At 44.2% G+C, this 72089-nt stretch overlaps 2 protein-coding genes and 1 long non-coding RNA gene across 3 annotated transcripts; 1 reads left to right on the top strand and 2 right to left on the bottom strand.

Annotated features, from left to right (window-relative positions):
- Nucleotides 1-8776: 8776 nt before the first annotated feature.
- On the bottom strand, nt 8777-40987 carry TRA2B (transformer 2 beta homolog). Its single transcript, XM_084638484.1, has 9 exons — nt 40835-40987; nt 31799-31932; nt 20952-21114; nt 19332-19520; nt 15793-15908; nt 14357-14440; nt 12027-12092; nt 10681-10754; nt 8777-9572 (listed from the first exon to the last, which is right to left on the bottom strand). Exons 1-9 carry the CDS (start codon nt 40868-40870, stop codon nt 9562-9564), a joined length of 873 nt encoding a protein of 290 aa, XP_084494610.1. The 5' UTR covers nt 40871-40987; the 3' UTR covers nt 8777-9561.
- Nucleotides 40988-41062: 75 nt separating this feature from the next.
- On the top strand, nt 41063-57985 carry LOC311525961. Its single transcript, XR_014712907.1, has 3 exons — nt 41063-41118; nt 41897-41955; nt 55890-57985. It is a non-coding gene; the product is annotated as an uncharacterized lncRNA (long non-coding RNA).
- LOC311525960 (uncharacterized protein) lies at nt 52662-55883 on the bottom strand. Its single transcript, XM_084638485.1, has 2 exons — nt 53949-55883; nt 52662-53602 (listed from the first exon to the last, which is right to left on the bottom strand). The coding sequence occupies exon 2, from the start codon at nt 53421-53423 to the stop codon at nt 52731-52733; it is 693 nt and encodes a 230-aa protein (XP_084494611.1). The 5' UTR covers nt 53424-53602; nt 53949-55883; the 3' UTR covers nt 52662-52730.
- Nucleotides 57986-72089: the final 14104 nt, after the last annotated feature.

Raw genomic sequence — 72089 nt, forward strand, 5'->3', positions numbered from 1 at the left:
GGGTTTAACCCCGGGAGTTGGTGTTGAGGACCCATCGGTCTGAGGTTAGCTGCGACCATTCCAGGAGGAAAGCACACAACCGGTTGGAGAAGGGTAGCTTTATTGGGGGTGGATCTCTGGTGAGGACTGACAGGGTGCCCCTGAGTGTCACCAAAAACACCTTTTCCCAGCCTGCTTGCCCTTGCAGGACCCAGGCTCGGGGAAGGGGGGAGCAGGCTGAGACTGCCTCTGAGGGCATCTCTTATAGTCCTGCTTCTTCTTATGAGCGGCCTCATACTTTGGGAGGGTGGCTTGGGTGGGATTCTGCTGCGGCTTGAACTTAGGTTTTGCCAGAGCTGGGACATAGAGGCCCAGAGTCTGGAGGGCTGTGCGGGAGTCTTTCATGCCATGCAGCCTTGTGTCTGTTTTCTCCGCAAACAGAGCTTTCCCGGGAGATGCTGCATGGAAGACTGTGCCTTGCTCGACAGCCCATGACGCCCGTCTCATGGACACCATGGAGGCCACTGATCGTGCGGCCATGTCCGCAGCATCCGAGGCTGCCTGCAGGGACGCCCTAGTGGCCGCTGCCCCTTCCTCCACTAGTGCCTTGAACTCCTTCCTATTGCACTCCTGGTGGGAGTCCTCAAACTTGGGCAGGGAGCCCCACAGATTGAATTCGTCCCGGCTCAGAAGAGCCTGATGGTTTGCCACTCGTAACTAGAAGCTTGAAGACTAATAAATATTCCTTCCAAAAGAGTCCAGTCTCTGAGTCTTTTTTCTTTGGGGTTGGGGCTGGCTGACCCTGCTGTTCCCTGTGGTTGAACGACTCGACCACCAGGGAGTTGGGCGCCGGGTGGGTATACAAGCACTCATGCCCTTCAGTGGGTAAAAAGTACTTGCGTTCCGCCCTTTTAGAGATGGGGGCCAAAGAGGCCAGTGTTTGCCATAGGGCATTTGAAATCTTAGCCACCCCTTCATGGAGAGGCATGGCTACCCTACCCAGTGCCGATGGGGACAACACATTAAACAGGGAGTCTGAGGGCTCCTCCATCTTCTCTGCCTGGAGGCTTGCTGCCACCCTCTTTAAGAGTTCTTGGTGTGCCCTGAAATCCTCCTGCAGGGCAGAGGAGGGCAGGGCCACAATCACCTCCTCCAGGCAGGGCGAGGAGGTTGGTGTGGTGCTCTGAGCATCAGCTGGGACTGGCGGGTCCACCACCTAGTCGGACTCCGGGCACGATGCCGAGGACGTACGTCCCACCGACTCCTTTTTCGGGGGTCTGGAGAGGGAGGCTGACGGTGCTTCCGAAGCTCCAGCCACCAAGCGAGCTCCCACTGGGGGCTGCGCGGGAGGCCACGGTGCCCACTGGTACCATTGGGCCAGCCGCAACCCTCGGTGCCACTGCACCTGCTGTGGCACCGGCAGGGCCGGCTGTTTGGGTTGGCTAGCCTGGCCCATCGAAGGACGTCTACGAATGGAGACCAGGCTGGGGTAAGATCTGCTGCTGTCTCTGGACCGGGAGGAGTAGCGGTGCTGGGATCTATGACGGCCATGGGACCGCGATCTTGACGTGGAGGACCGGTACCGACAGTAACAGCTGCTCCACGAATGGCCTCGACGGGCGGACCCGCAACGGCGAGACGCTGGCAAGCTATGTCTGCGGCTGTGATGTCTTGGCGGAGACTTGGAGCGGGAGTGCGAGCGGGAATGGCATCGACGACTGTGCCGTGACTGACTGCGGTACCCTCTCCGAGACAAGGACTGTTGGCAACACCCACCACGGTCCCATCGATATTTGCTCCTTGAGGACGAGCGGTGCCGAGAGTCCCGGTCGGATGGAACCCAGCCAGACAGTCTGGTCGGCGTCGAGGGCGATCCACCTGGACTCTGCCCCGAGCAATCACTGGGTGGTGATCGGCATCAGGAACATTCCCTCGACCAAGACCAGTGCCGGGCCATAGGCGACTGCGAAGATCCCAGCAGCAGCTTGCCTCTGGAGCATGGGGCCGACATCAGCGGTGCTCCAGGCACCGGTATGGACATAACAGCCTGGGCCACCTGGAGGGCTTCAGGTGTGGATGACACTCAGACATCCGGAGAGGTCTGTTCCGAAGGGGCCGGGCTACTCTGCTCAACATGAGTTGGAGGCCTGGGGCCCGGTGGGGATGGAGGACTGCCCGACATGGGCCTAGCCTCTGTCCAGACTTCCCTCAGTGCCCCTTTGAAGAGGGAGTCTTCCTGGCCCTCTTGGCGTGCCCCGTGGACGGGGAGCAGTGCCAACTGGTCGATGGCACTGGAGGGTTGCCATGTACTGACGCTGCTGTGCCAGGTACCAGTTTGGAGCAGCTTGCCAGAGTAGGGGTCAGTGCTGACTTCATCAGGATGGCCTGGAGCCTAATGTCCCTTTCTCTTTTGAGCCAAGGCTTAAACGACTTGCAAATCTTGCACCTTTCGCTGATTGGGTTTCTCCCAAACAGCCTGCGTGCGGATCACTTCTTGACATAGAACGCCTACAAGAACCGCACGACTTAAACCCTGGGGCGCGGGGCATTCCCTGGCCCAGGCTCACTGACTGACTAAACAGCTAACTACAGGTACTAACAGCAAATGCACAAACAGTTCTGGGTATGAGCTACAGCAAAGCTGGAGCAGAGCAGTTCCGACGCACCTTCACTGGCAGCAAGAAGGAACTGAGAGTGGGGGGAGAGTGCAGCTCCCCTTATACCGTGCCCAGGCAGGCACCATTCTAGGGGTCACGGGGGGCACTCCCACCCCACAGGTACCACTAGGGGAAAAACTTCCAGCACCGATGCACGTGGTGAGCATGCACACCTATTGTAGAACACACATGAACAATCACTCGAAGAAGGATTGGTTAAGGTATAGCTGAGAATATTACTATATAAACTGGGGTCCAACAGGAAGGAGGGGGGGAGAAAGGAAATTGGAATCATGCTTGCTAAATGGATGGAACGAGAACAGGGACACAGGCAAGGCTCTGTGATGTCAGAGCTGGGAAAGGCGGACGTGGGGTAAATGCTCTGTGGCATCAGAGCTAGGAACAGAACACTGAGGAACTACTGGCATATAGAGATAAGCCCAACCAGTGTGAAGGCCTTTGGATTCTTGCTTGGAAACTAACCCCAATAAACATCGTATTGTCTGCACTTCTGGTTTCTGTCTACATAAGAACCAGGAGAGAGGGTGAAAGGAAAGCCCTCTACCACTGCCTACGGTCATCAGGTGGGGATGGTGAAGAGGAAGAAATGCCAACTGTAACCTGCAGTTCTGTATGACATCCTCCTTCACCGATGGAACCAGTGCACGGAGGGGGTCCCACATATCTGCTATATGGATCCCACAGCCCCCAATAGGGCCAGAAAGAGGGGCCAACCATTTGAGAGGGCCCCCATGGCATGGAGAATCATTGGTCCCTAGGGAGGTTGTGTCCATAAGGGTAGTGACTAAGTGCATAGATCTCCTGTCCAGGCTTGGCTCTCTCCAGGGGGAAGGAGGAGGGACGAGCTTGCAAGATTCATCTAAATCTGAAAATTGCTCCTGTTGGAATGGCAAAGCCATTGGTACCAGGGCAATCATGCCTAACAGCTGAGTGAGATGGTTCCTGGTCCTCAGGAGGGCTGGGCCAGAGAAGACAGGAGATGGCAGGCAGGGGAGGACGATATGTGTAGGTCTCAGGTGTTGTGTAGGTCTCTGTGCACCCTGGTTTGTGGAGGGGGGGGGGCGTCAGATGATTGATTGGTACTGCCAGTACCAGTGCATCCCCGCTTGTGGTGCAGTCTTTGGGCAGATGAGTCAGTACTGCAGAGTCCACACCCACACTCATGGACAGGATTAGCAGATGAGTTTCTATGCTTCAGTATCTGACTCACTGACTGAACTAGTTGATCCTTCTTATGCTCTTTACCCTCTAGCCTGGGGGATTTCCTGCAGAGCAAATTCCTTTTGGTCTGCATATGAGGGCTTACCCCACCTCAGTAGGCTTGGAGAAGGAACGCATCTCTTATGGACAGCCCTCAATAGGGATCTGTCCTCATGCCTGTAAGAGTGGCCCTTGCTCTCACAGGATGCCCTGGAGCAGCATTTCCCAAACTTTTTTGGCCACAGAACACTTTTTAGCCTCTTAGGGAACGCTTATAATATTATTTTGTAGTCGTTTGTGTTATTTATGCTCAAATATATTTTATTAAACAAAGCAAAAATACAAATTTAAAATAACACAATTTCTAACTGGAAAGCACATATAAAGTAGTACAAAAATCAAGTGCAAGAGTCAAAATTAAATTCTAGATTCTTTCACGGAACACCTATTCACCTCTTGCGGAACACCAGTGTTCCACGGAACACAGTTTGGGAAACGCTGCCCTGGAGGAAGAGTCTGGGCTTAGGAAGTTGAAGGCTCCACTCCAAACGGCATGCTCAGAAGATTGCTGCTCATTTGGTTAGAGCAATGTACAGAGGGGTCTTCCTAGCCTAAATCAGAGAGATGTCTTCTCCATTAAATGTTTCCTAAGGCAAAGCTCACTGACTTAATCAGTTCTCAGTGGAAACGAGTGACATACCACACTCCACTGAAAATGTGTCTCATGCAGACAGCAGAGGCAGCATTGGTGTGTTGCTGATGAAGATTTAGGGCAGGCAACAGTTTTTGAAGCCTAGGACTCTGGTCGTAGTCCCAAACTGAAAGGAGGGAATCCCAGTCTGGAGAAAACCACTACTTTAAATATACTAAAACTAACTGTACTAAGCTAAAAGAATAACTTACAGTTTTACATACATGTCTGAAAAGCTGGAGAGAGGACACAGGATTCCAACTCAGGCCATGCGGTGACAAGAACTGAAGGGGCATCAACCCACACTGCCTCTTACAGCCTTGCTAGGGAGCATAAGGAGATCTACTGCACAGGTGCATGCGCATCCACATGTGGAATACACCCAGAAGAACGAGCACTCAAAGAAGAAATGAACACTTGCTGGGAATCTGGTGCTGCCAGTAAAATTGTTTGTACAGCACCTGACACAATTGGGTCCTCCTCGCTACTGTAATACAAATATAAAGTGATCTCTGGTGTGTAAACTAGAGCAGTGGCAGTCAAAATCTCCATGTAAGCTTCCAAATAACTGAGGCGGAGATCTGAAAAAGGGCTGCCTCTCAGCCTCTTTACTCCACAAAGGCTTTTGAGCAGGAAGGGGCAACTGTAGTGCAACCCTGGCTCCATTACCAAAGCAGCTATCCAGATGCAATGCAGGATACACAACCAAAACAAACTATAAACTTTAGCTGAGTTGCTAGGTAACTGTTTTCTTGGGGTTTTAGCTGCACATTTCAAGTGTTCTACTGATTGTGGCAGTTATATGGGAATAGGGTTGATAAAAGGCACATCACTCAACCTCTACCCTTTCCAGATGTTGCTTTGTTACACAGATGGGAAACTGAAGTTCACTGTTTGAATTCAATGAGCCTTGGTCAACTGTTTGGAGTTTGTGTTATCACAACTGGATTGGATAGTAGGTGAATATGTTCTCTCAACAGGTCACGTCAGAGGAGTTAGTAGCAGTGAACTTCCATCCTTACATGAAGACGACTATCAGAACAAAAAGAAAAGGAGTACTTGTGGCACCTTAGAGACTAACCAATTTATTTGAGCATAAGCTTTCGTGAGTTACTCACGAAAGCTTATGCTCAAATAAATTGGTTAGTCTCTAAGGTGCCACAAGTACTCCTTTTCTTTTTGCGAATACAGACTAACACGGCTGCCACTCTGAAACCTATCAGAACAAAACCAGCACTGATTCCCGACCCCTGCCACAAACTGCACTTTTGGGGACATATTAAGGATGTACAACGTACAGGGGCGATTCCCCTGCTTGCATACACATACTTGCCCAAGTACAAAGTGTAGCTGCAGTAGCAGAGCCACAGCTTAGCCATGCTGAGTATGCTCCCACATGGTTCAGGTAGGTTTATACTCAGCCTGGCTAAGCTCCGCCTCTGCTGCTACTACCTGTGCTACACTGCTACTTACACGCATGAGCACTAGCGCAAGTAGGCATGCGAGCAGGAGAAATCAAGCCGCTGGCTTGTAGCACAGGCACAGCTTAAGAGAACTCCCAAAACAGGGAGGGCCTTGTTCTTTAGCCAGGCCACTTCTTGACCATCATTCCTTGACTTCTACACTAACGCCTCTGGTTTGGGTTTCCCAACTATCTGGATCTGTGGTTGGGCTAGTCATGAAAACTTACCTGAGCTCTGTGCAAAGCAGGGACAAGTTAGCCAACAGCTGTTGTTCAAATCATTCAAGCCATTCTGCACCTTCATACACTTATTTTCTCCTGGCAGTGCATGGCAGCCTACAGGAGCCTGCTAATATTTTTAATGCATTTGTTCCAATTCGGAATGGGGAAAATGTCCAAAAACAGACCTTTTAAAGTTTTTCCAATAGAAAACATGAGACAGAGACCCCACCTTCAGTATAACCAACAGTTTGGTGGCTAGGGGACTAAGCTGGGATGGGAAAAATCTATGTTCACATCCCAGGTAGAGGAGAGAGTCTGGAGAAATTCAATCATGGACCTGAGAAACCTTCTAATGAAAGTTTTGATCACAGTACATTCCCAGTTTCCATTTTGACAAACAGCAATCTTCCAATGGCAAAAAAGCCACCACGCCCCCGAATTCCTACTAGCTTTAATCATCCGATCGCATCCATTTCCTCACATTTCAGACATGCCTATTTCTAAATAGGCCCTCTGTCACTGCCAGGTACCCTCCCAATTTTTGCTTTAAATGGACTAGTTGTGTGTGCCTAGACAGGACCAAACCAGACCAAGTACTTGGCCTTTACAAAGCTGTACCAGGATTTAACTTTTTGGGGCTAGATGCAAGGCAAAGGCCTTCTTGTTTTAAGCATGGTGATTGGAACACCCTTTCAAGTACAAATGCAGGATAGGACATAGCATTAGGAGGCCTGCATTCTATTGCCAACTCTGCCACTGACTTGTAGCAGGGTCTGGTGCATCTAACAATGTACAGTGTAAGTTAGCATGGGACAGCAGCATACCATAATACCATATGTATTAATGTTTCTTGAGTATCCAAATCTCTGAAGTCCCCTTTAAGAGATCCATGGCTGCCTCTCCCTCTCACCTTACTATTCTGTTCAATTTAGCTTCTTACATACAAACATCTCTGGTATCTGTACACACTACAGAATAAAAATACCATACGGCCTGCATCAATACATTGTTTCTTCTCCATTTCCCCCTACTTTGAGGAAAAAGTGCAATACTTAAGTTTTTTTGCTCTATGCAAATGGTGATGTTAGTTGCTTTGTAGGAAAACAGATCAAATGACATTCGTAAATGGAAGATCTCCCAATAGAGGTGTTTCTAGCGGAGTCCGAGAGGGATCTGTTCTTAGCTCAGTGGTATTCAATATCTTTAAAAATGATGATCTCAAAAGACAAAATCATTACCTTTCTGGTTAAAAACCAACTTTCAACGATGGTGGAATGGTAAATTATAACGGGGAAGGTCAGATCTATACAACCCCCTGGATTACTTGAACATGTATGTGTGACCAATTGCAAGATCACATCTAGGAACAAAATGTACACTTACAGAACAGGGGACTGAAACCTGGAAGCAGTGACTCCAAAAAGGAGGTAAATCATGGTTAACCAGCTGATCTTAAGCTCCTAATGTGGTGGCTTAGAGTATTAATGTGACCTTTGGAGGTATAAACAGGGGAACATTTGAATAGGAGTAAGGTTGTGGCATTACCTTTGTAGATGGCATTAGTAAGAATGCAGTTTCCAGTTCTGGTATCCACACATAGTGCAGATCAAGTGGTGATTTGATCATGGTCTAAGTACCTATATAGTGAGATCTCTGAAAGTAGAGGGCTCTTTACGCTATCAAACACATAGCAAAATTCAAGTGAGGGTAATGAATCACTGGAACACTGTTGAATTCTCCATCACTTGACGTCTTTAAATCAAGATTGGGTGTCTGTTTCTAAAAACACTGCCCTAATGCAATCACAAGATAAGGGTCTGATGCAGGAATTACTGGGTGAAATTCTTTAGCCTATGTTAAGTAGGAGATCCCTTCCGGCCTTAAAAATCTACAAAAGCAAGTTTGGAATAAAACTTTGCAATTTAACCCAAAAGGAGTGAGATTGTGGTCATACTTTGTGCTGATTACTCCTACAGGAACTTTCTCAGGATAAAGCTAAGAAAGTCACTTAGTATAGTTGCCACCTCCTCTCCATTTTCATTCTTGTTTTACCTCCCTATCCCCACATTTTTCTTTTCCTTCCTGGTATTGTTGATCCTTTAAGTTCCCCACCTCCTATATAGGCCATATGCTGCTCTTTCTACTTGTGAATGGGTGAGAAATCCACTGATGGCAAGCAGTGTAGCAAAAACAAACAAAAACTTTAGTAAACAGAAGAGTCGTAGGAAAGCTACTTTGTAGTATGAAAAAGTAGGGAGCTAGTAGGCTAGTTCTGTACCTTCATGGTCTCCAATACTTCAGAGATTTAAAAGCTTACTTCAGGGATTTGCGTATTACAAAAGCTACATTCTCAAGGAATAATTCCATTTTAAAGAATCAAAACAGTTTAGTTGGTTACCTTCGGTTAGTGAAAACCTTACAGGTGAGAGTCTCGGACTTTCTATGTTCGTTAGTTGTGTAAGTGTTGTCTACTCCAGTGAAATCCATTCCCTGCCCAGTCCTAATAAAGCATATGATCTCATTTACAAGCCTTCAGACAGAACGTTAGGAGGTGTAGAATGTATTATGTCACCCCATGACAGACAACTGAAAGCTCAAATATTACCATACAACAGTAATTTATAAAAAAGCCTTGTCCAAGTATATAATACTATTCAACTTACCCATCCCTCCTGCTACTGTACAAGTTACACATTAAAGGTCTAACTAGTCAGACCTTTAGATGAGCATCTATTTACAAGCCACAAAGCAGCGATTTTGTAGAGTAACTTTTGTCCAGATAAAAACAGTATAATCTTGACATTTTATTAATGGGCTTCATACTATGCATATTCTGGAAGGCTGTGGAGAAGAGTGATGACTGTCTTTTCTCTTAATTAGCTACTGAATTTGAGAGTTGGAGGAACAGATTACTTTGGCTATGCATAAGATTTGGGAAGTAAAAATCAAACTGTTTATTATTTACCATTTGAAAGCATTTTACACAGGTTTTGATCTTCAGAATACCCTGGAATCAGTAGAAAAAACTTTAAATGAACAGTTTTGTATAATAGAAACCTTTCAGCAGTCAAAATTCTGACTAAAAAAATACATGCAAAACATACTCCTCTCAAAAACACAACTTTGAACAAAGCACCGAACTACACAGATATGCAGAATGAAACAGCATTTTAACTTCACCAAAAAGTAGTCTTCATAAAAGGTGTAAAAGTCACCTATTCACTAGGCACTGCTCACTTTTTAAACAGAATAGACAATAAAAATATTGTCCACATATCTGCGATCCCAGCTCAAGGGCTGTAGTTAGAAATTCATTTAAACTTCATGTTTTAATAGCGACCTGTAAGAGAAAAAGTATACAAAACGAATTAATGTATGTTATTACTAATAGGCTAAATCTTTAACAATATCAATCAAAACCTTTCAACATCTTGATCACCTTGTTCAAGTAGGTAACAGAAATTCAAGAGCTAAGGGCTTGTCTGCATAGGGAAATTTACCAGCATTATCTATAGCACTGAACTTCCCTGTGTAAACAAGCCCTCAGATACTTGACATATGGAGGATTGGTGTTTCAAGGTACTGAGAAAGGACAGGGACAATGCAGATTACTATGTACGGCAGAAGGATGTTTCCATGTTTATTAGCAAAGAATGTGGGAACATTACTAATGTATTCCTTAAGAACAAGTAAAAATAATGCAATGGCATTCTATTTTAAACAGAACCTCCCCATATGAATACCTCAACAGAATGTGCACTGATAGTGAGATACTCCAGACAGAAGCCCTTATTTTAGCAACTTTTTGATATTAAATATACTAATACAAAAGCCATTACTCGGACTTTAATCTCAGATTAATTTAAAAAGTGTTCTCTGTCCTATAGAAAGTACCATGTTGGGAAACTCAGTTACAACATGTTAGCCTCTTCCAGGATTGACCATTTGATCTTGGGCATAACCAAAACGTTAACCATGACATGGCAATATGGTATAACTGGGTCTCCCATGAATTTTTAAAAGGAAAGTTATGCCTGGCAAGGACACAGTAATGCAAGAAGGCAAGAGTAAAACTGACATTTGCCTTGTCCTTAAAAAGGTGGTCACTTGCATTGAGAACTCAGTTTTTTTCCCCCCGCAAGGGGCATTTGGGCAGGAGGAGGGAAGGATAGCTCAATGGTTTAAGCATTGGCCTGCTAAACCCACGGGTGTGAGTTCAATCTTTGAGGGGGCCATTTAGGGATCTGGGGCAACAATTGGGGATTGGTCCTGCTTTGAGCAGGGAGTTGGACTAGATGACCTCCTGAGGTCCCTTCCAACCCTGATATTCTATGATTAATACTCTCACCATCTAGTTTAAAGTTCCAGTAGTCGCATTCTCAAATTTTTTATCTACATGAAAGTCATCATCCAATCAACGTCACAGCCAATTCTAAAACAAGACTTACGAGGTGAATAGGATCGAGATCTGGATCGAGATCTGTAACCTCCTCGGCTGTAGTATGGGGATGGTGATCTTCTCCTGTAGAAAGGATTAACATGATAATTAAGCCAATTCAGGTTTCACAGTAATTAACACTGATCTACACAAATGGAAATGATACCAAGAAATACCATATTATAATTCTCCTTCAACACCCCGTTGCTCGTGATTAGTGTACATGCCATGAAAACTGGTCACCAGAAATTTAAGGTTAATCCTGTCACACATGCATTCTAGCTGCCTGTGCAACATTCTTAACTAGCAGTTGATTCACTGAAAACCATGCACTGCTAAGCTGACACAGGAGCATCTGTATACTGTATTAATAGATGCTACCTAAAAGTCAGTAAAGGTACTAGAACATAATGGCCATATGGGGTCACACCAATGGTCCATCTAGCCAAGTATCCAGTCTTCCAACAGTGCCAGATGCTTTAGAGGGAATGAACAAATCAGGGCAACTGAGTGATCCACTCCCTGTTGTCCAGTCCCAGGATCTGGGAGCACACGAACAGCATGGGGTTTGTCCCTGACCATCCTGGCTAATAGGATGAATCTATCCTCCTGGAACTTACCCAATTATTTTTTGAACCTAGTTATACTTTTTGCCTTCACAACATCCCCTAGAAATGAGTTCCACAGGTTCACTGTGTGCTTGGTGACTGCATGCCTATAGAAGCTAGTAGTGTATGAAGAAAGCAAGCTTGAGGTACTTAATATTTCCAGAGAAAAGGTTTCATTTTATATTTTAAAAAACAACCACGAGTCATGCCAATGTTAACTTTTGGACTATTAAACATTCAGAGACTGAGAAACATTAATCTTAATGTAATCAAACAGCATACCGTAAGATAAGTAACAAACCAATACTACTTATCTTAGCTATTCATCACCAAATATTTAAATTGGAAAAAAATTTAACACCAACAGCTGCAATCTCTGGGCTGGTCAAAAATTAGCACCCCGCCCCCCCAATCAAGGCTCTCTACATTTGTCCCCCCCCAACTTATTCTTGTCCCCCAGGGACTAGGTGCACAGAACAGTTTAAGAGTAACTGAAAAAATTCATTACACATGGAAAATTCACAATCTGTGCCAGAGTGTCAAGCTCCATCACCAGCCTATGTTCTCATCAACCTATATAATTTTAAATTTGGTGAACTTTTGTTTTATTCGTTCACCAGTGACCACTACACTTTTTTTTTTTATGCTTCTGGATGTACATTAGGGCTCAACTGTTTGAATTTTTTAGGCAGGCTGTTTCATGAACATTTCTACTGTTCTTTGGATATTAAATCCTGTCCAAGCATACCTGTAAATCTGATCCCTGTCTTGGGCAGCTCTCCATCCTCCTCCTCCTCCACCACCACCTCCTCCTCTGTGAAGACAGAAGCAAAATAACCTTTTTTGCACTTCATTATTTTCAAAAGGTATAAAAACAAGGAAAACAGTGTTATATCTAATATAAAACTACAGCTGGATCACACAGGAAAGACAAGAAAATACCTAAATAAAATGTGCTGCATTGTGTAAGTGAAAGCTACCTGTTTCATCACAGTTCATGTGTGTATTATGCCCAGCATGGTTTGGCAAAAATCACGAAGTGTCTGGGAAAGTTGAGGAAGTCTCATGGTCCAGTTTGCCAATATTATACATTACAATTTCCTATCCTCCAGGTAGCAGCAGTTTGGGAAAGGAAGAAGCTCCATCATTCAGAAGTTAAAGCCATGAGGTGCAACAGACTGGTATCAGACACCCCCAGAGGACCCAGCTCAAAGAATACTCTAGAGCGGTAAGGAAACTGAGCATGGAGTTTATTTTTGTATAGATCTGTGCATTTCTTATGCTACTAAAGGACAGGCAGTGAGTGGTGTTTTAGAATCCTGTGCAGAGTCTGCATATGTTGCATATTACACCTATTACATGACCTTGAAGAATTAACTTGTGGGCCCAGACAACCTACAAAGCTGGAGTTGTGGGAGCCACAGGGAGCCTGAGGGGCAAGGCAGCAGCAGAGGCAAGGCAGGAGCGGGGAAGGAGAAGAGGTGTTGGATGGGTCTGGGGTTCTGAGGGGGCAGTCAGGGGACGGGGTCCAGGCTGTTTGGGGAGGCACAGCCTTCCCTACCTGGCCCTCCATAAAGTTTCACAAGCCAAAGGTGGCCCTCGGGCCAAAAAAAGTTTGCCCACACCTGTCCTAGAAGGAGTGACAGGAAAAAGGACTAAGGGAAACAGTTGCTCAGAAGGGATATTTTGAGCCAGCTAAGGAATAAAAAGACAACCTCAGATTTAAAATCTTATTGTATCTGCACAAAATCTGCCTCAGGCCTGATGATAGGAAGTCATTAAAAAACAAAGAAAATGAACTACTAGATATTAGCGTAACATTTAAATTTTGTCTTGACTGTTGCATGGTCCAACTTTGTTCATGCAACCAATCTGAAAATTCAGATGTAACATGACATTTTTCATCAAGACCACCACCAACCGGCTATATTCACGTGTTTTAAATAAATTTCAAACAGTTCTACAATTTATTTATGGCAACATATGTTAACTATGAGCTTTCAGTCACCTTAAGTACAACCATGCTAGGTCTGTCAGGCTTAAATCCTCTGCAAAATAAAACAGCGATTAAGCCTCATTGGCACTGCCACTTGAAAGGCTAGAGGGCAACTGTTAATCTACGCCATAGAATTCAAAGTTCCTAGACTACCCCTGCATTCTACGGCGTTCTCTACAATTCAATCCTGCATACGTCTAAGCTTTCACTTTCTCCCTTAATTTGGTTTCTCTTCTCATTTCCTAGAGTTAGTCGCTGTGTTGGTGGATCCTGAAGCAACTGTTGTCCATAACAGGCTTTACAACAGGAAAATCCAGCTATGGGTGCCAAGGAGTTAGCGCATAGATATGAAGCCGTGAAATATGATTGCCCTCTGTTTTATAGAAAGGCTATGTGACATTTTCATAGTACATCTGTCCAGTGCAAGGACAGGTTTAATTTATGACCCTGTCTACACTTTAACTTTCAAAATAATCTTCCACTGTTGTACTCAAAGTGGCAATAACTTTTGAGCACTGGTGGTCACTGCTATTTTTACCGCTGTGTTGACTAAGTTTCTCTAGAACATGGCTAGACCACCAGATGGGGAAATGCAAGTGGTAGATGTCTATACTAGTACTTTCACCACTGCTGTCTCTTGGAGATTCCCCCCCCCCCCCACCCCTTTTTGGGCCAGTGTACAGAAGAGGCGTGTATGTCCGCTTGCTCTTAAAGCTGAAGTATTCACAGCAAACACACTATTAAGCTATTAAACTACTTATACAGATATATGTAAGTATAGCATTATGGACTATTTATGTTGAAATTAGAGATCTCATTCAAATTGAAATTCTGTCTGCCTGTCACATTGCCATCTGTTATATCTGATGTACAGCCAAACAATTATTTGCAGTAAAGACCAAAGATTTCAAAACCAGAGCTTGGATGTAAAACAGTGACTTCAAATGAATTTCAAAAGGTACAGTTATAAAATTTAGTAAGTTAAAGAAATGCAAATAATTTACTTCCAAAAGCACGAGTTTCAAGAGAAACTAGCCCATGGTGATCTGCACATATTTTGTTATTTGTTAATAGTGGCTCACCTATAAGATCTGCTGTAATATTCACGATCATCATACCCTCTGTCATACCCTCTGTCATAGTAATCTCTTCGTCGGGAGCTGCCACTGCATGGAATAGTGAAACAAAGTTACAAAAATACAAAATACTGCATACAGGCAAGCCTAGCTGAGTCCTACAGCACTGTAGGAATCTTCAAATAAGGTAGTCAGGAAATATAACTGCAATCTCAACTTGGATTTAATTTTTTGACATGAACACTAAGTTTAAAGATTGCAGGAGGAATTCTTTTCTATGACAACTTTCATCTATTCCTAACTTTCGGGGAAAAAAGTCCCCTTTGGAAGGATTTTTCCTTAGGTGAGGCCAGTATCATAGAAGATTAGGGATGGAAGAGACCTCAGGAGGCCATCTAGTCCAACACCCAGTAGGGACTTAAAATGTATGAACACAGTTTCAGTTACACAGCTACTAAACTAACATTTCAAAAAAGCTGTCAGCTGACAAAAATGTTTTCTTCAAGACTTTCAACTTGAGATCTTAGTTCTCATATGCCTTTGATGGTATGAAACCAAATTTTTAATGTAAGCGTTTTAGATTGCAAACTCAGATTTAAAGCTATACATTTAACATTTCCGGGTATGGCCTCTCCTACTGTTGGTCTCCAACTACCCATGCCCTCTTGGTTTTCCTGGCACCACTTCCCAGGGAAAACAATGATGTTGATAGATCTGGATGAGTCACAGCAAGTTAAGAACTGACTAAATTACGGAACATTAGAAAGGTGGATACAAAGTACTGAAATTGATGCATTTTTGGTGCTTTAGGTTTTTTTAAAAGTGTTCTATTACCAGTAAGTGACATAAGTTCATGTAGTTTTATTTCTATTTATGGTTATCTAAACACAAAGTTACAAGTCAATAAATTATTGTACACAAATGCATCTTGACTTTTTACAGTTGGAAAAAGCATACAACCTTTGAGGGCTACCCCCAAGTAAGAATTAAATAAAAATTATGGAATTTGCTTCAACAATAACTACACAAGTTAGTCATTTTCATTAACGGAGTGGCAGTTACTTCGCTAATAAGTGCCATCATTTGACATTTTAAAAGGTTGTTTTATCTAAAAATTCAATTTTTAGATAACTGTCAAGGGGGAAAAAAGTAGTTTGATACGTAGCCCCAATGTTGACTGGCATGATTTTGTTAACATTTGGTGCAAGTATACAAATCAAGGTGCACTATTATTTTATGCCCATATACTTAGAGTTGCATGTTTACTTTTGAAAGTCTGGGACTTTAACAAAAGTACCAAAAAACCACCACCACCACCACGTGGATGGAGAACTCCTACAAGAGCAGAGATCATTTAACAAAATAAAACAAAGACTACTTGGCGAACAAAATGTGCATTTCCTTTATGCCACTTGTGCTATTCAATGTCTGAAATAACTTACTAAGTTGGTCTCCCCATGTAGATTCCAGGTGTGGGGGTGTGAGGCCTTTTTGTTATGGAGAAATCTACCCGGATTCTTCTCCCATCAAGTTCCATTCCATTGGCACGCTCTTTAGCCTATATGGAGTGAAACAATCATGATTTAGACAGTTTTAACTGCAAACAGATTAACTTCAGCCTAATAACTGCTAACCCAAGTTTCCATCAACTACTTCTCCTTTCTCAGGTAGCTGGGGCTGGATCATTGATCTGTCTTTTCCAAGCCTGCCAGTCCAATGCTTGCTCCATACCCACTCCGTCCTCCCTTACAGTCTATCCACTGTTTACTTGGTTGTCCTCTTGTTCTCAGGCCACAAACTCTAGTCTCAGACGTCTCCCTAATGGAATGCCTTTCATCCATCCTTGTACATGCAGATACCATCTCAGCTTCTTTTATAGCTTCTCTCAGATACCGCAAACCTCGGTTTCACGCCTGATGACATCATTCCACACGTGGTCCTGCAAGGTCTCCCCCTCAAACATCTCATTTCAATAGCTTCAAGTCTTCTCAAGTGCCTCTCTTTGGTTACCCATGTCTCTGATCCACACAGAAGAGCTGGTCTTACCATGGTTTTCTATCATTGCCCATTATGTAATCTGAGCATTCGTTTATTAGAAGTCACTCCACTTACCTTGTACCAGACTTCCCCCATGCTCAGCTGTCTTGGTTATGGTTCTCTGATTTCTCTATTTGTCACTAACCAGCCCCACAAGTTAAACACAGATGATACCTGATTTAGGTGCTGGCCCTCAATGTTGATACTCATCTGTCTTCGTTCTGAGCAAGTCACTCACATGATTTCGCTTTTCTTTACTCATTTTGACTCTACAGTTTGTTAGTTCCCTATTGCCGGCATCAATTGCCTGGACCAAATCTTCCTCACCATAGGCCATTAGCAAAATTTAATTTGTATAGATCTTCATACAACCTTCCATGTGGATTTACTTACCTATGAAGTCTATCACAATTATGAATAGTAATGAACTAAGCACTAATCCCTGGTGGAGTCCAGCCTTCACCCTTGAAACACTGAAGGGCAACAGGCACCTGTGTCATAGAACCCTCATACAAACCCATCACCATCTGGACAAGATCCTCCAGTACCTCACAGAATTAGAGAGGCACCAGCAGTCATGTATGTATTTTGCCAGATGCTCTCTCTAAAAAAAACAACACAAAAACAAAACCCAGCCTAAACAATGAACCATGCTAGATATTTCCCTCCAGCTTCTTTATCACCAACTGTCTGCCAATGAATACACTATCTGCTGTCCATTTTCCTTTTCTAAAGCCAAACTGCTTCTTTCCTTAAATGGACTCCACATTTCAAAGAATGCAGCTATGATGCTCACACAGTGGGTCAGGTCACTTGTGTTTCTATATCAGTACCAATATGGAATTATCTTTTCTTCCCAGAGTGTAGGATTCATGTAAGCCAATGTATCTTAGCCTCTCTCAAGGCTTTGATCATTTCCACCATTACTTCATCTGGACCTGCTGCTTTTCCAGGTGATCTGTGGGCAGACCTCAAGGCATCTACATTCATAATTATATGCTGCATTGTCATGCAAAGCAATAAAGGGTTTTCCACATTAAGTAGACCGCCCCAAAATTTTCGTTGTCAGTTACATACAAGACCCCTGCATCCTTTCTGGTGTGTTTTCTTTGTCATCTTCCTTTTGTTTCTTGTCCATGAGATCATATACATTTTCTTTTTGGCAAACTGAGAACAATTGTGAAACTCATACAACGTATCCAAAATTAGGTTTCTTGCCTTCCATACTGCTTGTTTGGAGGCTCTATAGGTGACATCCACTTCTTCTGAAGGTTTCAGAGTAGCAGCTGTGTTAGTATGTATCCGCAAAAAGAAAAGGAGTACTTGTGGCACCTTAGAGACTAACAAATTAAATAAATGTTACTCTAAGGTGCCACAAGTACTCCTTTTCTTTCTTCTGAAGGGTTATTTTCCTGATGCACGTTTCATTGGAGCAAAGCTCATACTGGATCCATTTGCCAGTTGCGACCATTTCAACCAATGTGCTGGGGGTACAACTGCTTTTCCTTGGGTAACAGTACACTCATCTTCCTCTGGTTCATTTGGGTTAGCAAGAAGTTGTTTGCATGCTCAATACATTTCTTTGGTGTGTGACTCTTTTTCTAAGATAAATGATGGCAATTACCCACTGATTGCCTAGACAGATATCAAGCGGTGCAATGGCCTCCACATTCTGTAATCCCAGTTCATATCATCCTCGTGTATGCTCATAGCCTGACTTGAGCCTGCATAAGCAGTAATTTCTCTGGTCCAACCTCTAAGTCTTAATACAGTTCAATTACTTATTGTTTGGATTGTGATTTCAGCAAGATCATAAACTCATTAAATTGAGTTTGTATTTAGGAGGATAACTCTGGTACAACTGGAGATCTACAAGTATTTTTATTTAAAGCATACCTCGCACCCTGTATTTTGTGCTGAGATACCTACAATGGACAGGATCTAATAATTCCCCAAGATGGCTTACAGCTCTTATATGATGAATAGAGTTAGGCTTTTGGGATATGTGTAAGTTACTTTCACCTCCAGCTGTGGATGGGCAACATTAATAGTCTAACTGCCATGGTCAGGTTCTAGTCTCCACCAAGTGCTCTGAAAAGGTGTTCAGTTTTATTTATCATTGACATTTGAAATTTTGCTTCAACGTGTATTTTAAACCTAATATGATTGTGGCTTTGGGCACATATCTGATTAAATTAATCTAATATAAAAACTAAAACCATATAAACCTTTTAAAATATTGTTTTAAGACTATCATACATTTACCTGTTTTTCAAGACCTATATCCAAAATCAAATGCACCCCAGGGGAAGTCTGAGTTTAATATCTCATCTACTTCAAATTGAGAGAGTTACAAACCAGTTAACTTTTAAGCCTAATTACATATTTAAATCAACTGAATGGAGGATTTTAATACTAAAATAGTATTTCGTTCATCCCAGAGGATCCTAAAGCAATTTACAAATAAACAATACTAGTGAAATGCAACCAACCAACCAGAAAGAAAAAGCAGCTTTAGTCAAACACACGCAACCAGCTGTGTGGGACTATCTATTTCTCACCAACGTAGGGCTGAATTGACCATACTGATATTTTAACCTGTGGCATTTGAAATAGTGATCACTAAATCATTCCTTTCAGAAATTTGTCTTTTAAACAATTGATCAGTTCGAGTAAATACATTCATAATCCCATCAGTTATTTTGAAGAACTGTTAACTACAGAAAACAAATGCAACACTTTCAAGAATGCTATTCTTGTTCTTGTCCAGGTGCATATTTTCATTATAGCAGTTTTAAATATTAATACTGTACCTTAATTCCTTTTCTACAGTCTCAAAAAAGGTTTAAAAAATTCATTTTACAGGGCTATGTACTAGTTATACAGGAATAAGTTTTTAACATTTGGGAATTGCAAATTTTCAAAGTGTTATATTCCAGCTTACCTCCTTTGCATCATCAACATTTTCAAAATACACAAATGCAAATCCTCTTGAACGCCGAGATTGCTGGTCATACACAATGGAAACATCAGCAATTGGGCCATACTTGGAGAACACTTCTCTCAGGTCCCTTTCTGTGGTGTAAAGACTCAATCCAAACACACCGAGACAACAGTTTGGGTCAGGATTTGCCTAGAAGAATAAAAAAAAGTTTCCTTTCAAACTTTTAGCAATTCAGTGACTTTACAAACATGAGTTGATTTGGCATGACTTCAAGACAGAAAAGAAATTGACTGCTATCTAAGAAGTTAGTTTTACTTACAACAGACATCTGTGTTAGGAACAAATCTTCAGACTTAGCTTTCACAAAAACATGTTTTGCATTTCTCACCACAAGAGGAGCACACAATTCCCATGCCAAACTTTGTAGTGGCATCACAACTTTATTTCCAGAAGTGGGTACTGTCTGGAAGTGCCCAACAGTTTATCCACAGAATAGGGCGCTGACTGGTGGATACAAATATCTGTATATTGGTCTGCGGGCACTCCTATATTTGAGTAGTTTGGCATTTATTTTATTCTCCATTTTATAGATCTAAGAGATTAAAAGACAGTTGAGAATGAATATGACTTTTTAGTCAAGCTAATTTGTTTTGGTTTAATGAAGACATCAAGGCAGTTTTCATTCCCCAATCTCCCCCTCAAGTGTCCTCCTAATTAGGAAACTTTGGAAATTAAAAAATGAAGCTTATTTCTTTACTAAATATTTTATCTCGAGTGGGTATGTACACTTATTTGTTATTGTAGGGATGTTCTTGAGTCAGGACTGTTTTGGTAGCTTTTTTTTAAAATAAAAAAAAGCAGTTGTTTGGCAACAAAAATTACATGGACTTTGCAAACAAGACAGATAAATTAAAGGGCCTACCAACTTTGACTATATCCCTTTCTATTAAAATCTTTTAAAGCTTCAGGTTTTAAGGTGCCTGAATATATGACAAAATGCTGTGTATTTCAAGAGAGACTTATACAACAAATCTAGTTTATTAATTTTGAAACCTACACACAAAAAGGTAATGGTCAATCAGACCTGTTTAAGAGAACCACCATCTCAATTTAATTGACTGTGATTATAGTCAGTCAACACTTGTTTAGAAAAATGTCTACATTAACATACAACTTTCAGTGAACAGGCACCTTAAGTTACTGTAAGCACTGTGAAACTTCAAAAATTACAAGCTCAAATGTGATCAAATAAGGAATATCTGAAGATGCAAATATTAATGTACTGAAGTATGAGTTACCCACTCATAGTAAACATACAAAACAAACAAACAAAAAAAACCTTACAAATACCTGAGATCACAAACTTCTTTCACAAATTATTCAAAAAATCATTAACATTTAAAATGTGGTAATATAGTTAAAAACAAATGTCATGTTTTGCTGTGAATTTTTATTAATATAGTACAACATGAAGATAAATTTATTTTCCAAATCTGAGAAGAGATGGAAGCAGATTGCTTTTATAGATTCCTTAGTCAAGGGGGAAGACAAGCAGATTGAAAATTGCAATAAACCCACAAAGAGCTAAATTTAACAATCCCAATGCGTTAACAGTTTTACCCTGTTTCCAACATGACGCCTACGAGTAGACATAGGGGAATGGCTGTGACTGTGTCGTCGTCGATAATCCCGACTGTAAGACCGGCTCCTGGACCTCCTGTGAGAGCGGGAACGAGAGCGTGATCTTGTATAGTGTCTACGAGAACTCCTCCTTGATCTAGATCTGTGCAGAGAAAGAACTAAGTTACTTCTGAGGGGTTACATGTTGCAACTACACATTAACATGAGGAAATCAAATACTCCATTTTCTATTTATAGGTAATTTTTAACTTAAAAATCATGTTGTACTACATCTTGTAGGGCAATACAAGTACTTATTTCATCACCAGTTCAAGTTTCTCAATTCAATCTTTACAGTTAGATTAGATTCCTTTAGAGTATTCATCACTATAGTGGGCCCCCATATAATTGCAAAAATAGAATTCTAAACTCCATTTCAACTCCAAGCGATTTCCAATCATTCATAATTGTTGATTTGAAGCAGTTTATGCATAATCTAATTGCAAAAGATGAATCAATGTTTACACAAAAAGAGGGGAAAAATGGCACCTTCTTAGACAAAGATACTACAAAGAAGGGGACCAGAGATATGAGACACAAATATGACTGCAAGCACAGTTTTCTTTCTTTCTTTCTTTTTTTTTTTTTTAAATGAGGTGAGACTGAGATGACCATTGTTCATTTCAAGAGGGGACATGACAGAGGTTTATAAAACATTGAAAGATAAACCAGATACTCCTATTTATCCTCAATAAAAGAGGATACCTAATGAAGCTGAAAAACAATTACTTTAAGAACTGTGAGGAAATAATTGTAATATAAAACAAACATACAGCACTTGCCCAAAAGGCATTAAGATGAACCGCTAAGTGTGATTTGAAAAAGATTAGACATTTATATTGAGTATGAGAACATCCAGTTACTCTAGCTATTAAAACTCACCACTAACTATAGTTTTGAGTGTTGCCATTGTACAGTCACACTTGTGGTAGGGACCCCCTGTGCAACTGAGCTTCTGGAACCTTTCTAGAAAAGCAGTACTTGCTGGGACAGTGAAAATGCCCTCTTTCAGCATTGAATATTCAGAGATCATAAGAAGCTGTGCAATCCCAATTTGCTTTAATTCCTTCCATTAAACCTTTTAGAGCTCTTAAAACAGTAGAGCTGTTAAGAAGGGAATTTGGGTAATGAAGCCAGGTAACATTCCTTGAGCTTTATGTTAGAACTTAACTAAGTGGGGAATTAGCTTAATATAGTGCTGACCACAACCTGTCCATGTCTACAGTGACTAACAGTGGTCAGCATATTACCTTACTTGACCCCTCAACAGCGATGTTAAAAAAATTTGTAGTTGAGAAAAGCCCTTGAAGAATACAAGTTGATGGTCAACTAGTCTCTGCATATTCCCTTTTATGACTCAATCTCCAAAAGGACAGAGGACAAGAAGGGACTAAAGGAAATGCAAAATGGGTCTAGACTTCTGGGCAACCTGTCAAATTTGAAACTGGATCGATGTTGAAGAAAATGCGCCAAACTTCACCTATGTTTCAAGTGACTTTATACTCTTCAGCTGCAGAGACTTCTGTGGAAGGGGTAATGGAGATAGATGAAGGGTATTACTTCTAGAATCTAAGAGACAAGGGGTGGGGAGGGACGGGGAAGAAGGGGAAGCTAACTTTGTTCAAGTTGTACCAACCCCTTAGATGGTGCTGCAGATGTAGTCCTTCTTTTGAGTTTTCTTTCTATTCTAAGCTTGCCATTAAGAAAAGGAAGGTTTCCTACTTTGGCTTGTGACTAAACCACCAAGCAAGATAACTTGATCTAAGCTCAGTTGATAATGCCCGATGTCACAGTTCTGACTAATCTGATGGTATCCAGAAAGCATGGAGGGCATGCCCTGGAACAGAGTGACCCATCAGTTACAGTCTTAATGAGCACTGAGAAGATGGGTCAAGAAAAGGAAATACCTGACCCCAAACCTGCAATTGATATCAAAATACCTTAATCACTGGTGACATGGAGAATGCCAAGTCAATCTTCCTGGCATCTGTCAAAAAGGGTTGATAAAAATCAATGTTTATTTAAAATTAAAAAAATCAAATCGATTTTTTTAATTTAAAATTGGATTTTTTGATAAAACGCTTTTTGAGGAAAAACCTACCTAAAGATATCTGAGCTATAATGAAATCTCATCATGAAATAGGGATTATAAATTCTAATTCTATAGTATGAGTATATATTCATGTAATGTTTAAGAAAAGGTTTGTAAAGGAGTTCCAATAGTTCATGGATTATGGATCCAATTTTATGGGGTTCCAGGGGCTTCTGTATAGATTTAGGTTAATCTTTCTATCTACCCAATGGGACTCAGTGCTCAGTCTAGAAGATACCATCAGAAATGCTTAGTTTTACAGTTCTCAAACTGTGGATTTGTGTGTCCAGAGGTAACATGCTTGTTAACAGCAAAAATGTTTTAAAATATACAGAGGTGAGAAAACCTCAACCCTATTGTCCCTTGGCAAATTTGTGTACATAGAGTCAATCCCTTATCTCTCTCTAAAAGTGCAAAGTTTCAAAAAGTTCAATGAATAGAAGATTGTTGGAGGCAGAATAGATCTAGACAAGGAAAAATGGTCTGGAGATAAATGTGAGAAGGGAAGGACAGGCAACAGAAACCACAGTGAAACTGTTTGAGCAGCATATTCCAGAAGTCTTGAGGTCTCTCTCAGTGTAGCCTTCATTGATTTGAGATCTACCATACCATTCTCACTAGAAGGGAAAACTTATAATGGTTACAGGCCATAAGAGAGACCCAGTTTGGGAATATTTTAATGAAGTTCCTCTATCTGTGGGTAAGACGGGCATGCGTGCAAAATGCAAAGTGCAACAAAGAAATGCAAGGCCTTGTTGCCCGAATGAAACATCACGAGAAGTGTTCCTTCTCAGGAGGAAGCTGCGTTGAAGATGATGAAAGGAACATGGCTGAACACGCAGGATCTTCAGGTTGGTGAACTTTTTTATTTCATATTTCTTTCTTAAGCACTGCCTATCTTCCTTCTGGACCAGTCTTGAATTCTCATGTTTGATCAAAAAATATAGTTGTTATTCTATGGTACTATCATTGTAGATGCAGTTGTGATAAAAAAAATAGCTAAAATAAGTAGATCTTCCTTTTACAATTTCACCTTTAAAGTAGTACTGAGTGTCAGTGAATGCAATGAGTAATACTAAATGAGCAGTATGGTGGTAATTAAATAACTGCATTGACTTATTTTGTTTAGGAGAATCCATCCTCAACATACAGGATTCTGAAGACTATCCACCTTCAAGATCACCATCATTTTCTACAGTTTCAGAATTATCTGCCAATGATAGTGTTTCAGTCACATCATGTATGTCACATAACCACAGTATATCACCTGTGGCAAAAAGAAAAAAAATCTCTGTCATCCAGAAACAACCATAGATAAGTTTGTGATAATAACCAGCAGATTACAAAAAGTGGTAATTGATGAAAACATTGCCCGGTTTGTTTATGGAAAGGACAGTTTGTTGCATAGGACTGAGAACCCACACTTCATTAACATGGTTCAGCATTAAGACCAGGATACAGTCCACCCAACAAAGCAGATGTTGCAAGCAAATTGCTGGATAATGTGTATGAAAAAGAAATTGAGCAGTGTGCAAAAGTTCTAGAGGGTAAAATTGTCAACCTGAGTCTTGATGGGTGGAGCAACGTCCACGATTCTGTTGTATGTGCTTGTGTGACAACAGAAAAAGGGACTGTCTTCCTTACAGAAACAATTGATACATCAGGAAATGCACACACAGCAGAATACTTACAAGAAGTAGCAGTCAAAGCTATTAAAAAAAACTGAAAAAATTTAATTGTCTAGCATGCAGCTTGGTCACAGACAATTGCTGCAAATATATCCAAGATGAGAAGAAATTTAGGAGAGCGTGAAGAGAGTCCCAAGCTAACGACATATGGTTGCAGTGCTCATTTGATGCACTTCCTAGCCAAAGACTTAAGTGTTCCAGGAATAAAGACGAATGTTGTTGAAATTGCAAAATACTTCCGTATCAACCACTTTACAGCAGCAGCTCTGAAAAAAGTGGGAGGAACCAGGCTAACTCTCCCACAAGACGTGCGATGGAACTCAGCAGTGGATTGATTTGAGCACTACATCAAGAACTGGCCTAATCTGATGACAGTTTATGACCAAAATCGTGAAAAAATAGCTGGCACTGTCATAGCTGAAGTTCTCAACATTGGGCTTAAGAGAAATGTTGAACACATGCTGAGTACCCTGAAGCCTATTTCTGTAGCCTTGAACAAAATGCAGGGAAATACCTGTTTTATTGCTGATGCTGTTGAAATTTGGAAGGAACTAAGTGAGATCTTAAAAAGAGAAATAATGCAATGACAGAGTTAAATTACGAGCATTAAAAAAACGAATGGGACAAGCACTATCTTCAGCTTATTTTCTTGCAGATATTCTCAATACTTAGTACCAGGGTCAAACCTTAACTGCTGAAGAAGAGGAGTTAACATGGACAAGGAGCCGACATGGACATCCACCAATCATCCCTCCATAATGCCAACTTTAATAAACGTCAGAGCTAAGGGTGAACCATTTAAGAAATATATGTTTGATGATTATGTTTTAAAGAAAGTCACACCAGTGAACTGGTAGGAAGTCACTTAACCACTTGGATTCAGTGATAATCTCACTTAAGAGCGGTAGCTTCTTCCACTGGAGTGGAAAGAGTATTTTCTTCCTTTGGACTAATTCATTCCAAATTGAGAAATCATTTGGGACCTGAAAAAAGCAGGAAAGCTTGTTTTTGTTTTCCAGATTATGAACAAATAGAAAAATGAAGGTGAAGACGACTGAGTTAACAGCAGAAGCCAATATTTTTAGTTTCTCATGTTGTCCTGGCTGACAGTCTATTTAATTTTTGTTTTTTAAAAAATATTTCAATTAACTATTTTAGTTAAATATCTGCTTCAATTACCTTTGGTAAATGAAATAACCAATCATTCATTTTCTGGTATAGCTGTAAAACTAATCTGAAAATATATCACTTTAAAAAAATGTATAGTGTGTACCTTCTAAAAATGAAACCTACATCTGAGTTGTGAAGAATATGTATTAAGGTTATAACAACCAACAAGAATGCACTCTTATATAGAAATCCAGGATTAAATGGAGTCTTCCTGACTACTGACTGAAATCATGATTTAAAGCAAGTCCACCCTGGAAAACCCTTGAGCCTAACATTACTGATATCTGCTGAGAAACCAGGAATCGGGTGTGGAAAGGCATAGTGGAATCCCTGTTGCAGGACCTAGTGCAAATAATCTGCCTTTTTGGTGACAACAGGTGCAGATGCTGGGGTTGTCCGATCTCAAGCAAGGTTCAACAAGCTGCCATTGTCAAGCAGAGCCATCTTTCAATGCAATGACAAAAAAGGTGATGAGTCTTCTCTTGGATTATCGTGACCTCCAAGTCTGATGACGCCACTACCAGTATCAACAAGTCTCAAAATTGTCTGTAGTCATTAGGAAGTGACAAAGATGTAGACATGACTGTGGAATCTGAAGACTTAAGTTTCATCATGACTTGGAATCACTTTCTGCTTCCTCTCCATTTGAATATGACAAGTCATCATGATGTCAGTTAGGGACAGAGACTGCATTTTAATGTACTTTTACCTCTCACAGGATGAACAAAAAAAGCAAGTTCTTAGGATCTTCTGGCCTCCAGAAAGTTGACAGAGATCCTTGACAACATGGAGGTAAAGGGGACAGGAAGAGGGCATCTACACCAATGTTTCCCCAACAAACCTGCACTGCCCTGGAGAAGAAGGCCCAACTGGAGTCTAACTGGAGCCCCAAGTGGAATCTTCCCAAAAGCCAAAGCCCAAATAACCCAGAAAAAGCCTTCATATCCATACTATATGAACCCCAGGCTGACTGAGAGCCCTCTAGAACCATGATTATGTATCAGGAGAAAATTCTCCAGATGCAAAGTAGGGATCCCAATGGATCTCTACAGATAGCAATAGTCACTGTATAGATTGTAGAAGGGGTATCAATACAAAGGGACCAGCACTGAGAAAGGGAGAGCCAGAAGTAACAGGGATCAACATTCACTGGAAAAGCTAGAGATGTGCCTTCAATCTGCTCCTGTGCTGCGCTCCTGTGCTGTGCTGCTGTGGATTTACATAAGAATGGCCCAACTGGGTCAAACCAAAGGTCCATCTAGCTCAGTATCCTGTACTTCTGACAGTGGCCTATGCCTGGTGCCCCAGAGGGAATGAACAGAACAGGTAATCATCAAGTGATCCGTTCCCTGTCACTCATTCCCACTTCTGGCAAACAGAAGCTAGGGACACCATTCCTGCCCATCCTGGCTAATAGCCATTGACGGACCTACCCTCCATGAATTTATTTAGTTCTTTTTTGAACCCTGTTATGGTCTTGGCCTTCACAACATCCTGTGGCAAGGAGTTCCATGGGTTGACTGTGCGTTGTGTGAAGAAATACTTCCTTTTATTTGTTTTAAACCTGCTGCCTATTAATTTCATTTGGTGACCCCTAGTTCTTGTGTTATGAGAAGCAGTAAATACTTTGTTATCTACTTTCTCTACACCAGTCACGATTTTATAGACTTCAATCATAAATCCTCTAAGGCGTCTCTTTTCTAAGCTGAATAGTCCCAGTCTTATTAATCTCTCCTCTTAAGGAAGCCGCTCCATACCCCTGATCATTTTTGTTGCCCTTTTTTGAACCTTTTCCAATTGTAATATACCTTTTTTTGAGATGGGGCGACCATATCTGCACACAGTAATCAAGATGTGGGTGTACCATGGATTTAGAGAGGCAACATGATATTTTCTGTCCTATTATCTATCCCTCTCTTAATTATTCCCAGCATTCTGTTCACTTTCTCAGAGCCAGTATGGCAATCTAGCCACACAAGGCCACAGAAATCACTGAAATAATTTAAAGTCTCATCCACAAAAAATTCTTAAGGAATCAAAGAAAAAAGGTCTGGAATGGAAAAAAAGGTTCCCTCCACCTGCAGCTTGCCACAGGAGGAAAAAAGCCAAGGTAGATGGGAAGCACACAACTTCATAACTTTTACTCTGAACACTCAGTACTGGTAGGGAGTGCTCAGATGGTCCCAGAAAGCACAGCTTTTCTATAAGTCTGCCAAAGCTGAACCACGTGTGGAGAATCTTACAAATGGGAATATGCTACAGTCACCTAGGGGAAAAAAAATCATCCTTCAGGGCATAATCCAACCACAGATTGTCAGGTTAGAAAGAAATTTCCTTAAGAACAGGTTCTTTTGCATCCTCTTCTGAAGCATCTAGCAGTGTCCCATCTGTGACAGGATATCAGACCAGATCAGGACTGCGCAACCACCCACGCACATGACATTTACTCTGCAAATAAAATTCTAAGCAATTTTTATATTAGTCTCATTGGGATGCTAACTCAAGAGCTAATCACCACATTAATGTCAATAAATGTGATCACAATTTAGTCAATGAAGCTGGAAAGAGGGTAGGCAGTGAATCCTACATGGGGGTGAGTATCAGAAGTTGCTGCAAAGACAGAAATCCAGAGGAAAGAAGATGGGAAACAGAAGAGGGCAAGAAACAATGGAGACTAGAGAAAGCAACAAAGGGCAGAAATAATGGTGGTCAAATTTACATGCTTTTTCACTGAATGTTATAATAAGGTACTGAACAAATAAGGGCTGGTATCTAGACGTCTTGTTGCTACGTGAATGCCATATTCCACCCTGACCTTTGGAAGTTCTCAGGTTGAAAGTGTATTTAGCCCTTAACATATGCGCCAGCCCACAGACCATAATTAACAATGGAGTTAGCCCTCTTCAAAGAATGAGCTAGCTGTACATCACTGGACAAGACGGACCACTGATCTGAAAAACTCCTGTCTTATAATAGATGTGTTCCTTATGTATACCCACCTTGCTTTTATTCTGCTCATACTACAATGCCAAGAAAACCAAAAATCCTGTGTTCAGAACTGTTTATTAATGGGATGTCTACACTGCAGCAGCACAGCCACAAGTTCTTCTGTTGATGTAGCTCTCAAACTTTCCAGACTACTGCACCCCTTTCAGCACTCTGATTTGTCTTGTGTACTCTCAATTTCACTGATGAAATATTAATTTTTAGATTCTGCTCATGCTTTTTATGTAGCCTGTTGTAACACTAGGCAAATATCTAGATGAGCAAATGTAACCCCTGGAAGACCTCTGTGTATGCCTAGGTATACGTGTACCCAAGTTGAGAACTACTGATGTAGATATGGTTACACCCTGTCAGATTGACTCTACTGGGGTTGGGTTAACCTAACCACAATGCTCAGGGCATGAAATTTCACAACCCATAGCAACGTAACTTAATCAACCTAATTTTATGTAGACAAGGCCCTAGCATCAATCATATGCTTATACAAGCCAGCTGAAGGCATTTTGCTCATACAGGTGTCAAAGAGCACCAAAGGCAAATGCACAATTATCATTTTGTGCATCATCAGATTTCTCTCTCTTCTACTGGTGTGTCAGAAAGAACCCAGTCTAGCTCTCAGAACTAAAGCTAAGTTTGTAGGGCTGTTTCATTTCTGAGCAGAACCACTTTTAAAACGACTTGCCCTTGACCATGTTCAAAATCTGACAAAACTGGAAATGGAATGGAAATGGTACCTTGGCTCTCAAGTACACCTTAACACAAGGCTGTAATTCTACTCAAGTTAGATGGTTAAGCCAGTGGACTTTGTAAACTCTGCAAACTGACTATTTCCAGTTCAAGGCATTTAAAGTTTATTACAGTGTCTCTGTTCCAGGTTCATGAAACACAGTGGTCAAAAGCTTCCAATGAGAGTGGACATCCTGTAAAGCTAGTAGGCCGAGGAAATTATAAATTCTATTATAATGCTTGTGATCTTCCCAAGCTCAATAGTTATTGACTTCTTATTTTCTTTAAAAGCCAAGAGATTAAAAGCTAATACTGTGGCAACATTAAAGTTGCAGTATCAACTATAAAACCTCAGTAAGTCCCCAAAGTTATATTAATTCCTTTCAACATCTGGCTACTTGTTGTTAATTTGTATTTTATTGTACATTAACTGATGTTCTTATCCATTAGAACATCTAAGCCTTTTCTGAACGCTCTTGGTGTCCTCAGATCTCTCACAGCAATGAGTTCCACAGGTTAATTATGAACTGTGTAAACAGGAGTTTTCATTTTGCTTTTCAGTTTCACTTGATACCCCCTTGTTCTTTTATTACAGTCAAGTGTAAACTGAGTGCAGGATTTACCATTCATTATTTTGTACACATTTATCATATCCCCTTATTCATTTCTTCTCAGAAGAGTCCAAATAACTTCATACAGAAGCCCCTTCACACTCTTAAGCATTTTGTTGCTCTCTCTGAACTTTTTTTTTTGTGGCAGGGTCACCAGAACAGTATTTAAGAAAAAGGTGTACCACTGCTGTACATAATGGCATGTTTTCAGTATTTTTTCTATTAATTCTTTATACAGCCTAACACTTTGCGCTTTTATACAGTCAAAAAAAGTCAGTGTGAACAGCTCAATGAAAGCCACCTCTGCTCAGTGACACCTACGTCTCTCCCCTGAGTGTTTACAATTAAATTTAGAACCTAGCAACATGTATGAGTAAAAAGAAAAGGAGTACTAGTGGCACCTTAGAGACTAACCAATTTATTTGAACATAAGCTTTCGTGAGCTACAGCTCACTTCATCGGATGCATTCAGTGGATGCCACTAGTACTCCTTTTCTTTTTGCGAATACAGACTAACACAGCTGCTACTCTGAAACCTGTCATGTATGAGTAGTTCAAATTATTTCTTTTAATTTGTCAGCACTGAATATGTAGATCAGAACAATAGAACACTGTACAATAAGCCATCTTTATGTACATTAAACAAAGAAAAAATTGGGAATTGTGCTTTTTTAAAAAAAACGTAATCTATTAAGACAGTCTGAAAGGTGTGTAGTTTGTAAAACCTACCTCCCCCTCCCTTCTCTGCTTTTGTATTTAAATCTTGAATTCAGGCCATATGCCATGGAAGATGCTATGGTGACTTATGAACTAGTGCAATGACATCACAAGAGTCAAGAAAGGGGAAGGAGTTTTAGTCAGTTAAATGTCTACAAACTGCTAAATTGTCCATCAAATATTATGCCACTGAGAGACAGGAAACATTTTATTAAACTGATAACACACATACACCCCCCTAAATCAGGGGTTCTCAAACTGGGGGTTGGGACCCCTCAGTGGGTCACAAGGTTATTACGTGGGGGGAGGATGTGTCACGAGCTGCCAACCTCCATCCCAAACCCTGCTTTGCCCCCAGCATTTATAATGGTGTTAAATATATATAAAAAAAGTTCTTTATTTATAAGGGGCGGGGGGTCATACTCAGAGGCTTGCTATGTGAAAGGGGTCAACAGTAAAAAAGTTTGAGAGCCACTGCCTTAAATGAAGAGGTGAGCCCATACATGTGAAGACTGCAGGAGTCCTTCCAGAGGGGGAAGGAAATAAGGAAGACCTAACTTGATATACCTGAGGTTGAAAGAAAAGCAAGAGTCTTCACATCTCACTTATTTTTGTCTGTCATACAGCAACTGAAATGGCACAAGATTGTTTTTATTCAAATCTTCCGTAGGTCTGTTTTAAACCTTTGGTACCAGGTTCAGGCTTAGCTTGATTAGTTTCCACCCCACCACTGTCAAAACAAATTCAGACACACTTCTGTGTTGTAGGTAAACTCACCTAGATTCAGACCTGGATCTAGATTTTGACCTGGATCGTCTTGAGTCCTCCTTGGATCGAGATCTTGCAGGAGTGTGCCTTGCAGACTTGCCGGACCCATGAGCACTTCCGCTTCTGGAAGCAGAACGGGATTCCTGCATGCAGATATTGAAAGTCTAATTTGTACACAATTTCTGGGTGATCTAAACTCTGTAAACAAGCTCCAGTGAAAAAAATGGTAAAATTTGCATCTCAACTATGTGTCCGGGCAGTTGAAATTAGAACTGCCTAGATTTTAAGAAGTTTTTTTCCCTGGTAGGCACTTCTTTACCCTGCATATGCTTTCTCTATTAAACAGATAATGCATGCATGTTTAGCAAAATATACAGGGACACATAAACAGACTAGTAATTACTTAGCGTAGTGCTTTCAGATTCCAGATTACTTCTTATCTTAACTTCATTTTTATTCCTTTTCTTCATTCTTCCGTTTCAAATTCTGACTTCTTTCATCTTCCCCACTTCACACAAATTGCTCAATATTCTATAAGTGGGACTTCTGGTCTGATAATTAGCATGCATTCACTTTCTTTTTTTTTTTCAAATTTCAGCTTCACTTATTCCTGAGCTTCAAATAATTCTCATTTATAAAACTTGTCAAATGACGACTTCCGCATTTTCCTTCTTCAACATTAACCTTAATAGAAAAAGAACAGGATGAAGAATATTTTAAAACTCCAGGATAAAATCTAGTGCCAAAACTGAAACTAGAAAAAAATGCTATGGTTTTTGGACTTTTTTATTATATATGCAGTTCAAGACTTGGACCTACCAATTTTTCTATTACTTTTTACATGGATGTCAAATCAGTCTAGTATTGGGTAATTGTGCATTCTCTATTTATGCCTAATTTAAAATTAAGTGTGCAATGGATTGAAGATTTACCGGTCATTTTGACATGAAAAATTTCAACGGCTACTATATTTCACACTTCTTTAGCCACATATTTAAATCTTAATCAACAAGAAAATGTTTAAGTGTCAAAAGGTCACCACTGCACTTGAATTTAGTTAAACTGAGCAAACCGATCTTTTTTAATTCAAAAGTACAATTCAGTTGTATATTAAATGACTTAACCTTACAATGTTCCTTTATGTCACTAATACACATAATAACAATTTTGAAAGTGTGATTTTAAAAGCTAGGTATGTGCATGTTTAGTTTGCCTGCAAACTCACTGCACATGCAGGTTTTGTATTTCCATATGCAACCATGGTAATTCTGCACACAAACTGAAGATGCAATTGTGCATATCAACATTAATTCTGGTTCTCAAAATCTAATGTACTATTTATACCATTGTTTACTACTTGTATTTTTCTTGATATGGATAATGAATATACCCTAGTTACTTACATTTTATGATTTAAAAGTTTCTAGCCAGTGCCACGTTCAACTTTCATACACAATCACAAGGCTGCAACATTTGGGTTGCAAACACTGGAGAAGCATGTTAGTTTTGAAATATTGGTTGGGGAAGTTTTTTGTTTTAAAGCTCATGGAAACTTGTCTATAAATAGCAAGCTTTTTCCAAATTAGATTTCTTTAAATTAACATTTTTGGGCCAAAAATTACACTCTTCTTTTGTCAATTCTAATGATTTTCTCTCTTCTTTTTAACTTCATATTCCCAGTGTTTGGAAATTCATACACAAAGGTTTTTTCGTACTGGATAGTCATTAGCTGAAGTTTAATTTTAGTTGAAACCACCACTTCCACACAACCAAAAGAAAAGCTTGTTCTGCTGTGAGTTTCATTGTTTATGTTGACTACCATTAATGTTTAAAATATCATGAAGTGTTAAGTGAGAATTTATTTCGAAACAGCAGCAATGGCAGTTAGAAGTCAGATATTCCTCTTATATTTGAGAAAAAGTAATCAACTATACTACCCAGCTATGAAGAAATAAAAAGCAGACCTTAAGTTTTCTACACTAAGCAGTATTTACTATGAGTAGTCTTTTACAGTTTCATGCAATGAGAGCTAATATGATTTTTCTAATTAGTGTGAACATTATTTAATCTGGACTCAACTACTACATTTAAAGAAAAATTCTTAATCCACCCCAGAACTCTGCCTCATTTTAAGTTTCTATGAACCAATTCGATTTAAAAAAATTTGGAACTTAGTTGTCACTTCAAACACAATTTTCTTTTGCAAAGTACTTTATGCACAACAGTCATAAAACCAGTAAAGGCCAAAATGTCTTGTAGATTAGGCTTCCTAAACCTAACTCAATTTACTCAGTGTTTTCCAAATATACTCCTTTTAGACCCGGCAGAGAAACATACTGAGCATTAAAAATTCCCATTGCTTCTATAATCCTAGTTTTAAAACCACTAGACTTGGGAAGAATTTGAGCATTTGCTTCATTTAGTGACATTTGTCCAAAAGCCTTAACCCACTTGTTAACACAGAACATTGTCCTATGTGTAGTTCATACACACTTTGCTATATTCTTCATAAACTAAGCTCTCATTTTTAAAGAAATTTCTAGTTCTTTGTGGGTCTCAAACTTGCAGACAAAGAGCAATACTATTGTATGAACGCCCAACACCCATTTTAAATGGCATAATTTCTAAGATTACATTTTATCCAAGAAACTCATGTGTTAAAAAGATGGGTCACTTTACCTATATTACCACTGCAACAATATCGGAGGTGGAACATGTTAAAACATTTAACATGCCAGACAATTACAAAGGTTGGCAACACACTGTTTCATACAAATGCAGAGGTAACCATAACTAAGTGGAATTCCCTTCAAAAAAAAAAAAAATTGCAGGAGAAGGAAACCTAAAAAGAGGAAAAAGATAATTGCTTAATATCTACATCCTAAATAAAGCAATTGGCTTCTCTCTCATTCAGCTCTCTCTCCTGTAATTCTTTCAACAGAAGTCATGATTCTATGCCCAACCCCTAGTTTCAGTCTAACTTTCTATACGATCTCCCCAGGTTCCTTTCTGGGAGTCTTTGAAGAACCTATTCCCTCCTCATCTCTAAAGAGGGCACACATTACTGCAATAATCCTTAGAAGACCGAGGAAAGCTGGACATGACTCCAGTAGAGCATGTCAACACTACCCCTCCACTTGGCAAGAAAGGAAGCACTCCCTTCACAGAATATATTGCCTCAAATACTAGAAGCCCATGGAGCAGAGAATCTGATTTGTTTCCCCACTACATCTTCATCAGTCTCCTCTCATCTTGGTGCAAGTTTCTCCCACAGTTGATTCTTACATTTTTCAGCTTCTAGTTTGCTTGGTTTTGCTCTTCCCAGTCTGAGTTTTCCTCTCTTCCTACTTCTATTGCTTTATGCTCCTCTCTGTATTAAGATTTCTCTTGGAAGCTTGCTATGCACAGGAGCAGCAAAGGCAAGGCAAGTTTCTGCTTGTGCTATGGCTGTGGGGAAGGGTGGCAGAAGAGAAGTTGGTTCTCCCTCCCCAACTCTATGCAAGAGTGTGAATCGGTCAAGGATTGTATTAGTTTCATACCACTGCATATCCCATTTATGGAAATAGCAAACGTTTCTAATTGGAAATTTGTTTATCCAATGTTTTATATCTAAATAGTTTTCTAAACCTGAATTTCAGAATTGCAGAGAGGGCTTTTTTTAGGATTGTAACTCCCCCATCCTTTCCCTGTATCTGCTACTATATTCATTCACATTTTTCCTTCATTCATTCAACTTTGGATTTTGAGAGTCCATGGGAGCCAGCAGATCCAGGGTCGTAGTTCCTGTAGCAGTCATGCCACATATTTTTGGCATACACATGACAAAACATACACTTAATGCACTTAAAAAGGAAATACAAGAGACCAGAAACTCAAATCTGCGCCTTCTGTGTTTTCATTATTATTCGTGGCATTCCATTAAATTATGCTACTATAATAGAACAATTAAGATACTACTAAAAATATGGAAAAGTTATAAAATCAGAATTATTTCTAAGAAGGTAGATTGTTTTCAAGAATGCTCCATGTGGTGAAAGCTGTAAGGCATAAGGCAAGCGAAAACAGCTAAAAGAAAACCTTGTATTTCTACAAACACTTTAAAATAACATCTCTCATTCATTTCTATAATAATTAAATGACAAGTAATAGGGCTTCAGTTATCTTAAAGGGATAATCAACTTGAATTTTAATTTAAAAATATAAGCAGTTTCAGATAATGCACTTAACCCTGATTTCCTGTTAATTTGTGAGTTTACAATCACATTTTTCGAAGTGTTTTTCCTATTCTTAGTTACTATGTAAAAGTTCCACTTAACAGGAGAAAAACTGAATCTTTCAGGTTTTGTATTAGTAGATAAATTCAGAGATGTGATATTTAAGTTGACTGTGTCCTAATGTTTAGAATGAGCCATGCTTAAGTATTTTCACCAAATGGAGTTGACTGTTCCTCTCATAGTTTGAATACTATTGAAAATTTCTTATAATAATTTCTTATTCACAACACTGGGACATGTTCTTTATTTATTAGTAAAAAATTTAAAATTGATGTGTAAGCATTCTATAAACAAGGCACCAGCAGGATACGTTAAGTCACTCATATAAAGGACAGAGGACATTCAGTACAACTATAATTATCTTTCACTGGCCATGTCTTCACTGGAAAAAGATGTGTTTTTCAAAGTTGGTAAAAAAGCAGCCAAACAACTTTTTCATTATGAAGACAAGGTGAGTAAATCCTCTTCTGAAAGAGGTTCGGTACCTTCAACTCTTATTTGGTCATTCAAAGGAACAGGATCAGTATTCGCAGGTCTCAAACATTACCAAATAAAAGTACACAGACCAAGGTAACCATCCATTTTCCAGAAAGACTGTTAACTCCGAAACGTATATTCAGAGTGACCAGAACACCACTGAACCAACATGTGGCATAAAAGCTCTTGAAATAAGAGTAGGAACAGTTGTCAATGTTCATTGTGAAAAATGTTGCCATTTATTTCAAATCCTGGATTTTGCACAATTTACATCACCTCACTTCATCTTGGGCAGGTCGTCAGTGAATACATTTCAGGGGCGTTATCATACTGGGAGACAAGCACATTACATCTCACTCAATTACTGGGCCGCCAGCTTTACTACCCAACTTCTAGCTTGAAGCAGCTAAAAGCCACTTCTCTCTAACCTTGCAAAAAAAAGTAATTAAAAATACTAGAAAAATGTCACAAAAGCCAGTGTTGTTGTTATGTCAGTACCAGGATATTGGAGAGACACACAAGGTGGGTGAGGTAATGTCTTTTATTGGACCATCTTCCGTTGGAGTGAGAGACAAGCTTTCAGGTAAAAAGCAGCTCTGTAAGGTTGAAGAGCTCTGTGTAAGCTCAAAAGCTTGTCTCTCTCACCAACCGAAGACAGCCATATAAAAAAATATTACCTCACCAGTGTCTCACATAAGACAGTCTTAAACCTGCAAATCTTATAATCTAGTCTAAAATAGCAGATTTGTGGTAGCTAGTTGGCTGTGTTCTCCATTTTTATTTTTTAAAATGTGTGAAATGTATGAATTTTCCCCAAAAAAACCCCAAGTCAGTAATATTACTCCTGTGTGGCTGTGTTTTATAATTAAATGCTAGTGAGACATACCTGATTTTAGGTCTTGTTCGTGTCTATGTTGATAGGGGGTTGCTTACATATGCAATTTTCTGAAGCTCCAAGGTCAGGATGATGTATAGTTTAAATTTCACACACTTTCTATAATTTATAGTTTCTATAAAACTATAGGTTTTAATATAGCTTCCATAAACACTAATCAGAGACGCAAAGTGGTTATGTTGGCAAATTACTCAAACCCTGCCAGTATTTTCTTAATCAAGTAGGGCTTCTGCCACTACACTCTCATATAGCTACCACAGTTCGGCAGCCCACTATGAACAGGGATTAAATGGTATAAACAGAAAGTATGTTCTTTTCTTTGCAGAAAAGTTCAAGATGTAGAGATTATGAAAAGATTGGAAAAACACTAGCCTAAAATCTGATAATGTCTAGCATCTTGAATGTACCCTGAAGTTTAAAAAGGAATTCTGCCCCTAATTGTTGAACATTTAGGGTTACTACACTGCAATGTAAGCCTGTGTTAGAGCCTGGTATCAAGGCTAATGCCCTTGTGTCTCCACTGCAACTGTGTTAACCCAGGACCAGGACCCTGCAGGTCCAAGCCCTATTGTTCGGAAGTGTAGCTGCAGCCCTCCTTGACACATATCCCAAGAGTCAGCTGGAAGTAGCCCACATTTCCATGCAAAAACTTCCTGAGCCCTCTTACCGCCAACAATCTGCAATCCACTCTATTGAAAAGGGAAGCTACCCCCAGCCCCCCTTTTGCAAATCAGAGCACCTCAGGTCAGTGTTAACCCATTTGGTTCAGATCACCATTCTGCAAATACACTACCAAAATCTCCTGGGTTTGCAGCCGAAAGTGAGCAGATCGAGCCTTCTGCTTCCTGGTAATGTGCTGAGGGGGCTGGGCAGTAAACATGTCCTACCACAGTCCTACAGCTAGATTGGCCACATTTTCGGGAGGGGGGAGCGCTAGGGACTCTGGGATATGGTTACTTGACTTAGGCCTGCACACTGCAGCGTGGATGCCTGAGCCCTAGGTTTAAGCATGGGTTAGAAAAGTCTGAAAGTAGGGTTTAAATACAATGTATACACTCAAGCCCAGAGTTCCTTACCACTGGTCAACTGATTTGAGTCCCACTAACCCTAGGTTTATACTGCAGTGTAGCTATACTCTTAAGGTCAGTACTACTGTCCAATAGTAGTAAATCTGAGCCACCGGAAATTCTACACATGCTACTGGAAAGATGAGTACATGGATAAAATTTAAGATTTCATACTAACACCCTACATATTCGTTTCTATGGAAAGCTTACATTTTACTTTGATTTTTTTTTAAAGGAAATAAAAACCTCTATGACAGATTTAAAAACTCAATTACCAAACAATGTGTAGAAATATAAACAGCTACATAGGCCTCAGGCATAACGGGAAGTCAGAAAATTTCATTTAAAAAATATGTATTTTTGCAATGTTTCAATTTAAACTAATTACTCCATTTGGATTACACTGACAAGCTTCCCCTTCCTTCCCCCTCCGGACCACCAAATATCTAAATAATTCACCTCTCTTTTTCTGCTTAACTTCCATTTGTTATATTTGACCCAGCTAAATATAACATTTTTGCAGTAAATGCTGCTTGTTTCAGAAGTTGCTGTTTACTGTACCGTAACTGCACTACTACTACTTGGCTTTCATAGAAAATATTGTACCCCTTGTGAACACGAAGGATAATACTGTCCCAATAATCACTGTTTGCAAAACCAAAACTTCAGGACTTGTAATTTCAAGTCAGTTGATACTGTCTAGATATATATACCAGTCACTTTGAAACATGATTCAGGAGGCCAAAATATCTGCGCAGAATAGAATTGTAGCTATTTTAAGAGGCAAATTTATGTTTTTAGACATAATTAAAGGGCCAAAGTTCAATGTATAAAAGATTAACTTACACAAGCAACTGCAACTTTTGACTATTAAACATTCAGAAGTGCATTACTACCTGCATAGTGAAATCACGAACAGAATTATAACAGAAAGCAAGTAACAGATGTGTTGCAGTGTGGACATGCAGAACCACTGAAAACTATCTTACTGCCACTCCAAAGATTTTCCTCTGTATTTTGATCTACCTGTGATCAAAGGGCTAACTGTATACTGCAAAAGTCTACAGTGTTCTTATCTGAGCAATTATGCTATTCCAGTTTTTGGGGAAAAAACACATTCTAAAACACTGCCATCCTTGACAAGCCCAGTGAACTGCTATGAAAAGTTACATAGTGTTTACAAGCAGCGTAAGGTTTGACAGAGTGCTCCCCTCATAGTTGTAAACACAGCAAGAACTCAGGTTCAGCTCCATTCTCCCATCCCATTGACTCAGGCCCCAGCAAACGCAAGGGATGTCTATGCCAATACTAATGGTAAAGCAAGCTGCCCCCCCATAAGCTAGCCCTCAAGCTCTATATGCATTTTAGGCACCATCAATAGCTTCTGGTTATTGATAGTTTGTCAAAAGCCGTCACACCCAACCATTAATAGCAAGATAACAGGGACAGTACAGGCAGCGCCAGTGCCTCCAGTGGTGAGTACAGGAACTAGAGCGTGGAGGCTTGAGTTCCAATCCCGTTTCCACGGTGCCTGGAGTGGGACTCCACCCACGTTACTTAACGTCGTCTAAATACCCCATCCCTTACCCAGAAACACCACTGAGGAAGAGAGGACAGGCTATAGCCACGCTGCTCTGCGGCAGCGACTGCCAGCAGACGGGTGGCTACGCCCCTGGGAGCGCCGGGAGAGGTGCTGGGCCGGAGGAATCACATGCCCTAGCCAAGCTCCTTGCTTCGCCCACGATTGGCTCAGCAGCTTCAGGGCGAAGCCCGCTGAAGCTCCCTGGTGCTACTAAGTGCGGGAGGGGGGAGGGCTGTGCGCCTCTGGCGTGGAGCCCGCGCAAGGCACGTCCTGCCGGGTAGAAGCACGGGTCGCGCCCGCCAGCACGCCCAGGCCGTGACCGTACTTCCAGGGCTGCCACCCTCGAGAAAGGGTCTCGCCTGCCAGGACCCCGACCGCGGGCCGCCTGGGCATAGAAGCGCCCGGCCTCTCGGCCATTTTGTCCCTTTGGCGGGTCACCAGCCCAAGATGGCGCCGGGAGGACTCACCATGGAGCACGCAGTCGAGCAGCTAGAGTGTCCCCGCCTCCCCCATTAGCGGCCCGGCGGCCATTTTCCCGCGCCAACCCCAGCCAGCCCTAACGGACGGGCCTCCCAGCGCGCTCCCCGCGGAGGCTAAGCCGCGCTCCGCGCCGCCCCCTGCCTGCGAACTACAGGCCTGCTCCTGCCTCGCGGGGCCGTGGAGCGGCGCCCCAGGCCAGCCCCAGACGGGCCAGGCCGCGCTGCCGCTTTGGAGGCCCGGCCGGCTGTGCACTCAGGCTCCGTGTATTACCCGCTCGCCGTAGTTCTGCTCCCCGCTGTCGCTCATTGTCCCTCGAAGGCTGCCAGCAACCGTCGCACCAACCTCCACCACCGTCCGGCGCCAGCGCTCTCTACCACGGAACGGAAGTGACGTCTGTCCCTCCCTCCCTGGCCAGGCCCCGCCCGCTCCGTGAGGCAGTCGTGAGTGACGCACCCGGTGACTGGATGAGCCTAGCCCCGCCCCCCACTTGCCCCTCCCCCCTGACTGAGCTGTGAGCCTAGCCTCTTCCACCGCCCCCCATTTCCCCACACTGGGTATATTGGGGGGAGGGGCTGTGTGTATTGGGAGGGATATTTGGGGTGTGTGGGAAGGGTGTATGTTTACTGGAAGCGGTATTTGGGGGGTGCTCGGGTGTGTGTGTACTGGGAGGGGTATTTGGGGGGGTGGGAGATATGTGTGCATTGGGAGGGATTTGGGGGGGGTGCTGTGTGTGTACTGGAAGGAGTATTCGGGATGTGTGGAGGGGTGTATAGATACTGGGAGGGGTATTTGGGGGATACTAGGGATGTGTGTGTAATGGGATGGGGTATATGTGGGTTCTGGCAGGGATACCTGCAACCTCAATCTCAAGGAGGGGGAACTGTTGTGCTCCCTCTCAGGGTGGTAGGCCGGCTGGTGTCAGTCAGCACCTCCCTATGGGCCTTTCCCATACTGAGAGCAGGGAGCTGGGGCCTGGCCACGCTGTGACTGATCCTGACTGGGTTCTGTGGTCATGCAGTGGGGTAGGCAGCCTGGCCGAAAGGCGCTTGACAGCCACACTTACCTGGCAGGCTGGGTGGAATCCGGCAGTTGCAGATGCAGGGGGGACCAATGAAAGTGCAGAGATGCAGGGCCGTAACCAGGGCAGGGTGAGTGGGGCAGCTGCCCAGGGCACAAAGCCACGGGGCAAAAAATGATGGGGGCCCAACAGCTGGGGGCGCTGGTAGGCTTGCTCTTCCTGGGCGCTGAAGAGCCTAGTTACGGCTCTGCGGGACGACTTTTTCTGATCTGTAATGAGCAAGAAAAAATCATGGACATTTTTCCACATTTCAGAAATTTGCCCAGATGGAAATCGGAGGACCAGAAAAAAGGTCATGCCCAGGAAAACCCAGGTATGGTAACTCTAAACCCCTCCCACACCTCTTCCACAGGCTGAGGGGTCAGTCTAACCCCACCCCGCACCTACCGTTCTCCCATGCTTTTCTCTCTCACCAACATAAGCTGGTCCAATAAAAGATATTGCCTTACCAACCTTGTCTCTCTAATAGCATGGGACTGACATGATTATAACACTGCAAACAACATATAGATATGAACATGGAGCCTTTTTCTTCACATGAATTTTACACCAGTGTAAACTCATGCACTTTGATGTTGTTACTCATAATTCACATCAGAGTACACATTCCAACCTGTCTGCCCATAGCAAGAGCTTAATGAAGCATATAGCATGAGTTGATGTTCTGATGCCATAATTACAAATTCTCAGTGTACCTGACAATTTACAAAGGATGCAGTTTAAAAGACTGGGATTTTAAACCCTGTCACCAGTAAGATATTGCCTGTACTAGTCATATTCTCATGCCACATACAGAGAATACCTGCTCTAACCAGGCAGGAAAGGGATAATAAGCCATAAATTTTTCAGGGATCAAAGTAGTGGTTCCTGAGGCCAGATTTACACTACAACATTTTGTCAATATAGCTATTTTGGTCAGGGGTGTGAAATAAACACACTCCCTAGCTGATAAAGGTGTACCCTCAGAGCCCTCTAATGTAGGTGCAACTTATAGCAGCAAAAGGCATTTTTCTATTGGCGTGGTAACACCACCTCCTCAAATGATACTAGTGGTGTTGACAAAAAAGTGCTGCATCATTAATTTTGTTTCCAACATCTTGATTTGATGCTACCTGAATGCTCATATTTTCCCTCTTTTTACTCTCATCTTTCAATATTAGTTTTGTCAGGGAGGGGGTTAAACTTATAGTAAAAGGGTTGGGTAAAAAAAGGGAAGATATGAGCACTCAGCATAAAATTGAGATGTTGAGAACAAAATTAATTAAGGAACCAAAGGACACGAAGAGAAGAAATTCTTGTATTGCCTATACACTAGTGCCAGGAGCCTGGGTAACAAACAGGAGGAACTAGAATTGCTCTTTTTTTGAATATCAATTGAAATGTTGGAATCAATGTTGGAATAAATGGTTATAACCTATTTAGGAAGGACTGAGTGGGCAAAAAGGGATGGGGAGTGTCACTCTATGTCAAAAATGGCATTATCTGTTTCCGAGTCACTGAGAACTTCGAAGAGAATGATCTTGAATGTATATGGATCAAAGTCCCAACAGATAAAGCACAAGAAGGGGTATTAGTTGGTGTCTGCTACACACAACCAAATCATGCTAGGGAACAGGATGAGCAGCTCCTGACGCACCTATCTACAGTGTGAAGGAAAAAATGCTTTGTAATCATGGGGGACTTCAATCTGAGTGACATATGCTGGAAGTTTCAGGCTACCAGTACTAAAACATCCTTGGAATGTCTAAACATTATACATGACAATTTTATAACTCAAATAATATTGCAAACAATATGGGGAAATTCTATATTTGCCCTTGTTCTAACAGATACAAAGGAACTAATCACAGAACTAAAAATTAATGATAGCATAGGTACAAGTGATCATGACTTGATCACATTTATAATGAGCATATAGAATAAAATCCAGACCAGTAATATATATACTGGGTGCTTTAAGGGGGCTAATTTAATAGAATCATAAAAATGTAGGCCTGGAAGAGACCTTAATAGGCCATCTGGTCCAGTGCCTGGCATTGAGGCAAGACTAAGTATTATCTAGACCATTTCACAAAGCTGAAAACAATTATGGACCAAATCAGCTGGAGGAAGAATTTAATCAGAAAAATGTAAATGATAATTGGGAATCATTTAAAAGAACACCTTATTAGATGCCCAATAAACCACAATCTCATGATTGAGGAAGAAGGCTATGCTGGTTAAAAAATGACCTGGATTAGAGAGGAAATGAAGGCAACTGTATATATAATACAAACACACACACACACACACACGGAATGAATGGAATAAAGGGGAAATTGATAGTAATGAGTATAAATCAGAAATTAGGAATTGTAGACTATAGATAAGGGAAGCCAAGGGACACAAGAAGAACTCTATGTCCAGCACAGTTAACAACACTTAGAAAGAGTTTTTAAATCCTGACAATGGTATTGGTCCTTTACTAGATGGAAGTGGTAGAACTATCAATAATAATGCAGAAAAGACAGAAGTGTTCAATAAATATTTCTTTTCTGTATTTGTGGAAAAAACAGCTGATGCAATCTCATCACATGGTGGGATGGAGAAAGTTGCATGATGGGAACTTGACCCTTTGCTAGCCCCCCCTCGCATGACTCGTGTGTGTTGGTGACACAGAGGCCCATTTGTGGTTCACTACTCTGTATCAGCAGCTCTTATCAGGCGTGACACACTCACTACACTTCACACACTGGTGTCATGATAGTTATTTATTAACTCACTGATCGTTGATGCCACTGTGAAATGTTTGTAACAACTCAGTAGGTGAAATTATGGTACTCTCTAATATTATGTCCTGGAGACTGTAACAGACAAAGGTGACAAAACAAGTTTCTTCTAGATAAAGGGAAAGAAAATATAGTGGCAGACGCCCTGTACAGGAAATAAGGCTCTGACCAGCTGTCTCTGGGTCTGCCAGGGGCTACCGTCCTGCAGCTTTGTAAGGGGGAGATGCAATGCAAAGAACATCCCAATGCCAGAGGGCAACGGGCTCATTGATGTCATAATCTGGTCCTAAAAGATGAGGGAGGTCAATGGCTGAGCACTTTGAAATGTTACCAGCCTTCATTCCTCTGGCCAGGCTGACTCACGGGACCAGGAGGTTGGCATAGAACTTCAGATTGCCCCTGTAGGACTCCGACACAAACAAATGGACCCTGGATACCCAGAGGGCCGTGCCTTTCACTCATCAGTCATCCAGGATCAGAGGACACAAGTGGTAATTGTGATATCATCGGTATGAGTCCCATGTGAGCCTCAGATTCCCTCTGAACTTTGTACTGCTATGCGCTGAGAGTAAAGAGAAGGGAAGAGGCATTTAACTCACTGTACCAGCCTGGCTGAAGACCCGAGTCATTCACAAACCGAAGAGAGGCCACACATGTGAGCGGCGGATCCCCCACCTCTCTGCATGGAAGCTGAACAACGGCCCTGAACTGGAGAACAAGGGGGAAAGAGGCCAGGGGGCAGAGACGGTGCAGCCAAAGCTGTAGGGAAGTCTCCAAATATCCAAAGGGTCCTGCTTTAGCTGCTTCTGCCAGTGAAGTCTCTGGCTCACTTTTTACTGCTGTTTTTTCACATGGTGGAGGAGGGAAGATGCTACCTGAGTCCTAGTGCCCCCACAGTGGGTGGAAATGGGGGGGTGTCTCCCCTGCACAGTTCTGGGTCCAGGGAGGTCCTGTGGGAGCCCAGCTGAACCCCATTTTGCTCCCTCAGTCAGAGGATGGAGACAGGGCTTGGCCAGTCAGAGATGCACAAATACAGCAGCAGGCTGCGCTGGCTGAGGAGGAGGATCCACCTGTCCACAAGGCTGGCCACTACCCCCGAAAGGAGGAGACATAGGGTGCTGATGGTCAGGGACTCCCTTCTGAAGGGGATGGAAGCCTTCATCTGCCAACCTGACATGATGTCCTGAGATGTTTGCTACTTGTCTGGACACGACAGAAAGGTTGCCGAGGCGCCTCCATCATTCTACCTCATGCTTCCCATCCATTTAGGCACTAATGATATAGCCAGGTCTGAGCCTGAGCTGATCCGCATTGACTGCAGGGCTCTGGGAGCGAGGGTGAAGGTTGTGTTCTCGTCCATCCTCCTGGTTGAGGGTAAGAGCTCAAGCAGGGACACACACACATCATGGATATGAATGCATGGCTGGGCAGATGATGTCGAAGGAGGGCTTTAGCTTCCTCGATCATGGGATGCTGTTCCAGGAAGAAGGTCTGCTGGGAAGAGATGGGGTCCACCTGACCAAGAAGGGGAAGAGCATCCTCATGCACCGACTGGCCCCTAGCAAGGAGGTCTTTAAACTAGGTTCAAAGTGAGCAGGAGACAAAACCCCTGTCAAGGCTGATTCCCCACTCTGGCACTTCAAGTGCAGAAGGTGAGGGCCCGCAAAGATTCTAAAAATTAATACTGGCCACTCCAGGCTTGTATCAGAGTAACAGCCATGTTAGTCTGTATTCGCAAAAAGAGAAGGAGTACTTGTGGCACCTTAGAGACTAACCAATTTATTTGAGCATAAGCTTTCGTGAGCTACAGCTCACTTCATCGGATGCATCTTATGCTTATGCTCAAATAAATTGGTTAGTCTCTAAGGTGCCACAAGTACTCCTTTTCTGTTTTCCAGGCTTATATTAATCTCCCAAGGTTACAGCTTCTCTCTGACCTTGGATGCTGCCACCACCCAAGTGCAGACCCCCTTTGAGAACCCATGAAGGCGCAATTGAGAATTTCTTCCTGTGGGGTACCCTCAAGCCCTTTCACCCCCCCCCTTTGGGGAAGGCTGAGAAAGAAAAAAAAAAGAAAGAAATCAGCTGTTGCCACCAGCTAATTAACGTGTACAAACCTCTAAAGACACAAAAATCCAATTCAGTTCTTTAAAAAGGTAAATTTTATTAATAAAAAAAATAGAAAATATACCTGGGAACTGAGGCATTTGCTAGATTAAAAAAAACCCAAAACAACTACGAGGATTAAGCATCAAGAATAGCTTTCTTGAGGTCCAGTTTAAAGGTTACAAGCAAAACAAAAAGCCTGGGATTAGCACAGAGGAATCTACAAGCCATAAGGAAATAAAAGGAATAAACCTAATCACATCTTCCTAGACATTTCCTGATCTACTTACATATCTGGGGTTTTAAATGAGTCTTTCTAGGTATGATACTGATGATTTTTTTCATACCTGGCCAAAGCTCTTACAGCATAGCTCTGTTCTGTCCGCCTTTCCCTGGAAAACAACAGACAGACAAAAGGGGTGTCTTATTTCAATTTTAAAAAGTTTTAGCCTTCCCATTGGCTCTTTTGGCCAGGTGCCCACTCCCTTCCTTTTACCTATGCATGGCAGTGAGACTTTTTAACACTTTACAGATAGAGTGATTAGAGAACAGCAACTAAGAGGGATTTTATAGCTACAGGCTGGCTGGGTGTCCATAAAAGGGAGCTACCCCCAACCCCCCTTCGTTTATCACACACCCTCCAAATTACAGACGGTGCTGGCCAGCCTGGTTCAAGTCGGGTCCACACTGGCTGGGATTTCTTCCTGGAGGTTTAGGAAACAGAGTTAATTAGATACATGCACCTCTAATTTTGCTAATAATGACATGAAGAACTAAACAGTATTTTCCGCATGTTAAAGACTACAAGGACTTAGAATATAGGGACATTTTTACCTGGCTGATTCTGGGAAACCTTCCTAGGAGAGTGCATCAGCCACTTTGTTAGAGGCTCCTGAGATGTGTTGTATCACAAAATCAAAGTCTTTAAGAGCTAAACTCCACCGAAGAAGTTTTTTGTTAGCCTTTTTGACGGTGTCAAGCTACTTCAGTGCAGCATGGTCAGAAACGCCATCCCCAAATATATGGGTGTAGCTTCTCCAGAGCATACACAATGGCGTAGCATTCTTTTTCTGAGACTGACCAGTGGCTTTCCCTCTCCGAAAGTTTTTTTGCTGAGGAACACGACAGGATGGAATTGTTGATCTGGTCCTTCCTGCATTAAAACTGCTCCTATACCACGCTCAGACGCATCTGTGGTTACGACGAAAGGTTGGTCAAAGTGCGGGGCCCTTAGTACAGGCTCAGACGTAAGGGCCTCCTTAAGCTGGCTAAAGGCTTTTTGACACTTCTCAGACCACTGAACTGCATTTGTCTGTTTTTTCCTGGTTAGGTCAGTCAGTGGGGTGGCAATTTGGCTGTAGTGTGGTACAAATCGTCGGTAACACCCAGCTAAGCCCAAGAAGGATTGGACCTGCTTCTTTGACTTAGGGACAGGTTAATTTTGGATAGCATTTACTTTAGCCTGTAGGGGGTTAATAGTTCCTTGACCCACCTGGTGTCCAAGGTATGTTACCCTGTTTAGACCTATTTGACATATTTTGACCTTAACTGTTAATCCTGCCTTCCTTATGCGCTGGAAGACAGCTTGGAGGTGTTCCAGGTGTTCTGCCCAGGAATCTGAGAATATGGCCACATTATCAAGGTAGGTGACTGTAAATTCCCCAAATCCAGCCAGAAGGTTATCTACCAGTCTCTGGAAGGTGGCAGGTGCATTTCACCGTCCGAAAGTGAGCACATTAAATTCATACAGCTTTCATGGATGAAGACTAACCTTTTCTTGGCTGGGTCATCTAGCGGCACTTGCCAGTACCCCTTAGTTAAGTCTAAGATGGAGATGAATTGGGCATGTCCCAGTTTCTCCAATAGCTCATCTGTGCGTGGCATTGGATAGTTCTATGGGCGAGTTCCAGCATTTAGCTTACAGTAAGTGGATTTCCCCATCTGGTTTGGGAACCAGAACCACTGGAGAGGCCCATGCACTCTCAGAGGGGCAGATTACACCTATCTGTAACATGTCCTTGATCTCCCTTTCTATCACAGTTTTGGCCTGAGCAGCTATCTGGTAGGGTTGGGCTCTAATTGGGCGAGCATCACCTGTGTCAATGGAGTGGTATGCCCGTTCTGTCTGTCCTGGGATGGCTGAAAACATTGGTGTGAAGCTGGTGCACAGCTCCTGGATTTGCTGTTGCTGCTTATGCCCAAGGGTTATGGAAAGGCTCACCTCTTTTACGCCACTGTTGCTTTTCCCTTCAGAGTAGGCCACTCAATGTCGTCTCTCTCCTGTGCTATAAACTGGAAAACCTTGATTTCTCAGGAATAAAAGGGCTTTAGAGAGTTAACATGGTATACTTTAGGTTTTAGGGTAGGGTCTGGGAATGCTATGAAGTAATCAACAGCTCCCAGGAGCTCTTGGATCATAAATGGCGCCTCCCACAACGCTTCCATCTTATTGGCCTGGAGTGCTTTCAGGACCATGACTTGGTCACCTACTCTGAAGGAACACTCTCTGGCATGCTTATTGTACCAGGCCTTTTAGTCTTGTTGAGCATCCTGTAGGTTTTATCGAGCAAGGGCTAGAGAGTCTTTGAGGGTGTTTTGCAGGTTGGTTACAAAGTCCAAAATGTTAGTTCCTGGAGAAGATGTAACCCCCTCACATTTCTGCTTTACCAACTGTAATGGTCCCTTAACTTCGTGGCCATAAATGAGTTCAAAGAATGAAAACCCGAAACTGGGATGTGGTACAGCCCTGTAGGCAAAGAGCAACTGCTGCAACACTAGGTCCCAATCATTGGAGTGCTCGTTCATGAATTTACTTATCATAGCCCCCAAAGTCCCATTAAACTTTTCCACTAGGCCATTCGTTTGATGGTGGTAAGGGTGGCAAACCAAGTAGTTCACCCCATGAGCTTCCCAAAGACATTTTATGTTCCCTGCCAGGAAGTTAGTTCCTGAATCTGTAAGGATGTCGGAGGGCCAAACTACCCTGGCAAAAATGTCTGCCAATGCCTGGTTCACGCTTTTAGCCCTGGTGTTGCTTAGAGCTACTGCTTTCGGGTGGCAAAATCCATGAAGGTCAGTATGTATAGATTTCCTCTGGGTGTCTTCTTAGGGAAAGGACCCAGAATATCCACAGCTACATGTTGAAATGGAACCTCAATTATGGAGAGGGGCTGTAGAGGGGCCTTGACCAGGTCTTGGGGCTTTCCCACCCGCTGGCACACCTCACAAGACTGGACATAGGTAGAAACGTCCTTGCCCATTCCCTCCCAATGGAATGACTTTCCCAAATGGTCTTTGGTCCTATTCACCCCAGCATGGCCACTAGGGTGATGGTGGGCTAAGCTCAAGAGCTTTTCCCTATACTTAGTTGGAACTACCAACCGTCTCTGAGAAAGCCAGTCCTCCCCACCAGAAAGGGTTTCCTTGTATAAGAGCCCTCCCTCTACAACAAACCTGGACCTATTAGAAGAGCTGAGAGATAGTGGGTCATTCCGTGCCGCCATCCAAGCTCCCTTAAGGCTTTCATCTGCTTCCTGCTCTGCCTGGAACTACTCCCTTGATGCTGGAGAAGTTAGTTCCTCGCTGGGTTGTGGACTTGGGCTTGGTCCCTCTGGAAGCGATGCAAGTGATGGTGGTGTCTCCATTGATTGTGAACTGCTCTCCTCAGGTGCACTAGGTTGTATTTCAGGCTCTGGTTGAGCTTCTTGTGCCTGTTTAGCTGCTGCAGGTGCAGGCTCTGTGGCGCCCTTTGGTGCTGACTCCCATGACTCTAGTGGGGTTGCAAGCACGGGCTCTGGTGCTGACTGCTCCACCAGTTCCAATCCTTGGGCTGATTCTGGTCGGGTCCAGGAACTGGATTGACAACCACTGCCATAGACTCTGGTCAGGGGTCTAGTTCCACCACCTCTGGCTGGGTCCCTGGGCCTCTGGTATCAGGGGACAACAGACTGGGTTCTTGTAGGAGGCTCAGGAATGGGGTTAGGTGTGGAGGCCTGTTTAGCCTGGGTGAGGGTGACCATCCCCACCCTTTTTGTTAGCCTCACATGGTTGGCCAAGTCTTCTCCCAGCAGCATGGGAAAGGTATAATCGTCATAGACTGCAAAAGCTCATATTCCTGATCAACCCTTGTACTGGACAAGCAACTTGTCTGTAAGCAGTTAAAAGAGTTGGCCTTAAAGGGTTGTACTGTGATTTGGGCCTCTGGGTTGATGAATTTGGGATCCACTAGGAATTGGTGGAAAGCTGACACCTGTGCTCCAGTGTCTCTCCATGCAGTAATCTTCCTTCCACCCACACTCACAGTTTCCCTTCGCTCAGTGGGTATTTGTGAGGTATCTGGGCCTGAAGGCTGTCAGTGGGATCGTAGGGTGATGAGTTGCAGTCAGCTGGTGCTCTTGGGGCAGTTGGCTTTTACATGCCCCAGCTCATTACATTTGAAGCATCGCCCAGCTGACTGTCAGCTGGGGCAAGGTGGGTGGTTGGAGAGTAGGGTGGTAGGATGAGAATTTATTTGCGGTCTCCCCGACTATGTGGAGGGCTCCTCCTTGTGAGGTGGGACTTTGGGCTGACTCCAATGATGGGGTGTTGTCTCGGGTTGCCCCTTCTGGTATCCCCACCAACTGCTACTAGCTTTTTTCTTCTCCACCACTTCCACCCATTTGGCTCCGATCTCCCCCACCTTGATTACAGTTTTGGGCTTCCCATCTAGAATGTACCTGTGATGGGTTGGATCACAGAAACCCCTTGGGGGCTGCCACCTGGTGTGCGAAGACTACTTCTGCTCCTGCTTTCCTGCCCTGGCAGCTTAGGACTTCAGTGCCCTGCCTGGTTTGAGCCAGAACTGCTAGCCTCGTGCAAACCCGGACCCAGGTCTGAACCACGTCCCCAAACAGCTGTAGGCTTAATTGAAAGCAGCTTGGGAAGTGTTCCTGTCTTTAACACTCAGATGCTCAACTCCCAATGGGGTCCAAACCCCAAATAAATCCGTTTTACCCTTTATAAAGCTTATACAGGGTAAACTCATTAATTGTTCGCCCTTTACAACACTGATAGAGAGATATGCACAGCTGTTTGCACCCCTCCCCCAGGTATTAATACATATTCTGGGTTAATTAATAAGTAAAAAGTGATTTTATTAAATACAGAAAGTAGGATTTAAGTGGTTCCAAGTAATAGCAGACAGAACAAAGTGACAGGTTTCAGAGTAACAGCCGTGTTAGTCTGTATTCGCAAAAAGAAAAGGAGTACTTGGTGCCACAAGTACTCCTTTTCTTAGAACAAAGTGAATTACCAAGCAAAATAACATAGAACACGCAAGTCTCTGTCTAAGAAAACTGAATACAGATAAAAACCTCACCCAGTAAGCTTCCTTTTACAGACTGATCTCCTTCTAGTCTGGGTGCAGCAATCACTCAGACCCCCTGTAATTACTGTCCTTTGTTCCAGTTTCTTTCAGGTATCCTTGGGGGTGGAAAGGCTATCTCTTGAGCCAACTGAAGATAAAATGGAGGAGTCTCCCCCGGGCTTAAATAAACTTTCTCTTGTGGGTGGAGACCCCCCCCATGCAAAGTCTAGCTCCAAGATGGAGTTTTGGAGTCACATGTGCATGCAGGACTCAGTTTTTTCAGGCAGCAGCCATTGCTTACCTGCTACCTTGAATGTCCTCATGTAGACTTCTTATGTAGATTGGAGCCTTCCAAGATCCATGGTCTCTTAAGTGCTTCTTGATTGGGCATTTAATTTGCACATTCCTTTGTCAAGAAGCTGACCAAATGCTTTACAAAGGCTACTTAAAAATCAAGCCAGTACACAGCCAATATTCATAACTTCAAATACAAAAATGATACATGCATACAAATAGGATTAATAGATTCAGTAGATTAATAGATTCATAACCTTTACAGAGAGATGTTACATGGCATATGTAGCATAAAACATATTCTAGTTATGTCATATATACATTCAATAAGCATATTTCCATAAAGCCTTATGGGGGGCACCGTTACAGTACCTTTCTATTTCCTCAGGAACACCCACTAAGAACTGCTCCATTTGTATGAGGAGAGACACATCTGCCAGAGACTTAACATTTGCTCCTGATATCCAGGCATCCCAATGTTTTACAATGTGGTAGGTGTGTTGGGAAAATGCCATGTCTGGTTTACCCCTTAGGGCTCTGAACCGCTGACAGGCATGCTCGGGTGTTAGCCCCATCCTAATTCTGGACCTTGTGTTTAAAACGTTCGTACTCATTCATGTGTACGTTAGGCATTTTAGCTGCCATCTCTGCTAAGGGTCCACTGAGTTGTGGCCTCAGTTCCACTACATACTGGTCTGGAGGGATGTTGTACTGAAGGCAGGCTCTTTCAAAATTTTCTGTATTATTGCCTACCTTGTATGTGGGGAATTGCTTGGAATGGGGAGCGGTACCTGGAGGAGGACTTCTAGGGCTACCTGGTTGACCCAGCGTAGCCCTTTCCAGCTCTAAGCGCTTCATCTCTCTCCTCTCCTCCGCCTCCAAGCGCTTCGCCTCCGCTTTCAAGCGCTTCATCTCTCTCCTCTCCTCTGCCTCCAAGCGCTTCATGTCTCTCCTTTCCTCCACCTCCAAATGTTTTGCCTCCAAACGCTTCTCCTCCGCTTCCGCCTCCAAGCACTTCATCTCTCTCCTCTCCTCTGCCTCCAAGCGCTTCATGTCTCTCCTTTCCTCCACCTCCAAATGTTTCACCTCCAAACGCTTCTCCTCCGCTTCCGCCTCCAAGCACTTCATCTCTCTCCTCTCCTCTGCCTCCAAGCGCTTCATGTCTCTCCTTTCCTCCACCTCCAAATGCTTCACCTCCAAGCGCTTCTCCTCTGCTTCCGCCTCCAAGCACTTCATCTCTCTCCTCTCCTCTGCCTCCAAGCGCTTCATCTCTAGGAAGAAATTCCTGTCTTCCGCTGTTAGAACTTGGTCTGGGTTAAGGGCCTTGGATGGGTAGATGCTGCCACCACTCAAGTGCAGAACCCCTTTGAGAACCCAGGAAGGCGCACTTGGGAATTTCTTTCTGTGTGGTACGCTCAAGCCCTTTCACTCCCCCCTCCGAGGAAGAGCTGAGAAAGAAAGAAAAAAAAGAAACCAGCTGTTGCCACCAGCTAATTAAACAACATGTGCACAAACCTCTTAAGACACAAAAATCCAATCCTGTTCTTAAAAAAGGTAAATTTTATTAATAAAAAAAAGAAAGAAAATACATTCGGGAACTTAGGCATTTGCTAGATTTAAAACAAAAACAACTACAAGAATTAAGCATCAGGAATAGCTTTCTTGAGGTCCAGCTTAAAGGTTACAAGCAAAACAAAAAGCACCTGGGGTTAGCACAGAGGAATCCACAAACCATAAGGAAATAAAAGGAATAAACCTAATCACATCTTCCTAGACATTTCCTGATCTACTTACATATCTGGGGTTTTAAATGAGTCATTTCTAGGTATGATACTGATGATTTTTTTCATACTTGGCCCAAGCTCTTACAGCATAGCGCTGTTCTGTCCGCCTTTCCCTGGAAAACAACAGACAGACAAAAGGGGTGTCTTATTTCAATTTTAAAAAGTTTTAGCCTTCCCATTGGCTCTTTTGGCCAGGTGCCCACTCCCTTGCTTTTACCTATGCATGGCAGTGAGACTTTTTAATCTTTTACAGGTAGGGCAATTAGAGAACAGCTACTAAGAGGGATTTTATAGCTACTAGCTGGCTGGATGTCCATAAAAGGGAGCTCACCCCCCTCCCCCGCCCTCATTTATCACAACCCCACAGGCCAGGTCTACACTTAAAAGTTACTCCTGCATAGCTATGTTGGTGAGACGTGTGAAAAAAACCCCACACCCTGACCGATGTAGCTACACTATCCTTACCCCCTAGGTAGATGAAGCTCTGTCAACAGAAGAATGTTTCTGTTGATGTAGCTACCATTGTTTGGGGCGGTAGAGTTCTACCCTGATGGAAAACCCTCTTCCATAGGTGTAGGCTGCATCTATACTGCAGGGTTATGCTGGAATAGCTTCGGTCACATATTTCTACCAGTATAGTCTCTGTAGACATAGCCTCAGTCTGTGCAGTCTCTCAGTTATTTGGCTGCATATAAGCTTCTCTTTTGCATACCTGCACCCACTTGGACAGAATGCCCAGTGGAACTCTCTGCCCACATGGTGCGAGTTTCTGGGCAGACTTCATGATTCCTTGTTTTAGATGTGGCCCCTTAACTGTCTCTTCCAGCTATCCTAAATGAAGGGTGTGTTCCCACCCATCATTTTCAACAACATTTTGACTCAACCTGTAACAAGGTTTAACCCAGCTCATAACATTCATTAGTGAGATAGCAACAATGACTGTAGGTAGCTGGGCTGTGTCATCGTAGATTAAATTCCGTGTCAATGTGATCCACGTAATGAAAGCATTTCACTTGTGACTGAAGCCATTTGAATCCAGCCCTACCATGGATGTATCCCAGTAAACGCAGTGTAGCTCTCTACCCCTGGTGGCTAGAGCATGTATAGTGTTTGAGTCTGCTACTGCCCCTGCGCTAATGGATCAGGTCTTTCGCAGCAGAGGCCCAGACTTTTAGTTCTAGACTTCAGTCCCTGTTGGTGTCATTCCACAGAGAGGAAAGTCTTTGTATTAAAACAGCACCACTGAGCATACCTTCCACTTTCCCACTAGCAATACCGAGCTCCAGCAGGTACCCCTCAGCCCTGCTGCATAGCCCTCATGTCTCGGACGTGTTTGAAATGGCTCAGTGGCCAGAGTGCTGCTGACCGACTTGGGTTTTGCCATGAGACCTGTGACCAGGGATGTGAGGTCAATTGTTCTAGCGCTCTGTGACCAGTGAGATGGGGTGATGAAGGGGGACCTGAGTGATGAGAAGACAGTGGAAAGGATTTTAGGAAGAGCCTTCATAGTAGCAAACTTTTAGGATCATAAAACAAAGGGGAGGAAATGAATCAGGTATGGAGCAGAAATTGCTTTGGCCTCTTCTCCTAGTGGTTAGTGTTTGCTTTCCACTCTTGAGTCACTGGGATGGGATTCTTTGCTGCCTTAAACTAGTGGGGAGAGTGGGATCGCTCTGATACTCCTTTGTCTGGAGCCCACATGTGAGAGGTCCCCTGTATAGATGTTGCTTTCTTTTAAAGGTGAATTCTGGAGTAACACCAAACATTAGTTTTGTCTTTCACTGACCCTTTAAAGATAGCCTCAGAACTTGTCCTGTTCGCTTGACACTCACTTCCTTTGCTGGGCAGCCTTTGGTGATGTAATGTTCACAGCATACAGACAGAGAATTAGAATAAAACATTCCTGCTGGGAGGCTGTAGTATAACACTATTTTATTTTTTCTATATCCAGAACCCTAATGCACAAGAACCAAAACTAAACATGCAGAGAGAAAGCAGGCTGCTCTTGAAGGCAGCGTGGCACAACTCACCCCACCTGAGTCTAGGCTGGCTCTTCGCAGACTGACAGCTGAGGACACATCCTATGCTTCCCTCAGAGTCCCCTAGCCTGCAAGCTGGAACAGGAAACCCCTTGGAATTTAAAGTGACAGCTTGTAATTTTAACAGTTTTCAATACACCACAGGTGAGAGCCTAAAAGAACCTGAAAAATGATGTCATAGGAGGTACCATAGAAGAATAAATAAAGGCATACATACCCCAGGAAGCACATGGAGGGCAGAGGTTTCAGCTGGCTTTCACACCACTTCCCACTGCGCCAGCTAGGCTTTCAACTGCTGTGAAACTGAATGTTGGACTCCACCTGCTCGCAGCAGTGGAACCCAAAAACACGAATCTGGCCTGGTCCCTACAATGGGAAGAGGGACGAGTGGAACATTTGACTTCTACTCGGAATCACGTCAAGACAACCAAAGGGAGAGCACACAGTGCCATGTACACCCTGGACAGAATGCCAGGTTGTCAGCAGTGTTCAGTCCAGCACCTCTGCTGCTACTGCATGTGCCCAGAGAGCAGTAGGGCTAGAACGGTGAGGAATGGAAGGTTAGTCGCAAGTGGGTGGTTTTTAAGAGGACAACCAGCCTCTGGAATTGTATAGCTCCTAACTGGACGTTTACTAGCTGCTTGGTGTGACACAGACAGTTAGAGCCATGCTTTGAGCCTGCACTTCAGGAGAAAGGGATCAGATTCCCAATGATCAGAACTGCCAGCGTTCTCACAGGCTTGAGTCTAGATAGGAAGAGAGGAAGGAAAGCACTTGCTGAACTCAAACAGTCTGGCATGCACTTCCAGCGTGCAAAACGAGAGATGATGCAGTTGTTCTGCGATAGGAAATGAAGTCGTCTTACTGCATTCAAGTTTCTGTGCACAAATGTACGTAGGGGAAATAAGCAAGGAGAGCCACAAGTGATACTAAATGAGAGATTCTGAATCTCATGCTTGTTTGGTTCTCATAATTGGAGCGTTCAAATGGATGGCTGCAGTCTCCCGGGTATGGGAGAATAGGAATGGAAGAAGGGGGTGGGGTGGCACCGTATCCGAAACATTGCCTGCAGCAGTGAGAGTCGCTTTGTGGGAGAAGAGAGGAGGGAAAGGACACAAGACCTGAAAAGCAACAGAGGAAGTACAGTGAATATCTGTTATAGTACCCCAAGAGCAGGACTGAAAATCCCTGGGGTAAGGGTGGTATAACCCCAGAGGACTTCTAGTTCTGCATAGCTGTGCTTGAGACCCAGTGCAGAAAACATGCATCATCCCATGGGCCCGTGAGCTCCAGTGGGCATAAGGTTGGTGAGCTGGAGGGGCCAGCGAGAGGAGAAGTCATTGTGGATCCCAGGTAATCTCTGTGTGGGTGGAGGGGTGATGCTGTGCCTCTGCCCCTGGGCTGCTCACACCCCCCGCACCCTATTCCCCATGCAGACCCTGGAGCAACCACATGGGGTGCAGGCTCCCCTCCGTGATGCAATCCCTGTGCAAACCTGGGGTGCACACTTCTCACTTGGGCAAACTCCCAGGAAAAATTTGTCTGGGTAACTGCATCAAAACAGCCAGGAATGCTGGATTTGACCCTTACTGAATATTTCCCAGCAGCCCCTAGGAGAACTGAATCCCAGGCCCTTATACTGGGTGGGGGTTGTAGCCAGAGTGTACTAGGGCTCCAGGGCAATGGAAAACAGAGTGTAAGTTAGAGCATCCCTGAGCTGGATTTTTCACTCCCTTGAGCACCGTGGCTATGCTGACCTAAGTTTTAAATGTAAACCAGCCCTCAGACTTCCAATGTCAAATGCAGGAAGGAAACGTGAAGACCAATAACCCCCTTGCAGGCTGCCTCACTGCATTAGAAAGAAATTAGAATGGAATGGCCAAAGTCCATTTTGCAGTTCATCTTTTACATGTGGGTGGTTTCCCTGTCGCTGGCTGAGCTTCGCTCTTTCAGAGGCACTTTTAAAATTTACTATGCACCATTGAAATAAATCCCTAAGGAAACCTGGCTTTAATTTTCCCTATGGGAGGGTCTGTGAGGATATTGAATTGCTTGGGTAGTTCTGGAGCACAGGCCCAGGCCCTGCAGGGACGGAAACCTTTGCGACTAGCATTGTCTTTGGGAGCGGGTGTGCCCCCACTCCCCAGGGATGGTGAAGATCAAGACAGTGGTCTCCAATACCTTCCATTCTCCAGAGAGTTTGATTAGGAGGGATGTGAAGTGCTCACAGCTGTTCGCAGACATCATGTGTTACTTTTGGGTGGACTAGTCCAGTGGCTCTCAACCTTTCCAGAGTACTGTACCCCTTTCAGGAGTCTGATTTGTCGTACATACCCCCAAGTTTCACCTCACTTAAAAAGTACTTGCTTACAAAAAAATCAGATATAAAAATACAAAAAAGTGCCACAGCACACTCTTACTGAGAAATGGCTGACTTTCTCATTTTTACCATACAATTATAAAATAAATAGATTGGAATATAAATATTGTACATACATCAGTGTATAGTAGATAGAGCAATATAAACACGTATGAAATTTTAGTTTGTACTGACTTCGCTAGTGCTTTTTGTAAAACTAGGCAAATATCTAGATGAGTTGATGTACCCCCGGAAGACCTCTGCATAGCCCCAGGGGTACACATATCCCTGGTTGAGAACCACTGGGCACTCACTTCATTGCCCAAAAACCCCAACTCCCACAGAAAAAGCACCTGGAGACCCAGAGTTCAGTCTATAAGGATTTTCAGTAAGGATCACACAAAGTCAACCTCCCCACATTCAAGTCCCAGAAAAAACAAAAGGAATGAACTTAATTCTTAGTTAAGCTAAAGAGTGTTAGACCTGAAGCTAAATGGCCACAAGGTGGTGCCATACCTCCAAAAATGAAGCTGGGCTGTGGCTCACTCCAGTGCGCTAGCCAGAGGCTAGTCTCACAGAGCAGGTCCCACACCCCTGGGATCTAGAATGCCTCCAGAGTTGCTGGCTGACTCTCGCCCACATGGGCCTCCAGCATCTACCATCTCATTGCTTCCACCAAGCAAACCCTGTGAATCATCAGAAGGGTTCTGGCGAGAATGGGCTGCTCCACAGGAGACTGGGGCTAATGTCAGTGCAGGAAACTCAGCTTCCAAGTCCTTGAGTTAGCCAAGGAAGAGGAGGATTAAGATTTAACTTTCCACCACAGTGTCTGCCAGCTGACCTGCTTGGGGGCCCACTACAGTCCTGCGTTTGCTAGGCATGTAGCCCTCCCCTGAGGGGCAGTAGGGTGACAGGAGGGCATGGCCCAGAACTTCAGTTGTAAATTAAAATGTTCCCTTTCTGCCTCCATTTCAGCGTGGAGGACGAGTGCATGTGTGCTACTCTGAGCCGCTTGGGACGGTGAATTGCCTCTTGCCCCACAGAGCTGTCTGTCCCCTCTGGCCTGCCTTGTGCACCAGGCGCAAGCACTGCTGTTTCGCCCAGGTTCTTTCCCCAGGCCAGGGAGCATGCTGACCTGGGGGTGGAAGGATGGCAGCAAGAAGGATGTTCTAATAGGACCCCGTCCTGAAAGGTACTCGGTGCCTCTGCTAGGTGCTGACCACCCTCAGCTCCCATTGACTTTAATGAGATGAGGACACACTGCCCCTAGCAGGGCCAGACCCAGGCAGAACAAGCTCCCCCAGTAAAACAGCCCTGTGTGCAATATCCCAGGGCATGGTGACACTCTCTCCTGGGTCCCCAGACAGTGGCTATTTGAGGGTGTAATAAACCCCAGGGTAAAATCACAGCCTTAAGCTTGAATGACAGCATTTCCCCTTCTCATCCCCTCTCCCCGTTTTCAGATCTCCTGAGAAGCATAGGAGAAACCGGGCTTTCTGAGCACCGCGGACCCGGTGTTTGGCTTCTGGCAGAGGAGGCTAGATCAGGATCCTACAGTGACCCACTTGCTCAACCTCCCAGTCAACAGTTTTGACCAGTTCATGGCAGCAAACAAAGGAGTCCTAGAACAGCAGGACTTGCGGTAGCATCATGCAGTCAGCTGTGCTGTGAATTAAAAAGCAGCTGGCACATAAAACTTTGTTTCCCCAGTTTAGCATTTACTCTGCCTATTTTGGCTAGTGTCCATTGGGCCAGCTCATGGAGATGAGCCGCCTGGAAAGAGCTGGAAGAGCACATCCACAAGCAGCATTTGCAGTCTAAAGTTGCTATTTTTAATACACCAACAATCCCCGCTTCCCTTTGCTGTGGTTCATGTGGGCGCCTGGCGGTGTTGCTCAGAGGGGAGCTCCAAAGGGGCCAGAGGCTGTGTATCTCACCGAGTGGGAGGAGCAGTGTCGGGTGGCACATGAAGAGGGGAGTATGTGGTATCTCCCCAAGAGGAGCAGGCACGGTGGGGTTGAATGGGGGATGCTGGGTGCTCAGGTAGGGTAGCAGCACTTAGAGAGGGCTCTAAAGAGGGAGGCAGTGAGCATTCGTCCAAGACAGTTGTGTGGGAAATACAAGACAAGGTTCATTTCCCAGGGCAGCACCCCAGAGGTTTGCATTCCCTATGGGGCGTTAGCTGGCTGTGTCCTGGCGCGTGAGCCCTTCCCTGGTTACTGACAAGTACCATGGCTCTTGGCCTTGCACAGGGGTCTTAGAAGCTCCCGAGTAGATCCAGGTCATGAGACATGAAACAGCAAATTAAGGGCCTCCCTTAAAATGCAGCCAGATGCCTATGGAGGGGAATGCACTAGGGGGTTAGGGGGCTTGGCTGTCTGAACACAGGCACTTAGGGGAAAGGTCACGATACGCCTGACCGGGCTTCTGGAAAGAGACGGGTGCCCCTCAGCGGTCACTTCTTCAGGCTGGGCTTTTCACTGGAGCCCCAGGATGGCAGGGGCCCAAATCCTGTGACAGCCAATGGGAGCTGGGCAAGGCACCTAACTTCCTCAGATGGCTTGGAACCCCTTGCTGGCTGTTTACTACTTTCCCTGGTGGAGACAGCCTTGAGAATGGAATCAGAAACTGCTCCCGAGGGCTGAGCACCAGCCACTGATGTTCTCCAGTTACTGTCGCCTCAGCCACATGGGCAAAGGTCCATGCCAACCTCTGCATGTCACATGACATTCTCATACGCAAACTAGGGAAATGTGGCCTAGATGAAATTACTATAAGGTGGGTGCACAAATGGCTGAAAAACCAAACTCAAAGAGTAGCTGTCAAACTGGGAGGACATACCAAGTGGGTCCCACAGGGGTCTGACTTGGGTCCAGTTCTATTCAATATTTTCTTTAATGACTTGCTTGGATAATGGAGTGGAGAGTATGCTTATAATTTCTGCAGATGATACCAAGCTGGTGTAATCGATTAGAGTTAAAATGATCTTGATAAACTGGTTGATCTGAAAGCAACAAAAAAAAATTTCAGTGAAGACAAGTGCAGAGTACGTCACTTAGAAAGGAAAAATCAAATGCACAACTTCAAAATGGGGACAAACTGTCCAGGCAGTGGTCCTGCGAAAAAGGACCTGGAGTTCACAGTGGCTCACAAATTCAGTACAAGTCAACAGTGTGATGCTGCAGTGAAAAAAATCAAATGACATTTTGGGCTGTATTCACAGTAGCGTTGTATGTGAGACATGGAAGGTCATTGGCCTGCTCTGCCAGGCACTGGTGAGGCCTTAGCGGGAGTACTGTGTCCAGTTCTGGGCACCACACTTTAGGAAAGATGGGGACAAATTGGAGAGACTCCAGAGGAAAGCAATACAAATGATAAAAGGTTTAGAAAACCTGACCTGTGAAGAAATTTGAAAGAACTGGGCATGTTCAGTGTAGAGAAGACTGAGGGGGGACTTGATAACACTCTTCAAATATGTTGAGAGCTGTTATGAAGAAGACAATGATCAATTGATCTCCATGTCCACAGAAGATGGAAGTAATGGGCTTAATTTGCAGCAAGGTAGGTTAGATATTAGGAAAAACTGTCTAACTATAAGGATAGTTAAGCTCGTGGAAAAGGCTTCCAACAGAGGTTGTGGAATCTCCATTCTTGGAGGCTTTTAAGAACTGGTTGAACAGACCTGTGAGGGATGGTCTAGGTTTATGTGGTCCTGCCTCAGCATGTGGCGATGGACTAGGTGACCTCTCGAGGTCTCTCCCAGCCCTACATTTCTATGATTCTACACCCCTGTCTGCAATTAGGGCTCATCTTCACTAGAAAACCAGCTTGAGTTAGGACTCTGATCATGAAGAGTCATGTCCACTAACAGAATGCTGACACGACTTGCCACTTGGTGTAGACAGAAACTGTAGTCTTCAACATCATGTCAGCTGGCCATGAGCAAACCCTACCGAATTGTAGGGTTAACTATGACCAGCTGACACAGCGTTAAGTGTAACTTATCCCTGTCCATTCTGACTGCAAAGCCACGTTGAACTTCGTGTTTGTTGATGTGGCTCCTCAGGGTGGTGTTCTAAGTCTAGCATGACCTGATTTCACAGCTGGGACCCCTAGGCAGCTGCAGCAGGCATGCTGCTACAGCAAAAGCTGGCTGCTGATTGTTGAGTCAGGGCTACCCTCATTCCGTTGGACTGTTTTTCCCCTCCAACGGTTGTGCTAAATAGGTGTTCACATAAAGAGTTTGAAACAATTGGAATACAAATCACCATTCCCAGTGGGCCGAGGCCTCTTCCAGAGAAAAAAAAGCAAAGGCCCCTACTGAACATAATGTCAAAACCAAGCAGAACCTTCCTCCCCCTCCCCCACAACCTTTTCCTTGTGTGAAAAAAACAAAGTCCAAACTTTGTTTTCTTTTTTCCCCCAGCAAGACGACAAATAAAAAGCAGGGGACAAACATTTTCTTCCCTTTGCAAGTTGCCTTTGGCTGTCAGATGCACAGTGACCCTGCTGGCTGCTCTTTGAGCCAGGCTGTTTTCTTAGGATTGGGACGGGCCTGGGTTTCATGCTAATGCCATGTGCGCGTGCACTGCCTGCTGAGGCCAGTGTTGGCTCCATGTACATAATCACAGCCTGTTGTTACAAATCACTGGAGCAGAATGGGATGTTACGGTATTGCTTGATTTTGTCTCAGTACTATGGCAATTAACACAGCATATGCAGTGGGCATGGCTGAACCTCCAAACTGGGGAGGAATGGGGTGTGGGTGTGGGTGTGTGTGTGAGAGAGACAGAGAGATTTAGTGACAGCTCCATCCCTTAGACCAGGACACATGCAGCTGGATGCTCGGCTCCTCTTTGAATACAGGATGGGTCAGAACCATGCCCCTCTCCGAGTCACACGAACCCTTTCTCTGCAATGGTGCTGAACTCTGGCAGGAGGCAGGGATATGTGACAGCTTTGTGTGTCAGAAGGAACAGCCAACCCAGACAGTGATTTCTAACTCATGGACTTTTCTTGGCAAGGGAAATTGGACGATTTTTTGACTTAGAACTGTGTGAACACAGGGAGCCTTCTTCATCACATTTCCATGTATGTATCTCTAGGGAATGTAACCAGTACACATGAACACCAGGGGGCACCATCTGCCCTCACATGTGCCTCTCCAGCAAGAAAGCCCTGCTCTCTGTTCTTTCCCCTCTGGCCTCCAGAGCAGCATGCTTGCCCAGGTGCGCAGGGCGACTGCAGCCTGCAAGCTAGCACCTGTTTTTGCTCCGAGATGCCCTGAGCTTTGCTGTGATCAGAATAAGTTAAGCCTAAATTCAAGGGTAAATCTCCAATTTGAGATCACTGGAGTTTATCATGCGTTGATGGATGGTTACTTGGCCTGCCGTCTACAAATCACAGTGTCCGAGCACATGGAAGGTGTCGCCCATCCAGAATGATTATGACTCGTGAAGCCTAACGTGGCATTGCCAACTCTCCCAATTTCACTGTGAGCTTGCGATATTTGGTGTTTTCCTAAAAGCCCCAGGGCCTGGAGTCTTGTGACTTCACGAGAATCTCAGCTTTCATTTACAAGGAAAGTTAACTTTCTAACCCTCCTGGTTGTGGAGCAAAGCCTGAGAACAGGATCTGAATGCAACATAGAGGCTCAGAAACCAGAAGGCCCAGTTTTTAGTACGATTATGAAAATTTAATCTCAGCATATCTGAGATTATCTCATGATCCTTGGCTGTAGGAGGCTGTGGATACTTCTAACAATCTCCTTTACCTCTTGCCCTGAAACTGACCTGCTCTGGGTGTTTCCCACTGGGCAGTAAGGCATCTGGGCTGAGGAGAGATATCTCAGAGGTTTTAAAGGCTCCGTCTTCTGGAAAGAGCAGGGCCGTCATTTTCACCCAGATGCCTGGAGACAGGCTGGCAGCACAGATCAGCCTGGTCTCCCCATCCCAAAAGTCCCCAGTAGCACCACATCGTACAATTAGACCACAACAGCATGTGTGAGAGGGGCCAGATGTGTGTGTGTAGCACTATGTGCATGTGGATGCTCTGTCCATCTCCCCCCCTTGAGCAATGAGTCAACCCTCACGTGGGCTGCTCTCAGGAGCTGCGGAGGACTGGGCTGAGTCAGGGGATTGCACTTTGCAATAGGGGGAAGTGGAGTAGTATCCTGGCCTGGTCTGCCCTGGCCTTTCCTCATGGTGGGTGCGCCCTGGTGGTGCGTGCGGGAAGTGGCTGCCTAGACACAGTGGAGGTCACTCACGTGTCCAGAGTATTTGTGACACATTGAACGACTCCGCTGGGCTCTCCCTGACCTCATTGCAGGAAAGGAGGCTGCAGCCGTTCACCTGCTGTGCCAATGTATGGCACGGGGCAGCTGGAGACGCGCTGCATGTGGGAAACAGAGGCAGCTGTTCCTGCTGTGGAGGAGCACAGCCCTATGCACAGCAATGAAACTACACTTTGCCTGGCACAAGAGCCCTTCTTTAGACAGAGGGCCTGATCCTTGCTCCCCTTGTTAGATGTGGGAAAGGCCAAAGGTCCACCCACTAGTCTCACTAGACACTGGCCCTGGATTCCAGATGCCCACTGGGGAATCTGTCCTGCCTGGCAAAAGAATTCCAGACATACACTCCTCACCATTCCCTCCAAGCTGTGTCACCAGCACCTCCAGTAGGGTGTCCATGGAGCCTCCCAGGGGACATGTGAGCTCTCCCACCTCCAATTTCTTAGCTTTCCAGGCATTAGTGAGTGGTGCTTCAGCCCATGCTTGGGTAACCCTCCTTTCCAAACCTCTAGAGAGTCCCATCGTGCCCAGGCCTACAGAAAGGAGCAGCTGTGCTCAAGGCGGTATCCCCCCTTGGGTTTCCATTTCACACTAGCTGCAAAGCTGAAAATATTCCCCTGCTTCAACTCCTCCCTCTGCCATGATGCCTACAGGGCACAATGACTGGCATACTAGGACCATGGCTCAGTATACTAAACAGGAGCAGTTCAGGGTTACCTTGTCCATTCCCTCCCACATCGCCAACCCCAAGGGGTCCAAAATCATGAGCCAGGCCCCACAAAATTACAAGAGTGGTTTATATAAATCCTGATCCTCATAGGTGCCTCCAGGTGCTCATGTAATCAAACAACAACAGGTGGTCTTGATGTTCCCCTGAAGCCCAGTTTTGCGGCACCCCTTCAGGGAGAAGCGGTGACATCACTTTCCATTCTCCCAGTGAATACGGTCCCCGGGCGGACTGGCCCTGAGTCTTCTCACACTTACTACAGCTCCCTGCCCCCTTCCTTAGACAGCACTGCCTGTCTGGCCAGATCTAGGTGCCAACTCTGTGGATGCTCCAGGGCTGGAGCACCCATGGGGAAAAAAAATGGGTGCTCAGCACCCACCAGCAGCCCCACTGATCAGCTCCTTCCCCTCCCTCCCAGTGCCTCTCACCCACTGTTCAGGCAGACGAGAGGGGAAGGAGCAGGGGCAGGAAGAGGTGGGGGTGGAGTGGAACAAAACCAGGTAGGGGTGGGAGCTTGGGGGAAGGGGTGGAGTAGGGGCGGAGACTGGGGTGGAGCAGGGGTAGAGCACCCCGCAGAACTGGGGAAGTCAGCGTCTCTGTCTGCATTAGAAACTTCTGCCCCTGTAGCAATGTTGGCTGGGGAGTGACTCTTCCAAGGCATTTCCATCCCAGTAAAAGCTCTTGTGTAGGTACAGTTATAGCAGCCCGTGAGTCCTTTAGCCAGTATAGCTTTGTACACTCACCCAACCACTATGATCTATGCTGGCAAAAGCATTTAGTTGCTGGTATAAGCTGCATCTCCACTAGGAGGTTGTGCTGGTATAGCTAACCCACCAAACCTTTCTAGCATTGGCCTGGCCTCAGTCTTAACACAGGATCCTCCTGCTAGGGCAGTGCCTTTGCTGTTACAATGGCCCTAGTAATGGGGAATAAGGGAATTGTGTGGTTGAAAGCACTGAGCCAGTCATCCCACCAGGGGTTTGAAATGATGGCAGAGAGGTGTGATTGGTTCAAACACTGAACTCTCCACCCACACCCACCCCCCATGTACCCTGGAGCCAATGACAGGGGCTGGAGAGCAGTTTACTGTGTTTCTCAGAAGCTCAGCAAAGCATGTGATTGCCATGGATGGGCCCCAGAATGTTGGCTCAGAGTCAAATGTTGACTTTCATGGCAGAGTTTGTTTACTCAAACTGTATCTCTCCTCCCATGTCCTTGGGGCAAGCAAGGAAGGTAAGAGGGACCTGCCTGCCCCTTTCCTTATATAATCAGATACCTGGGAAGAATTAAGTCTAGGAAGCTGCATTACCCAACTTTGGATTTCTACAAAACCTAACGAACTCCTCTCTGGGAACACCAAAGGGGCAGTGACCAGGAACTAGAACTGTGAGTTGGGTGGGAATGAACTGGACTGCAAAGCAGAGAAATCCCCAGCCACAGTTGCATCGTGTTTGTCTGGTAACTTGGTCCCAAGCAGACCCCGAGCCAAGAGACCTGTTTCTGAAGTCTCCATCCATGACTTTCCATAGCAGTGGGACGCTCCGGGAGACCTGCTTTGCTCCAAGCACCCATACCCTTTACCCACATTCACACTGAGCTCTGGAAAGAGCAAAGCCGCCCTGGCTCCAGCCCAGATACCAACAGGCTCTCCAAAGCCCTTCCCCTCCAATTATTCCTACTACCCGAACTAACCCAGCACACTGGGGGGGTTCCCCTGGCAACAGCTGATGTCATCTCTAGCACATCCTGCTGCCTTAGAGTCCAGTTCTGTCACCATCTACAGTGCAAAACTCTTGTGTCATGTCCTGAATGCTCCTGGCCTAGTCCCATGGCACTGCTGCATGCATCTGGGGGATCAGCGGCCAGGAAGAGAGGGGGCTTGCATGGGGTGGGGGGGACGCTGACACTGGTGCTGTTGCTAGTGTCAGTTTCAGTCGCTGGAAGGCACCTTTGCCTTCCTCAGGGCAGCTGGACAGCTAGCTCTCTCCGGGGGCTGATGCGACGATTTGGCTGTGTCAGTGAATTACAGCAAACCTGCAGTCACAGGAAGATAACTCTGCCCTGTCCTTCCAGCTGCCTGGTCAAGGAGCCATGGGCTAGGTCTCCACTGATTCTAGCCGTACATACCCCAGCCCGCTGACACCACATCCCAGAGCTGGTGTGTCCACAGGTCTCAGGGTTCGGTGTGAAATGCTTGCTGCAAAGGAAAGCCTTCTGCTGGGATGGCTCTCTGAGAGTGCTTTGGCAGTGTTTGGGGGTGGGGGATGGCTTGAACATAAATACACGAGAGAGGTGCCCAGTGGGGTTACAACAGCACCTAAGCAGAACATGTGGGAACATTTTTGGTGCAATGAAATTTTCTGAAATATGCTGTTTGGTCAAAGCTGAGATGTGTCGGCTTCAGTGACCTTTTCCCCAGGAAGTGGGACGAGCAACTCTCCTGCTCCATAGCCTGCTGGGTTAGGCACTGCCCTGGGATCTAGGCCCTGTTCTGCCCAATTCAGAGCATAGATTTTCATCCCAGGACACTCGCAAGCAGGCAGATCCCCATCCCATCCCTGAATTTATTCCAGTGCTGAATAAGAGTAAATTTCAGAGCTTGAAGCAGAACGGGCACCCTCCGGTCAGCACTGCACCCAAGCAGGCTGGGCACCAACTTCCAGGAATTTCAGTGGGGGTGAGCACCTAGCTTGCTCACTCACCACTAGGGCACTGTAATAGGTACACTCACCTCTCACAAGCGCTCCCTTAGCCTAGTACCTTCAGGCCTACACTTTCTCTCCCTGTAGCCCTCCTTTGGCTTAGGTCCTTAATTAGTCCTGTAGTCTATCATTGATCTTAGCCCTGGTATCAGGCTGTATTCCAGGGCTTCCCCCTGGGCTCCATCTCTCTTGCTGGGCCACGAAAGGGTTCAGTTCCCATTCTGGGGAACCTCAAAGTCCAGGCCACTTCCCCACAGTGGCTAATCAGGGCATAGGGAGGACCCATTCCCTCCCACTGCTCCAGGTCTCAGCCTAGAGACCCCATAGACAGTAGCCATTCACTGTGTCCCTTTATCTAAGCTGCGCCACTGCTCTAATTCCCTAGTCCACTTCCCCGTGAACCCACACCATCTTCACTCTTACCTCAGGGCCTTGTCCTGATGGAGTCCCAACAACCAGACCAGAGCTCCTTCTTGCTCCCCGTGGCTTCTGCCAGCATTACCCTGTCCAAGGTCCTGCAGCTCTCTCAGCCAACCATCAACACTCCCTCAGCTCCAGGAAGGAGCTGAACTCACTCTGGCTCTGCAGCTCTTCTTATACTAGCCTGCTGGGCCCTGATTGACTGCTCCCTGCCGCACCTTTCTGATTGGCTGTGTGGGACTCAGTCTAGGCAGTCACTCTAGGCAGCTTGGGGCCCCTCTCCACTGCCCTTTTCTGGGGCGGGCTGTGGCAGGACCATGAGGCCTCCAGCAGGGGCCTCAGAGGGTCTGGCATACCCCATCACAGGCACCTCCTCCTGGCTGCTCCTTCCAGGTCTGATGCCCCCATTGGCCACTCATTTGCATGCCCTGCTGCCTCTCTCTCTCTCTCTCTGTGACTGAGGGTGCTCTCCCTTCTTGGCTTGGCTCTCCGGCCAGGTCACTGTGTGTTTTCCCCTTCCAGGGTATCACCAGTCCCTCCATACACACTGTCTCCCGCAGTCTTTCCATCCACTGCCCAATCTGTGCCACTTCCCCAGTGACTGGTAGGGGAACCTGGGCCTGCCCTCTACTCTAGGTTCCAGCCCAGGGACCCTTGAATCAGCAGGCAAGGTCTTCACTGTCTTAAATCTTGCTGCCTTTTCCCTGAGCCTTTTCCTACACCCTCTCCCCTTGTCTCCTTCCTTCCCTTGCTAATGTCCAGAGGGTGGCTACCAGCTCCTCACTGCAACCCCTTCTGCTGCTAGCTGCCTGACTTCATCCAAGTCCCTCCTGTTCCTTCTCAGTTAGGCTCCATCATCTATCAGGGGCTACTTAGGCCACTTAATTCTCCCCCAGGAGCAGCCTATCAGGTTAATTAGCCCCTTCCCAGCTACCTTAACCCTTTCAGGTGAGGGGTGCAGTGAATGCCCCATCACAGGCCTGGATTCATGAAGCGACTTAGGTGTTGGGTCTCTAAGCATCCTGCCACCTAGAAAAGCACAAGAACACACTGTGATTCACAAAGCATGAGTTTGGAGCTTGTCTTCCCTATGTGAATCGCTCTGGGGCTGAGGCAGGAACTAGGAGTCTGGACACCCAGCAGGGCACATGCCCAGAGGCAGAAACTGAGGTGCAGGGAACTTTTGCCCTGAAAATCCTCTGTCCATGTGGCCACGTCACTTCCACCCCTGCTTCCCACACTGCCTGTTCTGCTGGTGTCCCGTCAATAACAGTCCCTCCAGGGAACCTGGGCACTCTGACTTCAGTTCCACTGATCATGATATGGGCATGGATCCACATCTGCCTTCCCCTTTGTCTATCACCACTGACAACTTCACTATCATCCCTGGCTCTCAAACAAATCATCTTGGCCATCCCAAGGAGAGAGGATGAGCCAAACTGGATGCTCTGAAGTGTCCTTAGCCTCTGTTTGCCAGAAGCTGGGAATGGGTGACAGGGGATGGATCACTTGATAATTGCCCTGTTCTGTTCATTCCCTCTGAAGCACCTGGAAGACAGGATACTGGGCTAGATGGAACATTGGTCTGACCCAGTCTGGCCATTCTTATGTTCTTTTTAACACAGGGCAGGTGGGGAGGATGTGGTGTCTGTGCACTGTCTCTTTAAATCTGAAGTCAGAAACTGGGCAAGATCTCGGCAGTGAAGAAGAGAAAGAGAGGGAGCAGCATTAGGGATGACGCTGTTTTTTAAATTCCAGTAAAGTCCTTTGTTCTGTGTTAGAGGAAAGCAGCATGCTTCTGTCATTCGTTTCCACTGTCACTTTGCTTTTTACTGCTGGCACCCTGGTGGCCTCGTGCTCCAGCCAGCAGATTCCTCTCTGGGCAGTTGAGGTGGACTAGCTGGTGGGAGCCTTTTAGCTCATGGCTAATACTACATTAGTCAGGTACTGCTTTCCTACCTAATCCGCTTACCACACTAAAACGCTTATTACTTAACAAAGAACTCTGCCCAGGAGGGCTTAGTGCTAAAGATGTTTGGAAGCTTATCTTTAGCAAGAGCTTAGAACATAGACTACGCAAGCAAGAAACCACGTGTGTCACCCTCACCTACCTTTGCCCGCCCCTGGGAGACAAGTCGGGCACAGAGAGTTGAGATGAAGGAAGGAAATGTGCATTGGTCTTCGAATAACCAACTCAGGCTGCAAAGTCAGGGCTTCTATGCCATCGGAGAGCAGAGAGGATTCACTCCAGGGAAGGGAATCCCAGAACAGAAGGCCCCTTACAAACGTCTGTTCAGCTTGGTATTTTTTCCCTGCAGGTTCTGGAGTCAGGGGCCTGGCTCTGATTCCCTTTGCAGCATGGCCCACCAGGGGTCGGTGGCCCAGGGGTCCATTTTGAAAATAAACAAATAATTTCCCCTTTTGTCTGAGGGTCTGAAATCACTTTGCAAACATGAATGACACTTCATAACACCCCTCTGAGATCCAACTGACTAGGACTACCTTATGGCTAAATAAACTGGGCAGAAAGGTGAAGTGGTGTCACATCACATAGTGAGTCATTTGTAGGGTCACGAATAAATCGCTAGACATCACATTGCCCCAGGATTGTATTTGAATTTCACTTTCCATGTTTTGAGCCTCTGGTTAGAGCTGTGCAGGAACCACAATTTGTTACGTGGGACATTCCACCATTTCAAAATTTATTTTCATTGCCAACAGAATTTTTGAAAACTTTTTGTTTAAGGCAATTGGAACATTTGTTTTCAATCAAATCAAGTCATTTTGTTTCGATTTCAACCATTTAAAAGTTTTATTTCGTATTCTGATTGATAAGACTATAAAAATAATATACATTTTGCAATGAAAGGTCATTTTGAAATGAATCAACATGTTCCACTCTGTTCTGATAAGGTCAAAAAGGAAAGTTTCAACCTTATTGAAATGCTTCGTTCCAGTGTTTTTGTTTTTGTTTGTTTGTTGAAATCAGCACATTGGATTTCACAGATCAGAAAGTTTTGATTTGGACGAGATGGTATTTTCCACCGAGAAAACATTCTGTCTGATAACTGTTGATCTCCCTCCAATGCTCTCTGGAAGCATTTACGGAAAGTATAAAAACACTTACCAAAAAATAGCCCAGCAAACAAAAAAGTCAAGGACTCTCCACACCTCTAAAGAGAAAAACAACCCCTTCTCCTCCCCCACCAACCCCAGGAAGAGCTGTGTTAGTAAATAGATGGGCTTTGCACAGTGACCTGAAGGTCAGAAAACTCTGGCTCTGTCAGACCAAACACTGGTGGTTTGCTAGGCCAGGTGCAATCCCGACCTGAGCAGAACCAGCTGCTGTCTTTGCTCTGTCCTAGACTCAGTGCTGTGCTCCTGACAGATGGAAACACTGGGAATAAAGTCAATGGCTGGCAACATTCCCTTCCTTGCTATTTCTGTCCCTGTGTCTGCTCCCATGGCCTTCAGTGTGGGCCAGGGCTCATCCTCTGCCTTCTGTTTCTCAGGCCTTCATTATCTCTTCCCTTACCTGTCTCCTCCTGTCCCAGTCTCTGTCCTTTCCCTGAGCACCTATAGTAGCAAGGGCCTGCTCCACAGCTCCTGAAATCA

This window comes from Lepidochelys olivacea (genome assembly GCF_965140295.1).
Source record: "Lepidochelys olivacea isolate rLepOli2 genome assembly, chromosome: 9".
NCBI classification, from domain to species: Eukaryota; Metazoa; Chordata; order Testudines; family Cheloniidae; genus Lepidochelys; species Lepidochelys olivacea.

What these genes read in the sequence shown, in the direction of transcription:
- TRA2B (XM_084638484.1), bottom strand. Translation starts at nt 40,870, where the DNA reads ATGAGCGACAGCGGGGAGCAGAACTACGGCGAGCGG. An exon ending in AGATCCAGGTCTGAATCTAG is followed by an intron (nt 21,115 to 31,798) that starts GTGAGTTTACCT and finishes TTCTCTGCACAG; the next exon opens with ATCTAGATCAAGGAGGAGTT. An exon ending in GGCGTCATGTTGGAAACAGG is followed by an intron (nt 19,521 to 20,951) that starts GTAAAACTGTTA and finishes TTATTCTTCTAG; the next exon opens with GCAAATCCTGACCCAAACTG.
- LOC311525960 (XM_084638485.1), bottom strand. Translation starts at nt 53,423, where the DNA reads ATGAAGCGCTTGGAGGCAGAGGAGAGGAGAGAGATGAAGTGCTTGGAG.